Here is a 71,866-nt window from a genome sequence, read left to right on the forward strand (position 1 = left end):
GAAAAAGAGAGTATAAAAAAGCCATTAAATTTATGGCTTTTTAATGACTTTTGAAGATTCTGCAGCTTGTACTAGCACTAGCTGGAGTAGATGGCCTCTGCAGTGTGTATAGGAGAAATTAGGGTTATACTTTTCTCTGTGCAAAGCTTGTATCCACTATGTCTTCCAGAGAAGTTTGCATCTCCATCAAATGCACAAGCAGCCATCTGTTTAGGGTTCATTTTACAAGTATTTAACTCTTATAAGATGTCACAAATGCAGCTGATGTGTCTTCTATAACCTGAACATCTAGAATGCATCTACTGGCCTACCACAAACATCAAGATAACATATACAATGACTTAATACTTAATGCCTATTTGCATTGGTGCATTCATTAGCCATGTATGCACATATTTTGAATGTGGTGAGAGAGTTCTTCACTTTTTCAACTGTTGAGTCTTTCATGGTTGCACTGCATGCTTCTAGAGAGTCAGCTGAGTTTTTTCAGAAAGATAGTGAGCATTTGCCAGTCTTGTTTGAAACCAGTGTCCAACTTCAGGATGAACAAATGCCAATGCACTTAACATTGGCCTCCAGTTTGTAGTGTGTGGCATAGGTGCCGACTCCGTGGGTGCTCTGGGGCTGGAGCACCCACGGGGAAAAATTGGTGGGTGCTCTGCACCTACTGGCGGCTCCCTGCCCCCCCGCCCTAGCTCGCCTCCGCCTCCGCCCCTGAGTGCGCCGCTGTATCCTGCTTCTTCCCCCTCACTCCCAGCGCTTGCACCATGAAACAGCTGTTTCAGGCGGCAAGCCGGGGAGGGAGGGGGGAGGAGGGGGAATGCCGCCCACTTGGGGGAGGAGGCGGGGCTGGGGTGGGGATTTGGGGAGGGGTTCAATAGGGGCAGGGAGGGGCGGCGTTACGGCAGGGACTTTGGGGCAGGGGTGGAGTAGGGGCGGGGGGGGGGCACGAACACCCACCAGCTCAGGAAAAAGTTGGCGTCTGTGGTGTGTGGTATCTTGTGCTTAAATAGGAAGTATGATGCCACAGCCATGCTGGGTCCCATAAGCTGAGTTGTGTCTCCAGCATTCTTAACAGCCTCATTAAGTTCTTCTAACATTGGTGTTGACAGTTACGGGCTTATAAGGCTTTCTGCATGTTGATGCAGTCCAGAGGCATGGTGTTTTGCAGACTTTTCGTATAGGTTGTCAGTGTGGGCTTAGCTGATCAGTCTGGCAAACCAAGCTCCTCCACTTTTACTATATAAATCCATGATATGCCCACATCTTGAATACTGCATGCAGTTCTGGTCGCCCCATCTCAAAAAAGATATATTGGAATTGGAAAAGGTACCGAGAAGGGCAATAAAAATGAGTAGGGGTATTTTTAATCTCTCGTCAGATTCCATATGAGGAGAGATTTAAAAGACTGGGACTTTTCAGCTTGGAAAAGAGATGACTAAGAGGGGATATGATAGAGGCCTATAAAATCTTGACTGGTGTGGAGAAAATAAATAAGGAAGTGTTATTTACCTTCTCCACTTAACACAAGAACCAGGGGTCACCCAATGAAATTATTAGGCAGCAAGTTTAAAACAAACAAAAGGAAGTACTTCTTCACACAATGTACTGTCACCCGTGGAACTTTTTGCCAGGGATGTTGTGAAGGCCAAAATTATAACACTGAGGTTAGGTCCATCAATGACTATTAGCTAGGATGGGCAGGGATGCAACACCATGCTGAGTGTCCCTAGCCTCTGTTTGCCAGAAGCTAGGAGTGGACGACAGGGGATGGATCACTCAGTGATTCCTTGTTCTGTTCATTTCCTCTGAAACACCTGTAATAGTTATGGTTGGAAGACAGGATACTGGGCTAGATGGACCATTGGTCTGACCATTCTTACATAAAATGGTCAGATCAAAAAGAATGGTCACCAAAGAATGGTCAGACCAAAAGAATGGTCTGGCCATTCTTACATAAAAAATAATTATAATAATAAAAAAGTTAGTACAGAAACTCCCCAAGATAGTGACCTCTTCAGATAGTGATGATATGGGATAATGACCTTGACAAATAATGCATTTTTAAAATCTTGGCCTACTAGGAAATGTATATTTATATAAGTTTCCCAATCACAAATCTAGCATTCTGGAGCAAAGTCCCTAAAACATAGTCCAATGCTCTGGCCACTTTGTTTGTTGTGCCAACGTTCACTCTACTGCTCTGTCCCTAATGGCCCTGTGCTGTCACCTTCTGCTGCCACCTGCCACTGTGACCTCTGCGAGTCGGTCTCTCAAAGGTCCACCCAGCTCTCAGTGGGGGAATCTTGCTGCTAGTGCAGGCTGGGGTGTCTCTTCCACAGAAACACTGTCCTGCAGCAGGTCTAAGCACTTAAACCTGATTATCAGTGATTTCAGCTCTAGTGGTCACTTATGAAGCCTAATCAACTCTCTCTCTAAACAGGAGAGAGGGGCAGGTCAACTAGTGCCTGTGACTCCTAGGCAGAGCCCACACCACCAAGCAAAACCCCTGTGCCCCACCCTCTCTCTCTTCACTGGTGTATGGCATCCAAACCTCCTGCTTAGGGAGTGCAGTTCAGTTGAGTGTGACCAGTGCTTAATTTGTAATGAAAGAGGTGCCGGGGCTCAAGCAAGTTTGTTACTTTCATAACTGATGTGAGAAGCCCAGAGGTCCCAGGGCTGCAAACTGTCAAGCCTAGAGGTGCTGGGGCTCAGCTCTGCCAAGCCTTAGCACAAATTAAGCACGGAGGGAGACTCCCTCATTCAACCAGGCTAAGTTCAGTTCTGCTGCCCTTTCCTCATACAATATGGAGAACAACATTTCAAGACTCCCCACGTTTAATACTTAAGTGATTTGTAACCCAACACCGGCCAAAATTGTTCACTTGGGCAGCACAGTTCTGTCTGCTGGATACTTAGGCCGAGTAGGTGAGTTCATGTAAATACAGTCTGGTCCTGAAGCCTTTCACTAGCTGTCAGGGGAAAGCTCATTCAGACCTTGCTTATATATAACAATTTGAAATTATTAGGTAGGCCAAAATAGCCAAAACAAATGTGCTGACATTGTCATAAATAACAGCTGTGTGAGGAGGCTAGTCTTTATTCATACTTTTCAAACCCATTATATTTCATTTTCTCATATACTGTATATGCTTTTAAAGTGTGTATTAATGTTTAAATTTCAATTCAGATTTCCAACCAATGACTAAACTGGCAACACTGCATGTAACTGTGTGTGGGGGGGAGGGGAGGGGAGGGGAGGGGGGGGGTCCCTGCTCTGGGCTACCCTTCCCCCAAGATGTACTTGGCTGAAAGTCACTGATTTCTGTGCTAACCAGTTCTATCCTACACTATGTTCCTATCGACTAATAAACCTTCTGTTTTACTGTCTGGCTGAGAGTCACATCTGACTGCAGAGTTGGGGTGCAGGGCCCTCTGGCTTCCCCAGGAGCCCCACCCGGGTGGACTTGCTGCGGGGAGCACACTGTGTGGAAGGGGATGATGAATGCTCCAAGGTCAGACCCAGGAAGGTCAAAGCTGTGTAAACTTCTTGACCTGGAAACAGTATGCTCAGAGAGAGGAGACATGCTCCGCCAGAGTCCTGCCTGGCTTCATAGGGAGTAGTTCCGGAGCATCACCCCAGTGACATCCTGTTTTACAGACAGCATAGCCATGTACTTAGATTTGGTAGATGTTTTCTGAGAGACAGTAGGGCTAGGTGGCTGAGAGCTTGGGTTGCCATATTAGAAGCCAAGGCTCTGTATCTTGTGTAATTGCTTTATGGGGTATGAACACTTGCTCAGTGATAAAGGTGATATTAAGACCAATTGTAGGAGTGAAACTTGAATGTATGATCTTCTGAGATGGAAGATCTATTTTGTCTCTGTGTTGCATACTAACAAGACATGCCTGCACAAGGCTAATAAACGTTTGCTCAGGGAGCAAGCAAACTGTAGTGAGCACAATGCAAATGAGAAATGATGTGATTCATAATTCAGCCAAATCTACAGGAATTTACATGGGACCTGTAAACCACACACCTCTATGATCTAAGTACTAGCCCACCCTAGCAAATGACACAGTCCTGCTTCAAATCATGGTGGTGCTAGAGATCTTCAAATAAAGGCTTGAAGTATGTTTACAAAGAAAAGTGTTAGGCAACCCAGATATAGGGGTTACTGCTGCTCCCCCACGGCTCTCCCTCAATGACTCTCAGCTCCCCTCCACTCAATCAGTGCTACCCATGGCCCCCCTCCCTCAGGGACTCTCACCCTCCTGCTCCCCCGGCAGTGTGCGGGATAGTGAGCGTTCCATGGGATGAATACTTGCTTTCTTGCTAAACTAAATCTTTTCACCTCAATTCCCCTCAGTGCAGAACCCTGACATTCCCCCCTGCACACAGCTCTCAACTGATGTTGAGAAGGAGTGGAGCTGCTTACAAGGTGTGGAAATTTCCTGCGCATACAATTATATATTATAGAATCATAGAAGATTAGGGTTGGAAGAGACCTCAGGAGGTCATCGAGTCCAACCCCCTGCTCAAAGCAGGACCAACACCAACTAAATCATCCCAGCCAGGGCTTTGTCAAGCCGGGCCTTGAAAACCTCTAAGGATGGAGATTCCACCACCTCCCTAGGTATCGCATTCCAGTGCTTCACCACCCTCCTAGTGAAATAGTTTTTCCTAATATCCAACCTAGACCTCCCCCACTGCAACTTGAGACCGTTGCCAGGGCCATCCTTACCCATATGCAAAGTACGCAGCTGTGTAGGGCACCAGGAAATTTGGGGCACTAAATTTCCTGGTGCCCTGCACAGGCCCTGCTCTGGCTCTTCCCTAGGGCCCCCGTCCCTGCTCTGCCCCAGCCCTGCCGCCACTCCCCATAGCTCTGCAGTAGGGCCAAGGCTGCACTCGCCGGCAGAGGGAAGTGCAGTGACCCGGCCCCAGCCTGCTCCGAGCCGCCAGTGAGTGCTGGGGGGTGGTTCCCTCCTGCCCCCCAAGCCATCCCTCCCAACAGAGTCTTGGGGTCAGCCCCCCCCCACTCCCTCCCACAGAGGCCTGGATCTCCTCCCCCCCGGGGGGGGGGCGCTGTGTAGGGCCCCAGAATAACTAGGGATGGCCCTGACCATTGCTTCTTGTTCTGTCATCTGCCACCACTGAGAACAGCCAAGTGCCAGCCTCTTTGGAACTCCCCTTCAGGTAGTTGAAGGCTGCTATCAAATCCCCCCTCACTCTTCTCTTCTGCAGACTAAACAAGTCCAGGTCCCTCAGCCTCTCCTTGTAAGTCATGTGCCCCAGCCCCCTGATCATTGTTGTTGCCCTCTGCTGGACTTTCTCCAATTTGTCCACATCATTTCTGTAATGAGGGGGCCCAAAACTGATACAATAGTCCAGATGTGGCCTCACCAGTGCCAAACAGAGGGGATAATCACTTCCCTCAATCTGCTGGCAATGGTCCTACTAACGCAGCCCAATATGACATTAGCCTTCTTGACAACAAGGGCACACTGCTGACTTATCCAGTTTCTCATCCACTGCAATCGTCAGGTCCTTTTCTGCAGAACCGTTGCTTAGCCAGTCGGTCCACAGGTTGTAGGGGTGCATGGGATTCTTCCATCCTAAGTGCAGGACTCTGCACTTGTCCTTGTTGAACCTCATCAGATTTCTTTTGGCCCAATCCTCCAATTTGTCTAGGTCACTCTGGACCCTATCCGTAGCCTCCAGCATAATACCTCTCCCTCCAGCTTAGTGTCATTTGTGAATTTGCTGGGGGTGCAATCCATCCCATCATCCAGATCATTAATAAAGATGTTGAACAAAACCCCCGGGGCACTCTGCTTGATACCGGCTGCTAATTAGACATCAAGCCATTGATCACTACTTGTTGAGCCTGACAAACTAGCCAGCTTTCTATCCACCTTATAGTCCATTCATCTAATCCATACTTTTTTAACTTGCTCCCAAAATACTGTGGGAGACCGTATCAAAAGCTTTGCTAAAATCAAGATATATCATGTCCGCTGCTTTCCCCATATCCACAGAGCCAATTATCTCATCATAGAAGGCAATCAGGTTGGTCAGGCATGATTTCCACTTGTTGAATCCATGTTGACTGTTTCTGATCACCTTACTCTCCTCCAAGTGCTTCAAAATGGTTTCCTTGAGGACCTGCTCCATGATTTTTCCAGGGACTGAGGTGAGGCTGACCTGTCTGTAGTTCCACGGGTTCTCCTTCCGATTTTTAAAGATGGGCACTATATTTGCCTTTTTCCAATCATCCGGGACCTCCCCTGATTGCCAAGAGTTTTCAAAGCTAATGGCCAATAGCTCTGCAATCACATGAGCCAATTTCCTCTGTACCCTTGGATGCATTAGATCTGGACCCATGGAATTGTGCATGTCCAACTTTTCTAAACAGTCCTTAACCTGTTCTTTCACCACTGAGGGCTGCTCACCTCCTCTCCATACTGTGTTGCTCAGGACAGGAGTGTGGGAGCTGCCCTTGTCTGTGAAGACTGAGGCAAAAAAAGCATTGAGTACTTCAGCTTTTTCCACATCATCTGTCACTAGGTTGCCTCCCCCATTCATTAAGGGTCCCACACTTTCCCTGACCTTTTTCTTGTTGCTAACATACCTGTAGAACCCTTATTGTTACCCTTCACATCCCTTGCTAGCTGCAACTCCAGTTGTGTTTTGGCCTTACTGATTACACCCCTGCATGCTTGAGCAATATTTTTATATTCCTCCCTATTGTGTAAGTAGGTTGAGAATAGGCCCCTAAATTTCTAGCTATTGTTGCCAGTTGTTGAACTGGAACTGAGTGTTGCTTAAATGCAAGAAATTATTCTACTTCAGTCTTCCTACTCTGGTCACATGCCTCTTGAAAACTGTAAAGCATGATTTGTGCAAAGTTTGAGGAAGGCTTCAAGAATATAATAGATTGTTCAGTCTTTTATTTTCTCCACTAAGTGTAGTTTAGTTTACAGTGGTGCTCAACCAGCGGTACCCTAGAGTACACAGAGGTCTTTCAACTCATCTAGGTATTTGCCTAGTTTTACAACAGGCTACATAAAAAGCACTAGCAACGTCAGTACAAAGTAAAATTTCATACAATGACTTGTTTATACTGTTCTATATACTATACACTGAAAGGGGTACAGTAGTCTGGAAAGGTTGAGAACTACAGGCTTATTTATGTGAATAAATTGGGACCACTTTCACCATAAGCAGCACTGGATATTTTAAGAAATCCTATAAAAGAAAAAATATCAACTCTCCCAGTTTCTAAACCAAAAAATGTACAGCTGTTCAGAGATGTTGATGAAGGACAAAGAATAAAAAAGATGACTGGAGGTGCAATCAATACAAATGGATCCACAAAGGGAATTATCTCTTGCCAAGTGTGGGGATCCTCTGGTACAGAAGACATATTTTTAAAGACTGATCAATACAGATGAAATTATGTTTCGCCAATATCAATATGAAATTCTTGATGGAAGTATGTAAACACAAAGTGTGCATGCCCCATGGGTATATGAGAAAATATTCCTTGAGATATTATGCTTGTACAATGCATGTGTACTGTTGATAGCTAGAGTAGAAACATGCCTGTCTAATTTACCAGTGACAAATAACACAAGCTGATGCTTCATCTGCCCATATGACAGTGACGCTGCCCAAAAATACACAACAAAAGTCAGTCCCAAATGATTTACATGGTGTGTATGAGACTTGAGCTTCATGATAGCCAGGAAGGATGTGTGTGTCAGTACTCGCTGGTTCCTGCAATCTCTATAACTTTGGCTCTTCCAGGAATTATTGGGCTTTTTGAGGAGGTTGAAGCCAACTACACTTCTTTCACATGAGACAAAATTTCAGATAAGGGACTTTTATGTCTCCCCCTCAACATTTCAACATGCCTTTTTTGAAGAACATCCAGCAATTCCTATGACTGCACTGATTCATGACAAGCTGACAACACAAGTGCATGAGAAGTTCTTTTCATTTCTAGCAAAATGCATATCCCATGTCAGCAACAGGTAATGGTAAGAGACAGAGAAGCAGCTATTGTATAAGCTCTAGGGAATGCTGTGTGGAGTTATACACACACAATTTACTGGAATCATATAATCAAAGATGTGAAATTCTGGGTTTAGCTCAGAAAGGAGGGAAAGTTGACAGGAAAGTTTATGACAACAGTGTTCTTCAGCTATTAAACTATGAGAATGAAGAGGAACTTGGGGAGATGTTGGGAAAACTAAAGGTAAAATGGCGTGCATCCTCTCTCGATCATTTTGATCAGAAACTCAGAAAGGTCATTGTGTCAAAGACTGGCAGATGGCTATTGGAAGAAAGAGACAGGTAAACCAATGGAATTACAAAAAACAATCAAAGTCTGAATTCTGTGCTGAATAGGCTAACTAAGCGGAAGTAAGCAAACACAGGCAAAATGGTGTTGGCTTTCTACTTCCTGCAAACATTCTATCTACAAAATTTTAAGAGGATGGTGTGGCACGGGAAATTATCATCTTACCCAAGCACGCAAACAGTTAAATCCAGATTATATTGAATTCTCAGTTGATTACATGCCCATAGACAAGATTGTGTCCTTTATAAAGCAGTAGTGTAACAGAACATGTGTTTGGCTCAGAAGAGATGGTCACAAATCAAAGACCATGGACGGTCTAGCTCAGTGGGTCTCAAACTTCTTTTGCCCCACAGACCGCTTGAAAATTGCTGAGGGTCTTGGCAGACCACTTAATGATCTTTCCAAATGTTGTTAGTACCATCAGCTCACTACTGTAAAGTGCTTTGGATAAAAGTGCTATATAAAAAAAACTGAATTAACTTTTTTAGTTTTATAAATAAAAGCACACAACTCATTTTAATATCAGTAGTCTTACCTTTCTAATGCGATGGATGTGCCCTCTCCCACACACCGCAGCAGCCCTTGAGCTGGGGCTGGGAAGGAGGGCTGTCTTTCCCTGGCCACTGCAGCTCTGCACTTCCCAAATTCCCCCCACCACCTCTACTCACCCCACTGCTCCCTCCCCGCTATTCCCCCCAAGGCCACCATCTCACCTTACATGTGTGTCTTCTTCAGGGTCCAGTCACCTAATTGGAGCCATGCCTGCGTGACTCCACTAATTAGGTGGGTGGCCCTTCATTCTCTTGTGTGCAGCCGCCCAGGTGCACACCTAAGAGGGAACTATCCATGGACCACCTGAATGGAGCTCGTGGACCACTGGTGGTCCACGGACCAGTTTGAGAACCTCTGGTCTACCTGACTTGATAGCGAAGCAAAACTGTGTATTTCTACAATCACAGTCCAGCTGCTTTTGAATCAGAGGATTATGCACAAAGGAGTATGTGGTGAAATTATTCCCAGTTGAAACATGTTCCTGCAACACTTCTCAAACATGTTGCCACATATCGGCAGCACAAAAGTCCAAAGGTACAAGTCTAAATGCAAAAAAGGCAGAGTATGCTCTGAAAAAACTCATGATGAATGCAAGAAAAAGCAAACCTGGAAGGAAAAAAACATGACAAAAGGATGAACTCCACGCACTGGCAGCACTGGATTCCCCTCTGATGAGTGAAATCAGAATTGATGCTGCAAAGAAAAACATCAAAGCAGGGGGAAAACATAAAAAGGGGACAAGTTGAGGTAAACCTGTTCCCAAGGGGAAAAGGTGAGTCTTCCTTTGTACTGGACAAGTTTAATTCTGGAGCACCGCTGTCTTCATGGTCTCCCGAAAGAATAAAAAAGCTATATAACTTCTGTGAAAATCCTCAACAGGTTATCCATCTATGAAGTGTTCATGTACAGAACATTTACAGTAATGTTGAAGACATGAAGTATCTCTTGAACAACTAGCTAGCTGATACTATAATCGAGGGCTTCCTGCTTACTAGTTTCCCTAGAGAATGTTACTGAAACTGATGTTAACAGTTTTCAGCCCATTTATCATTCACTCATTTGTTACCTGGATACACTTTAAATGTGCACAAGTTTGGCATAAAACCAGACGTTATGGTGAAGGATCCCACAAATGTATACAGTTTTCACTGCATCTTAGTACTTGTTTTTCTGAAATGGGAAATTATTTTGTACCTAGATTCCAATCAAGGCCTCTCCACCAACTACATTCACATGCTACAAACAATTATAGAACCACAGATGGCTTCTAAGATCGACTGATCTGTGTGGATCATTCATGTACTGCTTGATGTTCCAGTTTGGCATGATTCACTGGCAAATGAATTTCCATTTTCATAGCAGAATATTTACTGTTTTGCTTACCTTTGCACTTTTATTGTATTTTATTTGTTTCAGAAATGTGTAAATATCTGAATATATTAAATAGATTTAAAAAACCTACTATACAGGTGTGCTTTAGATGTGTCTTATTATCAGAGTTACTGGTTCAGGTTTTTGCCCACTGATGGTGTCAAGGCCGATTCCACACTCTGGCACTTTGAGTGCAGGAGGTGGGGGCCTGCAAGGATTCTAAAAGTTAATACTGACCACTCCAGGCTTGTATTAAACTCCCAAGGTTACAGCTTCTCTCTGACCTTGGATGGGTAGATACTGCCAGCACCCAAGTGCAAAACCCCCTTTTGGAACCTAGGAAGGCGCACTTGGGAATTCCTTCCTGTGGAGTACCCTTAAGCCCTTTCATGCCCCCCCCACCCTTTCCAGGGAAGAGCTGAGAAAGAAAACAAAGAAAATCAGCTGTTGCCACCAGCTAATTAAACATCATGTGCACAAACCTTTTAGGACACAAAAATCTAATTCTGTTCTTAAAAAAAGGTAAATTTTATTAAAAACAAAAAAGAAAGAAAATACATTTGGAATTTAGGCTTTTTGCTCGATTTAAAAAAAAATTACAAGGATTAAACATCAAGATAGCTCTCTTGAGGTCCAGCTTAAAGGTTACAAGCAAAACAAAAGCACCTGGGGTTAGCACAGAGGAGTCCACAAGCCATAAAGAAATAAAAGAGATAAACCTAATTGTGTCTTCCTAGACATTTCCTGATCTACTTACATATCTGGGGTTTCAAATGAGTAGATTCTAAGTATGATTTGATGATTTTTCATAACTGGCACAAAGCTTTTTACAGCATAGCTGCTCTGTTCCCCCTCTCCGGAGAACAACAACAGATAGATAAAGGGGAAGTTCTCCCCCCCCCCCCCCCCATTTTAAAAAGTTCTGGCCTTCCCATTGGCTCTTTTGGTCAGGTGCCCACTCCCCTCGTTTTTACCTAACGACTTTGTAATCCTTTACAGATAAAGCAAGTAGAGAACAGCTACTAACAGGGATTTTATAGCTAACTGCCTGGCTAGGAGTCTATATAAGGTAGCTACCCCTCCCCCTGCCTCACCTTCATTTATCACAGATGGTTTAACAGATGTCAACATAAACGCTGTAAGAAACTCACCATGAATGATCTTATGTGTTTGTTCCACATGCAGACCTACTTACTTAACCCATTTCAACTTGAAAACATACTCTTCTCAGACATGCAACCCAATATCCAGCTCTCCACTGGCAGCTGCTGACACCCATTATTTAAATTAACTAAGAAAAAATAGTTCTTGATAGCATGCATGAGGTTCTTCATGGTTCTTTGTTAAGCCATTGAGATTTCAATAGTTCTTTATAGCCATTTACCATTTCAGCTGGTTCATTGCTAGTTCTGGACAGCAATTTTTGGGATTGCAAGGGAAAAAATCTGTTATTAAACTAAACGAGGAAGTAAGCATGTGCCAACAAATACGTTGTTCAACTTTTGTAGCTCTACATTTGTGTTAATGATATGGTGTTTAAAAAACAGCAACTGTTTGATCTTAACAGGCAATAAAGATCCAATAAAAATTCCAGGCCTGTGCAATAAAGATGTACGTGTGGTGATGAAGCTCTTTTATCACTTCCTTTTGTAACAAGTAGAAATAGGGCCTTGCTATATGTTTCTTGGTAAAGAAAAGGGGAAATGATGTTAAAAATCCATTCTGATTTTTAAAAAATTAGATTGCAACACAGAACCTATGAAATAAGGTTCCCTATCAAAACAAAACAAAAACCGATTGGAACTGTTTCCCGCACTAAAATATTTCATCTCTCTACCATGACACAAGACAACATTTTTAGTCTCATTTTTTTTAGACTATATGGAAATACTATATAAAGATACTCCTACTACAATAACAACAACAACAATACGCTAATAATAATACATAACATTTTACTGCACAGTTGGCACAGTATTAAAAGTTAGTTTGGATTATGTTTTTACAACTATTACATTTTTCTGACACGGCTTCATATTATATAGGCCGATGCACTATCCTGGAAGAGGCTGTTACAGCTCAGTTCGGCCAGGTTTTTCAGTAGCCTTGTGTAGCTCTCACCTATTTGCATTACACGTATAATTTCCATCGTCTGTGCAACTTCGGAATGGATGGTGGTTCCGGAGCCTTCCTGGTGTTCAGGGGTTCGGGATGGGGGGAACGTATGACATCGTGCTGTTACCTGGTGGCCTCCTTACCAGGCTACTGCCCTCCACCTGGTGCTACTCGTTTTCACCCAGTTTTGGTTATTAAAATGTATTCCCATCCACGTGTCGGGGCACTCAGATTCTTCCTCCATAGTAAGAATAGGAGTACGTGTGGCACCTTAGAGACTAACAAATTTATTAGAGCATAAATTTTCGTGAGCTACAGCTCACTTGAAGTGAGCTGTAGCTCACGAAAGCTTATGCTCAAATAAAGCTCAGTGGTTTGAGCATTGGCCTGCTAAACCCAGGGTTGTGAGTTCAATCCTTGAGGGGGCCATTGGGGGTCTTGGGCAAAAATTGGGGATTGGTCCTGGTTTGAGCAGGGGGTTGGACTAGATGGCCTCCTGAGGTCCCTTCCAACCCTATGATTCTATGTATTCTAAATGTGTTAGTCTCTAAGGTGCCACAAGCCCTCCTGTTCCTTTTGCGGATACAGACTAACACAACTGCGACTCTGATTCCTCCACAACGTGGCCGGGGTGTGTCACACTGTGGTACAAGGAAGAGAAGCTTCACTAGCTGCCTTCTCCCCAAGAGACCCCAGGCCTGTCCGCCCTTCAGGGCCCTGCGCCGGGTCCCAGCCACCCCCAGGCCTGCCCCGCCCCCCTTCAAGGCCCTGCGCCGGGTCCCAGACACCCCCAGGCCTGCCCCGCCCCCCTTCAAGGCCCTGCGCTGGGGCTCAGGCACCCTCAGGCCTGCCCCCCTCCCCCCTTCAACGGCTCAGTCACCCTCTGGCCTTGCGCGGCTCCCTGGGGGCGGGGCAGGGGTCCTCTCTCGTGCCCCCCCGGCAGTGCTGGCTCCCGCCAGGCTGCCTGCGGTTTGGACTATGAGAGCCGGCCGCTCCCCACCCCCCACCGGGTCCTGCCAGCCGCCGGCCCTTGGACCCAGCTAAAGTCCCTTGTGCCGCGGCTGCAGCGGCCGAGGCGCCGACTGTCGCTCACCCCCCGGACCCTGGGCCGCCGGGCGGCTTGTGCACCTGCGCGCGGGGAGCGGCCGTTGCTGAGGGCGGAAGCGCCGCGAGCGGCCCCGGCCCGGCTGGCTGAGGGAGGATGGCGGAGCAACGCGCCGAGAACCTGTCGGTGGTGGTGCATCGCGCCGGGGACCTGCGCCTGGTACCGCCGCCCCGCCCCGCCCCGCGCCGCGAGAGGCGGCTGGGGGAGGGGGTCACAGCCCTGAGGGGATTTTGGGGGGATCACAGCCCTCAGGGGTCAAGGGATTGTGTGTGGGGGGGTCACAGCTCTTGGGGTTCAGGGGATTGTGCGGGGGGTTACAGCTCTTGGGGGTATTCCACCCCTTGGGGTTCAGGGGAGCCTTTGGGGTTCAGGGGATTTGTGGGGGGATCACAGCTCTGGGGTTCAGGGAGTTTCTGTGAGTTTGCAGCCCCCGGTTCAGGCAGCCCAGGGCACTGCCTGGATCATAGACGTTTCAGGTGTAAAACCTAAAATTGGGTATCCCCAGTCCATCCTCTCAGGGCCAGGGCAGGGTTATACCCTACAGGGCATTTCTGGGTTTTTGCCAGTCTGGATTTCTATGTTCCACGTGGTGAGGCTCCCAACTCTTACCTATGGAAATGTTTTCACATCTAATACATCTTTCTTGCAAGAAGCTTCTGGTATTTGGCTTAAATTCATCTTTAGTTAATTTTGCCCCATTCTTCCTACTTAGACCCCCCTGTGGCACACTAAATAATTCCTTTCCCTCAAATGTCAGCATACTCTTAGCATGTCTCACTTACCCCTCTTCCCAGTCATTGCTTAGCTAAGCAGTTAACTCTTTTTATTTTTCCTCCAGCTCCCTGATTGTTTATATTGCTTTCTTCAGGGTTTCTGCATATTTCACCTAATGAAGTGTCAGCTCATTGATGATGCTGTTTAATAAGATTCAGCCTAACCCAGATCTACTCCAGCTATGTCCATTGCTATTAATTATTGCCTGTTGTTACTGTCCTTCAACCTGTTTTCAATGCACATGACTATTCCTGTCCAGGCCAGTTGGCATTAATATACGCAGTGAATTCATGTGACACAATATCAAATGACCTACTAGAATTAAATGGAGGAAGATTTGAAATCTTTCTGGTCCTTGGCAAGGCTGTTTTGTACCTCCTCAGAAGTCAGAGGACTCAGGGCCCTCCCAGGCCAGGAGTGGAATGGAAGCTCCTTTTGCCCCCGAGTTTGGCAGGGAGTGAGGATCGTAGGGCTCAGTGGGTTAGCTGGGGAGACAGGGGTTGGCACCGCTGAAGCTCTATTTGGCAGGGTAGGGGCACTCCCAAAGGAGGGCAAGAGATCGGAGAAGAGATGGCAGGGAAATGACGCTGGAGAAGTTTCACCACACTAGACTACAGAGTGACAAACTAACCCTGCAGTCTTCTCTGTTTTACCCAGATTCTGCACATTTCTCATGATCCAGCAAATTGCTAGCATGAGCCTCTGCTGGCAAAGTGTGGGCATCCCTGTTGTACAGGTTCTGGGAAAGAAGAGCATTGCTAACATTCTGTTTGTATTGCATTTGATGGTGTGTGGTGGGGAGGGCTTTGGAAGCCATACAGTTCAGTACATATTCCTGCACCAGAAGGTGCTGCTGGGACACAAGAGAAAAGATAAACAACATTTCATGGTGTACATTGAACATAGCTAACAGGTTGGAATGACAGAGTGCCAAAAATGACCCAATGAGGAATTGCATTGTGTTAAACTTGCACACTATGGGCCTGATTTTCATAAGTGCTTCAATTTGGAATCGAACTTTCTGGCTCCAGTCAGGTAAATAGACATCTGTTGTGTGTACAGGTATTTGCATTTGCAAATTTGGAAGATGTCAAATAAAGAGGCCACTTCTGAAAATCAAGGCCTATGTCTTAATGAACTTTGATAAGCAGTGAGGTAGTCACAGAAAATAGTTTTGATCTGGCAGGTGCTTGATATTAAATACAGACTTTGGTCACCTGTTGTGGCTCAGTTTATTTTTATTGCTCCTGTGCAGCTCAAACAAAGTGAGCAGTGTTATATACAATGTGTGGCTCACAGCCATATTTGAGATAGCGGTAACATCTGCCAAAACAGTATTAAAAAGCAACACTTATAATAATGTGCATCTCATACACATACAATGTACAGTTTTCTAAATAGAAACATAGGAATTGCAGTACTAGATCACACCCAAGGTCCATCTAGTCCAGTATCCTGACTCTGACAAAGGCAGAGGAGGTGCCCGCTTTGGATCACCTCATGATTTCTAATAGTTAGAGATTGGCTTAAGCCCTGAAACATGGGGTTTAATATTCCTTTCTAAATATTTGTTAGCATTAACTGTAATAACTGCATATTCTTATTATTCATATAAATGTCCAATCACTTTTTGAATCTCATTACATTCTTGACTTTAATGACTTCCTGTGGCAGTGAGTTCTAGACTCTATTTTTATTTTCTTTGTACAATCTCTTGCACAATGGGGTCCTGATCCACAACTGGGGCTCCTAGGTGCTATGGTAATACAAATAAATAATATTTATATGTTGTATTTGTATAGTATTTACAAGCTTTTATCAATTTTACATTGCCGGTTTTTAATTTAATTGAAAATCCCCTCTATCACAATCATTATCATGTCCCCTCTTATTTGTCTCCTATCTGAGGTAACAGTCCCAATCTCTTCAGTCTTTCTCCATATGAGAGTTTTTCCAGGCCCATGGCCATTCTCTTTGTTCTTCTTTGAGCTCCCTAGTGAACAAATGGGTGCATGTTTTTTAGGATGCTCTTAGATACTCCACTTTCAGTATTGTGAGCTTCATTATCTTTCATACATATTGCAAACTCCTATTTTCACACACAACTTTTTAAAAAAAAAATAGCTGAGGTTGTAAAAATTGTGTTTCACCAGTTCACACGTTTGTTAGATGCTTTCTATACATGTGAATAACTCAAAAAAGGCTTTCTTTAAAAACTTCTGATTCACTTTGGCTGTGTCCTGAGTGGGACAAAGTGCCTTGGACTGAAGAAATCTGGGTCAGAAATAAAGTTCTGGGCACTAAAATTACATAGAGCAGGTTGTGCCCAGATGCATACCCCATTGAGCTTCATTAATATCAACAGGCAGAATTTGGCCACATACTGTCCATATGCAGTGTTGATCATTTACTGCTTATTTTAACAATGAATGTCAGTGCAATGCTTGTGAGATATGCACAGGCAAGCAAGCATTTTAGTCTGGGAACACTGATATAGTAAAATCCAATTCCATGGGCAAGTTAGTGATAGAAAGGTAAGTGAGGCATCATTTAATTCATAAAAATCTGACAGAATCATAATTTCAATGTTGTCACGTTGTGCAGTGTAGCAGGGAGGGCTCACTGCCCCATCCCCTGGCTCCCAGCTTCAGGTCCTCTGATTGGTGGAAATTTTGATAATGCAGGGCTGTCAGAAAAGGATTCAGTTGGGTTTCATTTGAAAGCCCTTTTTCCCCCAAACACAATGGTACCAAACGTGACAAACCTAGAACACTTATGAAGATATATATTCAAAAAATGTTTAAAAATCAATTTTTTTTAAATTACACTGTAACACAAGGATGCATTGCTTGCATAAAAAAAGACACAGATTTTTGGTAATCCTATGGAAGTTAGTCTTGACATATAGGATTGAAAAAAATTATTCATTAAAGTCATCATCAGTGTCTTCTCTGTCTAGGGCACCACTCTGCTAGACACATTGTCATACTGATCCTCCCCTGCACCACACTCACACATCACCATACAAGGCAGGCTACTGGCCAACCATTTGCATGGTGGTGAGCATCTGGCTTTTGTACATGACCATTTGATTAGGATTGATTTAAGAATGCATTGTATTTCATGTGTAACTGGAAAAACCCATTCATGCTTGAAAGGAGAGGGTAGTTTGGGATGTGCTCAGTAATACTGGAGCCATTCCTTTGCTTGATGAGGTTCTTGATAGCAGGTAAAAAATGCACCCCTTCGTGGCATTTGTCTGATCCTTGGAAAACAGCCACCAATGTAGCTCTGCAAGTGTTGTAATGTTGATCTCAAATAGTAAACTTGACATATGAACGCCTCCAGGGCATTTATGATCTCATCAGTGACTGTCTCAGCCATTCCAAGCACCTTCAGTCTAAGGAGAGAGTCTTCGGAGGCTGAATCAAATGTCTTCCAGAAAGAAAATTTTGTCTTCCATCCTGAAAGGGTGTGAAAACCTGGAAGTGTGGCAGCTTTTAATGGTCTGGGAGATAGGAACACATCTCTGAGGGGATTCTGTTCTCCAGCAGCAGGCACAGAAACAGAATTTGCAGAAGTCTCGGGAGTTACAAAGAAACTACTGAAAAGTGAGAGGCAGAAGTTTCATTACGCCATGTGACAATGAAATTCTTCGAGCAATTCTTTGCATGCTGTACTGTTTTTCCTGCAATGTGTAGTTACTCATGCTTTGTGCAAGTATGAGACAGTAGCTTCTTCACTGTGAGATTGGAAATGTTTATGGAGTCAGTGATTTTGTATTGGACAGGTGCAATACCAACCATAACTCCGCCCCACCCACTTCTCTGTCCCCTCGCACACTGGATCTGATTCACATTTACACTTATTCACTTTTAAATCACTCTGACTGTGTTAAGGGATCTCGGTGTAAATGAGCATCAGGCCCACCATGTTTATTTGACTTTACAGTCATTAAATCACACTAATCAAATCTCATCCTTCCCCAAGCTTTATGCCCTACGCTACTAAAGAGCCAAGGAAAGCAAAAAACAGCAGGGTGGGTTCAAAAGCACTGCTGGGATTGAGAATCTATATTGAAGTGTAGTGCAGTGGCTCCACTAAAAAGTCAGCATTTGCCTCACAGAGATATCAGAGATACTACAATATTTCCCTAAAACGGGTGGTAAGTCTGGTGTCTCTGGTGCCCTGTTGTGGTAATCTGTACATGACTGTTGGAGCTGATGCTTTGTGGACAATCATAACAAGACAATCCACTTCTTCAATCCAAAGTAATATTTGCTTATCGACTAAAAATTTAAATCATCTTTGCAGAAAGGTACAGCAAAAAATAAACATAGTGAGGTGAAATCAAACCAAACACAACACAATTCTCTTCACTTTAACTTTGCTTTCGTACTGTGATAGTGATGTCAAATATTGAGTTTAGTGTTTATGGAGTTTTTAAATTGGAAATTCTTTTAGGAAAGAATATCTGCTTTCAAAGGTCCAATGCCCGGGCTTATGTGTGGGAGTAACTGGGTGTAGGACACAATGTATGCCTTTGATAATGAAATAACTTCTAAGCAAACAGATTATACAGCTCTTATGCTAGTCCCAGTGAAGGACCAATTCAGTTTCCATTGCAGTCAATGGAAGTCTTTCATCTGGGAGTTGGGCTGGTTCCAGTCAACTTGAAAAGACAATGGCAACCACCCCACTTTCATTTTTAAAGTTAAGAAGAAACTTTGCAGCAAATCTACCGACAACTCAGAAATCCACTTTTCCTCCCCATTGTACACTAGCTTCCCAATCCTGTGAACAGAGTCAGTTATAGGGGTTTGAAAGCACCATGTTTATTTTTGTACGTGGGCATTTTGTTTAACCTCCTTGTGTAGTGAAATCTTAAGGACTTATTCTTTTTTCTTTGAATACTTGGGAGGAGCTCAGATACCACAACGTTTGGGAACCAGGTAAGTATATAAATATAGAGAGAAGAGGTAAAAGTCCTGCCAACATATAGGTTACCTTTTATTGGTGTGAAAAGTGACCCAGGGTTGTAGCTGAGCCCTTCTATATATGACAAAGTAGCTGTGTAATGCTCATTTTCCTGGGATCCTCAGGCTCCACACTGTTAAATAGCCACTGTATCCTGCTTCTTTCATGCTCCCATTAGTTCCACTTGTGGGGGAAAAGATGGTGTTTTTGTCCTCAGCCACATGGAATTTTTGTTTTGTTTTCCCTGTGATTGGTCAATGATTCAGGTTTTATAATGCCTCATTCATATAACGATCTCAAGGGACAGCTATTTCAGCAATAATAGCATTACAAGAGAAGGGCGTGAGAATAGGCATTTAGAAAGGAACATTTAATCCTGACGGTCTTTAAAAGTTGTTGGTTTACTGTGAATATCTGAAGCCACTCTGATTTCAGAAGATGAGTTTTTTGGATCATGGGATAAGTTGCTCAACTGAAACCACAAGTCCTATTCCGTTGTAGGGAAGTTTGGTATATAAGACATGATCCTGTTACTGTAATTACTTATATACTGGAGAAAATTCTAGGGATTTCTCAGAAAGCAGCCCCAAATTTTAATGCAAACTGAATGCTTTTTGTTTGTTTCCCTATAGGAAAATCGCCCGGTCCCAGAACCAGGTCCCAATGGTAGGTCTCTAGAGTGACTGCCTGCCTTCTACCTTGTGGTTTTCTTTGAGTGTAATTTCTTCCTAAATTTTCTATTTGCCCTTCTCTGATCTCCCCCTGTAAACCAACTATAGCGTCTATGATAACATATAACATTGTTCAAAAATGGAGCATATAGGTGGAGCAGGTCAAATCTTGCATCCATCTGAGAGGGGATGGTGGTGAAATCTGAAATGTATGTGGAGTTAGCTAAATCCCTCTCCCCATGTTTTCGGTTGACAAGATCTGGGAACAATAACAATTTATGAAAGACACAGTCCTGAGGGTCCTATTGAGAAATGATGCATAAGATTTAGAAAATTAGTTTTCTTCCTTTAGACCTACCTGAATCCACTCTGCTGAAGTGTAAGTGGATGGGACTTGCACTGGGAAGGAAGAAGGTGTAAATAAAGTTGGGCGAGAGACTAGGTCATTTTAATAATATCTGAATAACCAGCAGTGTTTGTGTGCTTCATATTACCTTCCTCTGAAAGAGAACGATATCAAAAAGGGGTGCTGAGCATTGACTTTGATGGGAGTTGGAAACGATCTGCACTTCTCAGGATTGGGCCCATAGAAACTAGAGAAGGAAAAAATAGCTAGAAACTCCATTCTGGCCTCATTCAGATAACAACCTTGTAAAATGGAAATTGCATTGGGATTTTGATGACTCAGGCTACTTATCATGTGATCAGAAACACTAAACATAGTTTCCTTTTGATAATCTGATTGTTTGTCTATTACCCTAACCCTGAAGTATATGTGCTTTATTGCTGCGTTCAAATGCATAGTACCCCATTCTATCTGAATATTAGTCAAGTAGGTCGAAGGCCTGTGAATCATATTTAATCAAAGATCTCATTTGGCACCCAGACTAGAGCTCTCCTCTTAGATTACATTTGCCTTCATTTACAAGAGATGTCTTTTATTTTAAGCTCTTGGAAGTTTTAGATCCTTATCTAGAATGTTCAGATTTCAGTAAGTATCTCATAAATGTCGACTGTCCTATGGGATGTAACTGCAAATGTGTAACTTTTATGAAACATGTTAGTAAATGATGGTGAACGGATTAGGAAGGTAAAGAAATAGAGGGAGGAAGAAGATGGAAAACCTATTGAAACCTGTCTAGTCCACTCCTGGGCTAGTGCAGGATTGTTCACTAGTGTCTTTTCTAGTTATAAACATTAGAATGAGATTTTCAAAAGCGTCTCAGCATAGGCTTAATTCTGTTCTCATTGAAATCAGTGGTAAAGATGCCGTTTACTGCACCGGGAGGAGAGTTAAGCCAATGCTGAGTGCTTTTCACAATCCTACCCTAGTAGTTTTTTTTCCTCTGTTAAATATTTTGGCAGTGTTTTTATTAAACTTTTTTTCTACAAATTATTGAAGAAAATGTTTCCTTGTCATGATTATTCTAAACTAAGCTCTACAAATCACCACGTAACCCTGAGCAACAGTGACTCCCAAGAGAGAGCAAAATTGTGACTGAAAATGTTACTTGGAGTGACATTGAGGGACTGCAGAATTGTAAGAGAGACAAAGGAAAGGTTTAGCAGCACAGTTCTTAAGGGTGACCTGCTAAGATTTAAAAGAAATCAGGCTTGTGCTGTTTTATGCCTTTTTAATGGCATATAAAGAAAGTCTGAAAGTTGTTGTGGTTTATTTTCCTTAAAGGTTCAGTGGCAAGGGGGTTCTGTTTATTTTTTGCATTAGAAGTTCAGCATGTGTGTGTGCGCTGGAAGACTCTGTGGGTAACTAGAGAGCTGATAGAATTATGGAGTATAAAAATAAATGCGTTTTGGAAGCCCTGCTTCAGGGCTAAAGCCAACCTCTCACTGTTAAGGTTTCCCTAAAAACAGATTATCACATTACTTCCTGCTGCAGGTTTTCTGACACCTTCCTCTTAAGCGTCAAGGGGTTGGCTGCATATCAGAGATACACTTGATAGATCATGGGTCTGATTTGGTTTGGCAATTCCTGTGATATCACAAATGCCAGGGAAATGAAATTTGATTAATTGATAGGGGAAGGAATTTTTATTCAGATTGTTTAAATTCTGATTTTTCCTAACACAGCTTTAATTCAAACCCTTGCAAGCAAAGCTCTCAGTCCATATCCTGAGTCAGCCCAGGAGTCCTCCAACATAAAAGGGAATCAAAGACTTAACATGTTGCAGCTTTCTAATGAAAAATAAGTAGGGAGAAAAAAACATTTTATTGAAAGAACTGAGCTCCTTTCCAGGCCTCCTGTACATATACAGAGGCAAAAAAGGATATAGGCCCCCTTTAGTGTTCCTCTGTAGGAAATAGAGTAACAGCCGTGTTAGTCTGTATTCGCAAAAAGAAAAAGAGTACTTGTGGCACCTTAGAGACTAACCAATTTATTTGAGCATAAGCTTTTGTGAGCTACAGCTCACTTCATCGGATGCATCCCTGTGTGTATAGAAACATCTTCTGTATTTTCCACAGTATGCATCCGATGAGGTGAGCTGTAGCTCACGAAAGCTTATGCTCAAATAAGTTGGTTAGTCTCTAAGGTGCCACAGGTACTCCTTTTCTTCTCTCTGTAGGAAAGTTCCTTGTCAGTCTTTAAAGCCTTTGCCAAGCAGATGCCTCACCTTGCTGCAGAGGTCTTTCATGCAGTTGGTCTCTGGTTTATGACTCTTTCTTTCTTTGCCAGAGGTGCTGCTGAGAATGCATTCGGTCGGGATCTGTGGATCTGATGTCCACTACTGGCAGAACGGTAGAATTGGGGACTTTATTGTAAAGAAGCCCATGGTGCTAGGGCATGAGGCATCGGGAACCATCATCAAAGTGGGGTCATCAGTAACCCATCTGAAGTCAGGTGAGCAGTTTCCTTGAATCTTGTGGACGGTTGCCTGATATGTACTTTCTCTGTTGTGATGAGGTTGAGAGGCTGGCCTGCTAGGAAATATTAAATGTGCATTGATGAAACATTAGGAATCCTGCAAACCAGAGAAGGCTGAGCCAAAGCCTTCAGTTTGGAAGTGATAAAAAGAGGAGGAAGATGGTCCAGTGGTGTGAGTGCTAGCCTGGAACTCAGCACTCCTGGGCTCAGTCCCCTGCTATGCTAGCTTCTTGAGCAACCTTGGGCAAGTCACTTAATCTCCCTCTGCCTCCGTTCCCCTTTTATAAAGTGGGGATAAGAGCACCCACCTATCTCACAGGGGTGTTGGGAAGGTTAGTACGTTAAAGATTGTGAGATGCTGGGGTACTATGGTAACGGGGGCCAGATAAGGGCTTTAGATGAAAATCTTAACTTGGATTTGAATTTCATAAATGACTCTGCCTTTATATTGGGTTAAAACTGGTGTGCAGATCCCAGCACCACTGGACTCAGGGTTCAGGAGCCAGAGCTGGGTCCCAGTGTTATGGTTTGCACCTATATCTACCTAAAATACAGCTGTTGTCCTTATATGTTTGTTCACTGCCCTCCTCACCCCTTGCACAAATCCTCCTAACCAACCACCAGCCCTTTCAAGCCAAGTCTAGCTCTCTTTTATTTAAAGTCAAACCTAGAGTAAGATGTTACAATAAAAGGAGCTCCTCTTGGGTTTTGTCTCCTGTCCCTGCTTTACTGCACAGTACATTGGGCAGATTGAGATCTGTTGTGATTTGGCCAACACTGTCTCCTCACAAATGACAAGGCTCACTGCCATCCATCGCTCGCGTTGGACAGCTGACTTCATGGCACTTCTTAGGAATCACTTGCTTTGACCTTTTGAAGAGTGCTGATATGATCTGAATATTGCATATATCCTGTTGTTTATTTAATGGACACGTATTGAACATGCAATCCAAGCAAGAACATAAAGCCTTTGTAGACCATGCATGTGAGTCACTCTTGCTGCTAGTGAGCTCTTCTATTAAGCCAGTTAACTCAATATTGTAACTTCCTTTTGCTGTGTGTACGTGCTCCAGAAATTGGGGACACCTGGCATTGATATTTAAGTGCTGGCCTAGTAAGAAACGTGGTACATTATTTCTCATTTACATCATGATAAATCTGGGGTGACTGTTGGCTTCAGTAGAGTGAGTCTAGATTTAAATAGGTGTAACTCAGAGCAGAGTTTGGCCCCAGAGTTAGATCTATGGGGCAGGGACTAAACCTTTCTCTGTGTTCTGTGCAGTGCTGAATGCTCTGCAGTTAATAAACAATAGTAATGACCATCTGCCTGGACATCCTGAGCAGGACCCCTGAGCTAGAGAGATGACCACAGCCTCACTGAGGGATTTGCCCAGTGATTAGATTTCTCGTGCTGAATGAAAAGGGCTGGAAGCATTTTGGATGTTTTACAAGTCTCTTATACTCCCTTGTGGAGCTCCAGAAAACCTGACTGTGGAGCAGGTGAACAACTGCCCTTTTTCCACTCTGAGCTGTCCAAGGATTGGGTCAGGCAATGTGGAGCTCTCCCACATGGGGGAAAAGGGATTTTGTGCTCTTTGGATTTTGGAGTCTGATCTCCTGACTCCTACATGCACTTCCAGGTCTTTACCAAAAGCCCAGCCTACCTCCCCATCATAACTGTCAGTCTGGAGAGCAAGTACAGTGATTGCCATTAAAATCCAATGTTTGCCAACAGATCCTGCATGGTGTTTCCGTTTAGTTCCTAATTGCAGGAGATCTCAGATGCCACTCAGTGGTACTCCGTGACAAATGCTGGCTTTTTGATGGGAATAGGAAATCAGCCAATTTACAGTGATTAGACGAAGGGGAAGATATAGGTAGCTCTGCATGTGACTGAGCCTGCATCCTCTTAGTGTTTGTCTGCCTCTTACATATTATATTTTCTTCTGTAATGCTGAACACTGTGTGTGGCTGGGTCCCTGGGGCTGGGTGTTGAGTCTTCCATAGCATGGCATTAGGGAAAGAGATTGAAGTGTATCAAAGGAAGTCTTTGTCTTTCAGTGGGTGTTTACAGAACAGGGTAGATCTCTCCCTTCCTTGGCATCCCTCTTGATCATTCAGATCTCCACATGGTGCAGTGCCCACACACTCCTTGTCTCACCCCACCCTCCTTTCACTCACTCAGGCGATCGAGTGGCCATTGAGCCTGGTGCTCCGCGAGACATCGATGAATTCTGCAAAATCGGACGCTACAACCTGTCTCCGACTATCTTCTTCTGTGCGACACCTCCCGATGATGGAAACCTGTGCCGATATTATGCACACAATGCCAGCTTTTGCTACAAGTCAGTCACACACGCCCCCTGCCTACAAATAACCACTCCCTGTATGGGGTTAGCCATATTGTTCCTCCCTCTCTCCCTCAGCCATCTGCACAATGGGGATAGTAATCTAGTTACATGAAGCGCTTTTTGTTATTTCCCTAGATGCCCCTGGCATAGGTAGGGTTCAGATGCCTGGTTGCGAAATGTTTGGGAATGTGATCTAGACCTTAATCTGATCTCCTTTGTACTGACCTTCTGTGTAATGCACTTTGAGAGCTACAGATGCTAAGTACTGTAGAAGAGCTAGGGATTATTTATTTATTTGTTTGTTTGTCTTTGTTTTTATCTCCACTCTTGACTGTGGTATCTGAGAACTTTATGACAGGAACTTGTTAGACCTTTCTCTCCTGCAGAGTTCCTATGACTTTATCACTGCTTTAACCCCAAAGGGTGTCCTTTTCTTAAACCCTCTCTCTTTTTGCTCTCATTTCTATAAGGCAAGGTAAGGCCTGATGTTTTTTTGGGTTCTGCTGTTGGAAACTCCAGGAAGGGCTTTCCCTCATTCATCAAGGAGAGCCAGCCCCTTGCTGCCCTGTAGAAAGCACTGCAAGAACTGCTAAACCTGCAATATGATTTGCTCAGGTATTAACTGAGAAGACCTAGACTGGTTCTGATTGTCCCAGGCTGCCAGTACCCCCGCTAATCCAGCCTTTGTGCAACACTGAAGACAAATTTGACCCCACTGGTGCCAAAGGTCACATCCTGGTTGTCAGAGAAACTCATTTGGGCTCCGATTCAGCAAAACATTTAAGCGTATGAGCATCCATATTGCTTGATTGTACTGGGACTTAAGCACAAGCTTAATGTTAAGAATGTGCTGAAGTACTTTGCTGAATTGGAGCATTAGAAAACCTAGCAGTCCAAATTCATCCCTGCATAACTGCTCTGACTTCAGTAGAGTCATGCCAGGAATGAACTGGGTCCAGCATATCCACCCCATCGAAATACTCTGTTGGCAGTGCCATGTAGATATTTAATCTATGGAGTTTGCTCCCATTTGGAGGCTTGTGTGGAACACAGAGTTCCATGTACACTGAAGAAAGAACAAATCTGTAAATCCAGAAATTCACTAACGCTAGGGACTAACATTCTTCTTTCATTTGTGCCTGTGCATGCTCTAGAAATAGCATCCCTGATGTTTGCTGGGTTGTCAAAAATGGACCTCTGCATTGGGATCATTGTCTCGTAGTGACAGGACTTTGTGCTCTTACTGGAGGGCCTTGGAGCATTTTGCAAACATTAATGAATGAAGCTTCTTTGCAAGGTAGCTAAGTATGATGATCCCTCTTTTTAGATGGATTAATTGAAGCACACATTCACCCTGTGGACCGGCGACAGAGCCCCAACAGACTCTCAGTACCCTGCTCTGCGCAGGGAGGAGACTAGTATCTGGCTTGGTTCCTTTTTTCAGGTTATAATAAAAATCACACTTTGCCTTTCACTAGCACCTTCCATGTGAGTATATCCAGGCACTTTGAAAGCATTTATTAATGTAACTACATGGCTCATGGCAGGTGAGCAGGAATCATTCACCTAGGAAGTTATGGGCTTGGTTTTCAAAATGTGAGACTGGATGATGGACTGATTGTGTGTGTACACATGTAACTGGTTGTCACTCTGGCAGCAGGCACACAGATACCCATGTGGTGCTAACTCTCCACAGAGCTATAATAACTAGGTAGTTCTTCATGTGTCACTATCATCACTTCATACCCCAAGCACAGCGCCCCCCTGGAAAAGGCTGAAGACTCCAGGAAGGCCACTTGGGACTTTGTTTCATCAATCAGATTTTTCTGGGAGTTGATTAAATACCCTGGTAATGAGCAGCAATATAGAATCCTTAAAAAGATAGATTAGTGAACTCCCTCCCCCACTAGTAACTGCTCAGACAAATTACTGACATGTACACCCTTGTGCACAGTCCTGGCCTGCTTCTGTTCTGAAACACGGCCCACAAAGTATCACTTCAGTATGCAGCATAGCACCAGTGATTGCACTGATAAAGCCCTGGGGTAGTTTTATCAGAGACCCAAATCCTTACTCAGGCAAAATTACCCCAAAAATCAGTTGCTCAAGGATCCTGCAGGATTAGGTCCATAAAGCAATAGAGTGTAGTCTGCTTTAGCACAGTGTGATGGGTTCGATCACAGAGACCCCCGTTGGGACTGTCACCTTATGTGCTGAGGCTACCTCTGAGCCCGTCTTCCCTGCCAGGTTGGGACTTCAGAACTCTGCCTTGTTGAGCCAGTTATGCTAATCTGCTGTAACACAGACCAACACCCCCAAAGCTGCAGACTTAACTGAAAATGGCTTAGCAAGTGCTCCTGTCCCTAGCACCCAGACACCCAGCTCCCAATTGGATCCAAACCCCAATTAAATCCGTTTTACTCTGTATAAAGCTTGTACAGGGTAAACTCGTAAGTTGTCTGCCCTCTATAACACTGATAGAGAGATATGCACAGCTGTTTGCTCCCCCAGGTATTAATTACTTACTCTGGGTTAATTAATAAGCAAAACGGTATTTTACTAAGTGTAAAAAGTAAGATTTAAATGGTTCCAAGTAATAACAGACAGAACAAAGTAAGTTACCAAGCAAAATAAAACAAAACATGCAAGTCTAAGCCTAATACAGTATGAAACTGAATACAGGTAAATCTCACCCTCAGAGATGTCCCAATAAGCTTCTTTCACAGACTAGACTCCTTCCTAGTCTGGACCCAATCCTTTTCAGACCAATGTTGTGGTTTATGGCCTGGGTCCAGCAATCACTCACACCCCCGTAGTTACAGTCCTTTGTCCCAGTTTCTTTCAGGCAACTCTTTGGGGAGGAGAGGCCATCTCTTGAGCCAGCTGAAGACAAAATGGAGAGGCTTCCAGGGCCTTTTATATTCTCTCTCTTGTGGGCGGAAACTCCTTTGTTCTTCTGTACAAAATCACAGCAACAAGATGGAGTTTGTAGCCATCTGGGCAAGTCACATGTCCATGAATGATTCAGCTTTTTGCAGGCCAATGCCATTGTTTACATGTTAGTTTGAATGTTCCCAGGAAAGCTTAGATGTGGATTGTCGTCTCCCAAAGTCCATTATCAGTTAAGTATTTCTTGATTAGGCACTTACTGAGAATAGTCCTTTCTCAAGAAGCTGACCAAATGCTTCACTGAGGTTACTTAGAATAAAACACATTGAGATACAAGTACATAGCCAATATTCATAACTTCAAATACAAAAATGATACACAGATACAGACAGCATAATCATGACCAGCAAATTACGACCTTTCCATAGACACCTTACTTGACCTCCTTTGTACAAGATTTGGTGCAACTATAGGATCTTGGTTGCAACAATGATCTATACAGTCACAGTTCCTGTCAATAACATCACACACAGGTTTATTGATTTTCTTCAGAAATCTCTCCTGCAATAAACTAGACATTTTCCTGTTTACAAACAAACAGGCCATTTCTCATCTGGGTTTGTATTTGGTACCTAATGAAATGTCAGCATTGGAATATGAAATACAATTAATCTGAAAAGGTTTGTCCCTCCTCCTGACTCTGTCCACTAGAGTGCACTGCTGCTGTCTGGCAGAGGAGGGCTTCTTCAAACTGGGGTCCTAAACAGCTTTTGGAGACACTGTGGTGGCTAGGACTAGACCGTGCTGTTTAGGGCCTATTCTTCACTGTCAGACGAGTGTAGCTGATTGTGACAGTATTTCTGCTCTGTTAGGAGAATTTCCTTTTATTTGATGTCAGTGTTTCCTGGAAAGTCACTGTTTTGATTCATGGGGCAGCTCTCCTCTTGCAGGGGAAGGGAACTTTCATTCGTACCTGAAGGGGGGATTTGATAGCTGGAGGGGAGGGATAGGATACAGAAGGACCTAGACCAATTGGAGGATTGGGCCAAAAGAAATCTGATGAGGTTCAATAAGGATAAGTGCAGGGTCCTGCACTTAGGATGGAAGAATCCAATGCACCGCTACAGACTAGGGACCGAATGGCTAGGCAGCAGTTCTGCGGAAAAGGACCTAGGGGTGACAGTGGACGAGAAGCTGGATATGAGTCAGCAGTGTGCCCTTGTTGCCAAGAAAGCCAATGGCATTTTGGGATGTATAAGTAGGGGCATAGCGAGCAGATCGAGGGACGTGATCGTTCCCCTCTATTCGACATTGGTGAGGCCTCATCTGGAGTACTGTGTCCAGTTTTGGGCCCCACACTACAAGAAGGATGTGGATAAATTGGAGAGAGTCCAGCGAAGGGCAACAAAAATGATTAGGGGTCTAGAACACATGAGTTATGAGGAGAGGCTGAGGGAGCTGGGATTGTTTAGCCTGCAGAAGAGAAGAATGAGGGGGGATTTGATAGCTGCTTTCAACTACCTGAAAGGGGGTTCCAAAGAGGATGGCTCTAGACTGTTCTCAATGGTAGCAGATGACAGAACGAGGAGTAATGGTCTCAAGTTGCAGTGGGGGAGGTTTAGGTTGGATATTAGGAAAAACTTTTTCACTAAGAGGGTGGTGAAACACTGGAATGCGTTACCTAGGGAGGTGGTAGAATCTCCTTCCTTAGAGGTTTTTAAGGTCAGGCTTGACAAAGCCCTGGCTGGGATGGTTTAACTGGGAATTGGTCCTGCTTCGAGCAGGGGGTTGGACTAGATGACCTTCAGGGGTCCCTTCCAACCCTGATATTCTATGATTCTATGATTCTGTGAAAGATACTTTGGCTAAAACTTTCAAGCTTAGGTGCTGAGAATTACCCCTCAGAATCTATATTTAGATTAGATTATCTATATTTAGATTAGATTATCTCCTAAGTAAAAGTGCCCTGATTTACAGAGCTGCTGTGGGAGTCAGCAGTTTCTCTGGCTTTACGCTGACCCAGTTGAGATCAGAATCTGGCCCTCTGACTTCAGGCTGCCCCTCTGCTGTCTCAAAGGAGAGGCCTTGTCAGCTGTCTCTGCCCTCCACTACCCCATTTTATGGAACACTTCCTTTCAAATACAGTTTCCAGTGCCTGTTTTGTGAGAGGTTCGGTTTGCCTACTGATTTTCTGGATGGCTGCATTGAGCAGCAGGGGGCTGGGGCTCATCTCTCTTGCAGCAGCTCAGAAGTATCCGTCTTATAGCAGAATCATTGGGTTTGTCTCCCTCTGGCCATGTGCCTTTTGTCATCATTTACTCCTGTTCCAACTGCATACAAGACACTACCACTGTGGTTTGGGGGCATTTGACTCCCTCTTTGGACCAGGTGTTAGTTACTCCGCTAACTATGGAGAGTCAGTGCCTTCGATTCTTCTTGGGAGAGTGAGTGCTAGGACCTAGTTACCAAATGTTAAACTCTTTGTATATACCAAATATTTGTATGAATCTCAAGCCAACCCACTGGTTGAAACACTTCCCACATGTCAGTGGCCAGCAATAGGGTATGATGGGGTAGTGAATAAGGGGATGTCTGATCATATGTCCCTTTGCTTTGCTTTGTGAGATGAAGTGGCCAGCTCTGCAAGCTATAGCATTTCATGGGTCTGACAGGAGTAACTTAGGGAACACTTCCCTTATTAACCTGAAGAGAGGATGATCTGCAGCACATTCCCCCTCTCCTCCAGGAATAGAACAATGATAGAAGTTGAAGGTGCAGAAGCCTTCTCCCCCATACCCATCCACAAAGGCAGGGCAGACCTCATCCCCACAGCACATTGCTGAACATCCTCACAACTCATTGCAGCAAACACCAAGCATTATGTTTTCTAGGGTGGGTGCCTAAATTGTGCCTGCCGAAAGAGAGATTGTAGAGGCTGATGGGTACTTTGCTGCATAGTAGCCTCTTATGCAGTGCACAGGTGTGTGTTTTATTCCAATTATAAGGGCATTTTGCCAGCACAGTTTAGACATTAACCTTTGCAGACGTGGTTAGCTTCACCCCACCACCATTAAAAGCCCCTATTGTGGCGGTTGCTTGTGTCTCTGGTTCTTGCAGGCTTCCAGATAACGTCACCTTTGAAGAAGGGGCCCTCATTGAACCTCTTTCTGTGGGAATCCATGCCTGCCGAAGAGGCGGAGTCACTCTGGGATCCAAAGTCTTAATCTGTGGGGCTGGTATGGAATAACCCACCTTGTGCTTCCCACCTGTCGTGAGTGCTCTGTCACAGAGAAATGCAGTAGAGTGACCAGCCTGGTTTCTAGGTTCAGGATGGAGCACTGTGTGCTGACAACTTGGTCTCCATGGCCCGCATCTCTGTATTGAGGCTGAGGGTGGTCTGGGTCAGCAGTGCACTCCTTGGCCACATTTTGGCCAGCCCTGCTCCAAAATGGATTTGAAGTGCGTGTTGTGGCTAAACAGGCAGTTTGGGTGGTAGCAAGATACCTAGGAATCTGACAGTATTCTCCTCACTGCCAGCTCCAAACCTGGAACAATAACAGTCATGCCCACTGCCATTCTCAATGCACTGCAGCGGATCGTGACATCTGCCGTAATCCCAGTACCAGTCCTCCATGGAGCACTGCTATAACCCCAATGCAGTGAGCTTTACACTCACTTCACAGTGATCATGATTTTCCTGTATTCTGACATCTTATTTTCCTTCCTTATTGCTCAAGGACCCATTGGGCTAGTTTGCTTGCTCGTTGCCAAGATGATGGGTGCCGCCCAGGTAGTAATCACTGGTAAGATCTTCTTTTAATCCTTAAAATGCTGCCTCATTCTCACATGTCCTAAAAAGGCTGCTCTTTCTGTGTGGCAGGTCACTGTACAAATTAGCAGCAGAACTGCCTGGTGGTAAGACAAAGCTATGCTAGGTGCCTATGTGAAGATCATCACCTGGTGTATGTATGTAGGTGTCTTTAGCAGACCTGTTCTTCGTCCAGTTTTTCTTTCTGCATCTTAATGACCGGTAAAGGGAGATATAAATAGGACTGTGCTTAATTAGCACAGGTTTACTGAAATGTTCCCCAGGCCAGAGCCCCCAAATGGAAACTACTAGGAGGATACACCTGCACCCTTCACAACTAGGAGTATGGATGTTCATCAGCATTGCAATTATTGTTTCAGTCTTCAGGCTGAGGCATAAAACTGATGTTCCATCTGCTAATTAAAGACACATTCTTCAAGAGTAGTGGTGCTAACCTTGGAATTTGTGCCGAATTCCAAGCCAGGTAATTGCATTCTCCTCTCTAAATCCTCCTGCATTTCATTTGGTATAGTATTCTTTCTGATCTGAATTATTATATTATTTTGCTGTGCTCTGCTGATCAGCTGCTGCATTCCCCCGCCCTCCAGAGGTGACTGTGTTTGAGCGATGTGCTGTTTGCTCTGTATATAATTTACAGAGTGCTTTGGCACCCTTGAGGTGCTATAGAAATAAAATCTGTGCGTAGTGTGACAAATTTTGATTAGTCATCCACTGAGTTCCTTCAGATTGTGAAGCTATCACTGAGGCCTCTGTAATTGTCCGTGACATTTGGTCCTTCCCAAGCCACCTGTGTCACAGATGCTGTTACTCAGACAGCAAGAGGCTCAGAAATGCCCACTATGGGGCAGTCTTGTTCAAATGTTTCCCGTATTATATGTGGCAAGGAGCGAGATTACCCTTCTTTGAACTTTAGGAGGCGGGCTGCCTTCAGGAAAATATTTTCCATGTTGGCGTTAGGAGGAACGCCTCTCCAACCCATTATTTGCCTAGACATGTTTTACTGCACTTCCCAGAGAAATATTTTATTTTACTTATACTTGTAAAATATTTGCCTATAAAACTCTTTATCTGCACAGCACATTTCAAATTGATCTGTTTGTGGAGATATTTGCCTATTGCGTCTATAGCAGGACATAAATAGCTGAGAGGTAGAATAAAGGACGCAGACCCACGCAATGCAGTTCTACTTGCCCCATCTCAAAAAAGATGTATAAGAATTGGAAAAAGTACAGAGAAGGTAACAAAAATGACTAGGAGTATGGAACGGCTTCTGTATGAGAGATGAAAAAGACTGGGACTGTTTGGCTTAGAAAAGAGACGGCTAAGGGGGAGTATGACAGAGGTCTATACAATCATGACTGGTGCAGAGAAAGTGACTAAGGAATTGTTATTTACCCCTTCACGTAACACAACAATCAAGGCTCACACAATGAGATGAATAGCAGGTTTAAAACAAACAAAAGGAAGTGCTTCTTCAAACAATGCACAGTCAACCTGTTGAACTCATTGCCAGGGGTTGTTGTGAATGCCAAAGATATAGCTCGGTCCAAAAAATAATTAGATAAGTTCATGGAGGATAGGTCCATCAGTGTCTGTTAGCCAGTTTGGTCAGGAATTCAACCCTACACTCTGGGTGTCCCTAGCCTGGGTGTCCCGAGCAGACTACCAGAAGCTGCAGCTGGATGACTGGGAATGGATCACTCAATAATTGCCCTGTTCTGTTCATTCCCTCTTAAGCCTCTGGCACTGGCCACTATTGGAAGACAGGATACTGGAGTAAATGGGTCATAGGTCTGACCCAGTATGGCCGTTCTTATGACTGGTACTTGCAGATGGAGGGAGCCAGACACCCAAGCTTACTATGGAGGCAAGTCTCCTAGCTGCTCCCCATCAATAAGGAATGGACCTCTAAGTGCTGCCAGATCCTGCCCTGGTTATTAAATGGGTCATTGTCCCTCTGCTTCAGAGCCTTTCCCCAGCTCTCCTGCTCTTGGGATGAGGCCAAGGATTTTGATGGGGATATCCCCCAGGCCTGTCCTCTCCTTGATGGGGATGTACACCTCCCCTTTCAAAGGGCTGTCTTTGTCCCTGAAGGGCTGAAAAGAGCAAACTTATCCTCCAGCAACTGTGCAATGGCCCAATAAAAATAATGCTAAAAAAGAGGAGGAGGCAATCTAGGGGATACAGGTGGCCTCTCCCTGATTTCCTTTCCACATCCTCATGTAGGTGGATCTTTGGAATCCAACCATGAAACTGGTGTCACAGCAAAATCAGGAAGAGGGATTTCCCTCCTTTCCTCCCCCAGGCTTGGCTGCCTGACTTCATGTGAAGAGAGGATGTCCACGGTCATCTGCACCTTAGCAAATAGCCCGCAATGATTTATTACACACGGGAACCAAAAGGTTTCACCACTGTCCTGCATCTGGCAGCGATGCATGGATACTGTCCACCTTTTCAGAGCGGATTTCTTCCCCAAAGACCCAGAGAACATGAAGCTAAAGGAAACCCTTAGAAGAGATTTGGAAACTTTCCTAACAGTTCTGTGGACTTCCCTCCCCACCACCTGTTTCTCAACCATGTTACAGTGTGCTGGCCTCAAAGGGATAGACCCCCCTCAGGTTAAGAAGAATTCCAATATGCCTTAATGCCAGGCTCCTAGCAATGCTCTGGTCTCCATGCATTTGCTGCCAAAGTGATGGTATTGAATTCACTAGCAAGTCAAGTTATGGTTAGGCAGCTGGTAGACTGTGATCACTGCGTATTACGCTTCTTCATAATTTTCTCGCTGTTACTTTGTGCTCCTTATGTAAATAAGGAAGTGTTATTTACTCCTCATTACACACGAACTAGGAGTCACCAAATGAAATTAATAGGCAGCCAGTTTAAAACAAACAAAAGGAAGTATTTCATGACACAACGCCCAGTCAACCTGTGGAACTCCTTGCCGGAGGATGTTGTGAAGCCCAAGACTATAAAAGGTTTTAAAAAAAAATTACATAAATTCATGGAGGATAGGTCCATCGATGGCTGTTAGCCAGGATGAGCAGAGATGGTATCCCTAGCCTCTGTTTGCCAGAAGCTGAGAATGGGTGACAGGGAATGGATCACTTGATGATTACCTGTTCTGTTCATTCCCTCTGGGGCACCTGGCATTGGCCACTGTCAGAGGACAGGATACTGGGCTAGATGGACCCTTGATCTGACCCAGTATGGCCTTTGTTATGTTCTTACATTATCTCCCATCTACTTACCCTCTCCACCAACTGTCTCTTGTCTCATAGGTTGATTTTAAGCTCTTTGGGGCAAGGACCCCCTCTTTTATCCATAGTTGTACAGCACCCAGCACAGAGGAGCCAGGGCTTCTAGGCAGTTTGCTAATTCGGTACAAATCATGAATAACCATGGGGATAATGTTACATCTGTAGAGAACCCCATTGTTGTCAGGTGCCTGCAGCTGCACCTTTGCTACATGCCCTGGTCAGAATGACTTGTCTGTGGGCTTTAGAGTATTAAGACCTCAGCATCTTTGAAAGAGGCAACTTTATGTGGCCAGAGTCCCGTTGGCATCTCTTGTGCCTTTAAGTTGCTTGTCACACGTCTTTCCCCACCAGCCCAGAGAGGAGAGCTGATCTCCTACCCAATCCGTGTGCCATCAGGCTGGGGGAGTTCTGAACCAGACTTTTCCACCCAATGTGCCTGCATTGTGTGCGTGCAATGTGTCCGTGCCCCACTGGGCATGCTTGCTGCAGGGCCTCTCTGTGTGACATCTTTTCTTGCATGACGTTTGTCAGCCAGCTGCAGTTCTGTGATTTATTTCTTCCTTCCCCAGATTTATCTGCCTCCCGCCTGGAAAAAGCCAAAGAGATTGGGGCAGATTTCACCATTCAGATAAAGAAAGAGACCCCAAAGGACATGGCCTGCATGGTGCAAGATTTGCTTAACTGCATGCCTGACATAACCGTGGAGTGCTCCGGGGCAGAGGCCAGCATCCAAACTGGCATTTACGTGAGTTCCTTCTTCCCCTATCTAAGATCCAGGGTGGATAAAAATCAATGATTTTAAAAAATAAATAAATAGATAAATCAGATTTTTTAAATTTAAATTGGATTTTTTTTAGAAAATGCTTTTTGAGGAAAATCCTCTCTAAAGATAGTTTTAATTAAGATACATTATAGCTCAAAGATATCTCATCATGGTAGAGGGATTATAAATTCTAATTCTGTAGCATGAGACAATATATTCATGTAATGTTTAAGAAAAATTTTGTAAATGAGTTCCAATAGTTCACTGATTAGAGACCCAATTTTATGGGGTTTCAGGGGCTTCTGTATAGATTATTTAGGTTAATCTTTCTATCTACCCAATAGGACTCAGTGCTCAGTCTAGAAGATACCATCAGAGATGCTTAGTTTTGCAGTTCTCAAACTGTGGATTTGTGTCTCTAGAGATAACATGCTTGTTAATAGCAAAAATGTTTTTAAATAAATAAATAATATATAGAGGTGTGAAATAACAGATCTCAACCTTGTTGTCGCTCTGCAAATTTGTGTACACGGAGTCAATCCCTTACCTCTCTCTAAAAGTGCAAAGTTTCAAAAAGTTAAATGAATAGAAGATTGTTGGGGGTGGAATAGATCTGGACAAGGAGAAGAAGTCTGGAGATAAATGTGAGAAGGGAGGGACAGGCAGTAGAAACAAAAGTGAAACTGTTTGAGCAGCATATTCCAGAAGACTTGAGGTCTTTCTGAGTGTAACCTTCATTGATTTGAGATCTACCATATCCAGTGATGAGCTGCCAAAATCTTAACAAATGGTTCCCTCCTCACCCCACGAGGGGGTTGTTGCCCACCCCCGCTCCCCGGGACTCCTGCCCCATCCAACCCCCCGCGTTCCTTGTTTCAGTCACATCATGTATGTCACATAGCCACAGTATATCACCTGTAGCAAAAAAGGAAAAAAAAAAATCTCCATCATCCAGAAACAACTAGAGATAAGTTTGTAATAAGAACCAGCACATTACAAAAAGAGGTAATTGATGAAAAAATTGCCCCATTTGTTTATGTAACAAACTCTTCTTTCTGTACGATTGAGAACCCACACTTCATTAACATGGTTCAGTCATTAAGACCAGGATACAGTCCACCCAACAGAGCAGATGCCGCAGGCAAATTGCTGGATAAAATGTATGAAAGAGAAATTGAGCAGTGTGCAAAAGGTCTAGAGGGTAAAATTGTTAACCTGAGTCTTGATGGGTGGAGCAATGTCCACAATGATCCTGTTGTATGTGCTTGTGTGACAACAGAAGAAGGGAATGTCTTCCTTACAGATACAATTGATACATCAGGAAATGCACACACAGCAGAATACTTACAAGAAGTAGCAGTAAAAGCTATAACAAACTGTGAAAAAAAATTCAAGTGTCTAGTACACAGCTTGGTCACAGACAATGCTGTAAATGTATCCAAGATGAGAAGAAATTATTTAGAAGAGAGTGAAGAGAGTCCCAAGTTAATAACATACAGTTCCGGTGCTCATTTGATGCACCACCTAGCCAAAGACTTCAGTGTTCCAGAAATAAAGGCTAATGTTGTTGAAATTGCAAAATACTTCCGTAACAACCACTTTACAGCAGCTGCTCTGAAAAAAGTGGGAGGAACCAAGCTAACTCTCCCCCAAGACGTTCGATGGAACTCAGGAGCTGTTTTGAGCACTATATCAAGAACTGGCCTAAACTGATGACAGTTTGTGAACAAAATCATGAAAAAATAGATGGCACTGTCACAGCCAAAGTGCTCAACATTGGGCTTAAGAGAAATGTTGAACACATGCTGAGTACCTTGAAGTCTATTTCTGTAGCCTTGAACAAAATGCAGGGAAACAGCTGTTTTATTGCTGATGCTGCTGAAATTTGAAATGGAACAGAGAGATCTTAAAAAGATGACAGAGTTGAATTACAAGCATTAAAAAAACAAATTGGACAAGCACTGTCTCCAGCTCATTCTCTTGCAAATATTCTCAATACTCAGTACCAGGGTCAAACCTTAACTGCTGAAGAGGAGGAGTTGGCTATGACACGGACATCCAGCAATCATCCCTCCATAATACCAACTATAATAAACTTCAGAGCTAAGGGTGAACCATTCAAGAAAGTTTGCTGGTGATGTTTTAAAGAAAGTCACACCTGTGAACTGGTGGAATTCACTTAAGCACTTGGATTCAGAGACTGTAGAAGTGATAATCCCACTTTTAACAGCAGTAGCTTCTTCTGCTGGCGTAGAAAGAATATTTTCTTCCTTTGGACTAATTTATTCCAAATTGAGAAATCATTTGGACCTGAAAAAGCAGGAAAGTTTGTTTTTCTTTTCCAGATTATGAACAAACAGGAAAACTAAGGTGAAGAGGACAGAGTTAGCTGCAGAAGCCAATATTTTAAGTTTCTCATGTTGACCTGGCTGACGTAGTCGATTTACTTTTGGGATTTTTTAAAAAAATATATTTCATTTAACTATTTTAGTTAACAAGAACAAACCTGATTTAAAAACTTAATGTTTAACTACATTCAAAAATTTATATGCTTGTTTTGTTAAAATATTATATGTTTGCTGTTGAAGAAAAAATCCAGAATATACAACGTTGTTGTTTTAGTTAAATAAAACAATTTAAATGTCTGTCTGGTGACGTTCTCCTCCTAATACAGCGTGGCAAGAAAATCCTCCAAATATTAATGATTAACCTGTTGAATTGGAGATAGTTCACCTCCCAATGACTTCATATGCTTCAATTACCTTTGGTAAATGAAATAACCAAACAATCATTCATCTTATGATATAGCTGTAAAACGAATCTGAAAAGTTTTCAAAATAAATCACTTAAAAAATGTATAGTGTGTACCTTCTAAAAACGAAACCTGCATCTATCTCTGAGTTGTGAAGAATATGTATTAAGGTTATAACAACCAACAAGAATGCACTTTTATGTAGAAATCCATGATTAAATCGAGTCTTCCTGATGTGATTTAAATCAATTTGATTTAAATCAAATCCACCCTGCCAAGATCAATGCCAGCATTTGCTTCTCTCCTTTCAGGTTGATCATTGGAGTGACTAAAAATAAAATGAGAGGTGAAACTGTGTGAGAGACCCACAGACTGGCCAGACTCCTCTACCAGCAGGGCAGAGTCAATGGATGACAATGGAGATTTCAGTCTTTTGCTGCCACACAGCCGCTTGTTCAGGCTGACAGCGGGCTGCACCCACCATAGTCTCCCTGAGGCCACATGGATAAATTTACCTTGTGGTGGTTCTGTGTCAGAGCCAAGGCTTGCCAAGGAGCTGTCAGTCCTCTGTGCCACCTTAAGCAGAGTTAGTGGTAGATAGCATATGTGCATTTACTTTTCTCTAACTTCAGTGGGACTTGTGCGTGTGTGTATCTCAGGGCAGAACTTAGTTGAATGTGCATATGCAGTAATAATAATATTGCTCTGCTCCCCTGCAGGGGAAATGAGTTCTATGCTATGGGGTAGCCATGCCCTCCCCATGCTATCAGGGACTGGGAATGTTCTTCTCCTCTGTGCAGGAGAGATTGGCCTAAATATTCCAAACCCGCTATGATTTTTGAGTGCCTAACTTTAAAGAAGCCTGAATTTCACAGGGCAGGTGCTCAATAATTTCTGCAAATTGGGTCCTTTTAGAACTATACTTTCCCTAGACTATACTTTCTCTGACTACAGAGGACTTGAGTTGTATTTCCAGGGATGGTCTCTGGCTTACTGTGCAGTACTCTGCTCTGAGGCGTGGCGTAGAGAGGCCGCTGAGTTCTTTATGTATTGTGTCCTCTCCTTGCTCCTTCACCTCTCCTGTTTGTAGATGTCAATGTTGGCCATTGATTGAGGCAAGCAGCTCCCCTTCCCTTGCAGCCTCACCTTTGGAGAAGGCAAGCAATGAGTCAGCAGCATACAGCGTGCAAGAGAGAGAGGGTTGTGTAAGCCCAAGGGAATGTGTTGTGTTGGCTCCTAATTGGCCGTAGTCTCCTGTGGGTAATGGTGATTGGCAGAACTGCATGATGTTGTGTTTTCCCATCCTCCTCCTGCCTTGCTGGCTTCTACAGTATTTCCTTCAATGGCTCTTCATCTCCCCACTCCCTTATCTGTTAGCATCCCCCAATTTGTCATGTGTCCCCTCTTCATCTTTCATATACTCTCCTCACTGCTTCCTGTGTTTCCTCCCACTCATGACTTGCCCCCACTTCTCCCAGGCCTGGAACTATCTCCCAGATTTTGTCCACTGAGCACCTTCTCTCTTACCCCAGATCTCACCTTCAGACCCACCTTTCCCAGGACTGTCCTGCTATCCATTGTGCACGCTATCCCTTGGCTTGTGTATGTATGCATTGTTTGCCTTGTGAGCTTTTCTGGGCAACTTGCTTCATGATTTGTACCCTAGCTGTGCTGTTGGAAGAACTAGGAGCACTGAAATGAAACCAAGTAAGTGAAAATGCAGGCTGAATCACAGGGCCATATCCCCTACTGTGCATTCTGCTAGGATGTAGAATGGTTCAGACAGACCACAGGGTAATTTATTCTAGGGAACAGCTCTGACTTGATGGGCCTTTTCCATCTCTAGCTTCTCAATCACTGGTCCCATCTTCCCCTCAGTCTTTGTGCAGAATTCTCATTGCTATCCATGAGATTGCCATAGCAAGGCTAGTATTTGTGTCTATGATTATGGGACTGATCATTGACCAGATGTCTTCTGGTTATAAGGAATAGTCAGCATGGATTTGACAAGAACTAATCAAGCCAAACCAACCTAATTTCCTTCTTTGATAGGGTTACTCGCCTAATGCTACGGGGAAACAGTAGATATGATATATCTTGATTTTAGTAATGCTTTTGACTAGTTTTGTCAATTAATTGCAGTTAACTCACGCAATTAACTAAAAAAAATTAATTGTGATTAATCGCATTTTTAATCACACCGTTAAACAGTAGAATATCAATTGAAATTTACTAAATATTTTGGTTGTTTTTCTACATTTTCATATCGGTTGTATTCTGTGTTGTAATTGAAATCAAAGTGTATATTATTTTTTATTACAAATATTTGCCCTGTAAAAACGATAAACAAAAGAAATAGTATTTTTCGATTCGCCTCATACAAGTGCAGTAGCGCAGCGGTTCTCAAACTGTTGGTTGGGACTCCAAGTGCGTTGCAACCCCATTTTACTGGGGTCACCAGGGCTGGCTTAGACTTTCCGAAGCCCGGGGCTGAATCCGAAGCCCGGGGCTGAATCCGAAGCCCGAGGACTTCAGCCCTGAGTGCTGGGGCTTAGATTACAGGCCCCCTCCCTGGGGCTGGAGGCTTTGGCTTTGGCCCCCCACCTGGGGTGGTGGGGCTTGGGTGGGCTCAAGCTTTGGTCCCTCCTCCTGGGGTCATGTAGTAGTTGATTTGCAGATCTGACAAAACGCAAAGAAGGTACCAAAGTGAGATTTCTAAAAATAGGTACTGCACACGACCCAAGGTTTAAGAATCTGAAGTGCCTTCCAAAATCTGAGAGGGACGAGGTGTGGAGCATGCTTTTAGAAGTCTTAAAAGAGCAACACTCTGATGCAGAAACTACAGAACCTGAACCACCAAAATCTTCTGCTGGGGGCATCTGACTCAGATAATGAAAATGAACATGCGTCAATCTGCACTGCTTTGGATTGTTAACGAGCGGAACCCGTCATCAGCATGGACGCATGTCTCCGGGAATCGTGGTTGAAGCATGAAGGTACATATGAGTCTTTAGCACATCTAGCAAGGAAATATCTTGCGACGCCAGCTACTGCAGTGCCATGAGAACACCTGTTCTCACTTTTGGGTGATGTGAACGAGAACCGGGCAGCATTATCTCCTGCAAATGTAAACAAATGTGTTTGTCTGAGCGATTGGCTGAACAAGAAGTAGGACTGAGTGGATTTGCAGGCTCTAAAATTTTACATTGTTTTATTTTTGAATGCAGGTTTTTTTGTACATAATTCTACATTTGCAAGTTCAACTTTCATGATAAAGAGATTGCCCTACAGTACTTGTATCAGGTGAATTGAAAAATACTATTTCTTTTGTTTTTTTACAGTGCAAGTACTTGTAATCAAAAATAAATATAAAGTGAGCACTGTACACTTTGTATTCTGTGTTATAATTGAAATGAATATTTTTGAAAATGTAGAAAACATTCAAAAATATTTAAATAAATGGTATTCTATTATTGTTTAATCTTGCGATTAATAATGATGGTTTTTAATTGTGCGATTAATAATTATAATGTTTTTAATTGCACAATTAATCACAATTAATTTTTTTAATCACTTGACGGCCCTACTTTTGACACAGTCCCACTTCACATTCTCATAGCCAAACTACAGAAATTTGGTCTAGATGAAATGACTATAAAGATGGGTGTACAAATGGTTGAAAGACTGTGCTCAAAAAGTAGTTAACAATGGTTTGCTGTCAGACTGGGAGGCCTATCTAGAGTGGTTCTGCAGAGGATAGCTCTGGGTTCGGTACTCGTCAATATTTTCATTAATGACTTGAATAATGGAGCAGAGAGCATGCTTATAAAATTTGTGGATGACTCCAAGCTGGGATGGGTTGCAAGTAATTTGAAGGACAGGCTTAGAATTTAAAACAACCTTGACAAATAGGAGAATTGGTCTGAAATCAACAAGATGAAATTCAGTAAAGGCAAGTGCAAAGTACTAAACTTAGAAAGAAAAAATCAAACGCACCATTACAACATGGGGAATAATTGGTTAGGTGGTAGCACTGATGAAAAGGAGATGGGGGTTGGAGTGAATCATAAATCATGAGCCAGCAATGTGATGAAGTTGCAAAAAAGGCTATAATTCTGGGGTGTATTAACAGGAGTGTCATATGTAACACATGGGACGGAATTGTTCTGCTCTACTCGGCTTTGGTGAGGCCTCAGCTGAAGTGTTGTGTCCAATTCTGGGTGCTGCACTTTAGGAAAGATGTGGACAAACTGGAGAGAGTCCAGAGAACAACAAACATGATAAAACATTTAGAAAGCCTAACGTATGAGGAAAATTTATAAAAAGTGGACATGTTTAGTCTTGAGAAAAGTCTGAGGAGGGACCCGATAATGGTCTTCAGATATGTTAAGGGCTGTTATAAAGAGGACTGTGATCAATTGCTCTCCATGTCCGTTGAGGGCAGGACAAGAAGTAATCAGCTTATTCTACAGCAAGGGAGATTTAGGTTAGATATTAGGAAAAACTTTCTAACTCTAAGGGTAGTTAAGCTCTGGAACAGGCTTCCAAGGGAGTTTGTGGAATCGCCGTCATTGGAAGTTTTTAAGAACCAGTAGGACAGCCACCTGTCAGGGATAGTCTAGGTTTACTTGGTCTTGCCTGAGTGCAGGGGGCTAGACTGGATGACCTCTTGAGGTCCCTTCCAACCCTACGTTTCTGTCATTCAATGATTTGTGACCATGCCGCTTCCTCTGACCCAATCTGCAGAGGGAGGTGAAAGGTGTCAGCTGTCACTTCTCACTGGGGGTAGGGGGGTTTGTCCATAGAAGAAGCAGAGGGTGTAATGTTAGCTGTTTAGCTGGGTGACAAGCGTGACACAAAAATAACTCCCTTTCTGAGGTGCTGAATGGGTGCCATGGGAAGTAAATGTGCTAGTAAGGGATTGAGAACAGCCACTTTCCCTTCCTTGCAGAGCTGTCTAAGTGCAGTGTTGGAGCCTTTCATCATGGGCAGACAAACCCCAGCCACATCTGAAAATCAAATGTTAGTCTATGCTGTGATAAAGGGGAGCAAGTCCAATCCAAAACCCACAGCATGCCCTGTAACTAACCCATTAGGACTGTACTATCTGAGAGCCTTCAGGGTTCACAGAAACCTCCTGCAAATATTTTTTTCTTGTAGGTGAGAATCAAAGTTTGACCCATGCTGTCCTGGACTAGATTATCTCATGAGCTCTCCCTCTGATGTAATATTAATGTAATTTGAGTCTATATTTACTGCAGAAAACATTACCAATGTTTACACTGACCCTACTGATTTTGCAATCAGGGTCACGACAATTGCTAAGATAAATAAAGACCTATCTGCACTCGTTTTCTGTGACTAACCGAGGTGAGTGACGCTTAGAGGAGGTCGTGCCCAGAAGCACTGGGATTCTGAAACGAGCTGCACTACAGATAGCTCCTGTATCGGGAGCGCTGCAAGAGAACCCAGCCAAACCTCTGCTGGCATGACTGCAACGCCAGCCCCCAGGAAACAACAGACGCACAGTGGCCTTGTGGGGAATTTCACAGTGAGGGAGATATTGAGGCCTGTCCTATGCAGCGTCATTAACAACCTCAGGGCTGAACTGTGTCATATAGTATAGCTCAGTGTTGGGGCACTGCAGAGCAGCTGTGCCCCATTCACAGCTCAGGGAGGCAGAATTACCCTGCTGCAGCTGCTGCTGTGCCAGTCCTGCCCTGGGGTCTTGTCGTGTCAGGCACTGCAGCGGTCTGGTGTTTGTATGGGCTATAAAGGGGGAGCAGGCTCCCTGACCCATTCCCCTCACTGTTCAGTGGCCTTGTGAGAATAGCAGATGACGGGGTCATTTGGCAGAGCCCCAGTATCTCCAACTCTGCAGCCTAGTAACAACTGAGTCACATCTGCAAGCAGTGGGATTTTGGCGTCTCTTGCACTTTGTGTCATGGGGGAGTGTGACCTAGCCTCATGTCTGAGATTAGACACTGATAGCCACTCTGCTTTGGCAACATCATCTTTTCCCGGGAATCTCCAGTGGGAACACTGTCACTTTTCTGCCTCCTCCCCCCGGCTCAGGTCTGTCTCCTTCATGGCCCCAAGTAGCGTTTTTTGGGGGGTTGTTGGAGCATAGTGATTCCACGGAGGTGGATGATCATCTGCCAGGTGGGTAGAGATCCCACATTGGTTTCTCCTTGTGCAGACCTAGTCCCATTCATTCCACCTCTCATACAATTGCTATAACATCATTGTGACTGTATTGAACTCATGGCCTAAGAAGACTTCAGACATTGGAAAATTATGGTCTGGATTTTCAGCAACATCAGAATCCTGGAGCTAGGGCCCTTTCTCTAGGTGTCTGTAGATCTCTGGCCGCCAGAGCAGTATCAAAGAGGTGGGATGTCCTTAGGTACGGTGAGGCAGGGTCCCTGGTACGAGCCAGTCCCTGGAATAAGCATGCACACGCCTATCTCTGTGCTCCACAGCTCCTACTCGCTGTGGTTTGGAGCACAGTGGAACCTGTCAGCAGTCACATACACCTATGCAAATTACAGCACTTGTGACCAAGTAGTGTTTTCTTCAGAAGACTTCTTAATCCCAGGCTTGACAGAGAACCAATCCTTCTTGGGTCAGGTGCCAAGAGCCGGGAATATAGCCTAGGTGGGTTATTGAAGTCCCATTGAGAACATCAGTAAGTTGTGTGTGCTATGGAGCAATGGACAGTGTTATTTAGAGATCCAAAACAATGCGATGGTATACAGCACAGTTTCAGGCATAATAAATACATCAGTAGATGTGCAGGTTATTATTAGTCATTCTGAGCACTCCTGCCATGGCATTATTTTATTATCAACCTTAATGTTTTGACAGCATAGTGTTGTGGCAGGGCAGGACTGTGTGGACTGTGACTCAGAAGGGCTGAGTTCTAATCCCACTCCTGACACTGCAGTGCTATATGGCCTTGAACCCTGCCTATTCCCCTTTCTGTCCAGCTTGTCTGTTTAGATTGTAATTTCTGGGGCAGGGACTCAAGGACTGCCTCTTGCAATGAAGCCCTGATCTTGCTTGGGGCCTCTAGATGCTACTGTTACACAAATAATTAATAAGAGTAATTGGGACAGTTTGTTTCTTAGGCCTTGTCTACACGGAGTTTCAGCCACTAGTGGAGCAGCCCAGTGCTTAGCCCCAGTGTAGAGGTGATTATATCAGTACAGTGCAGGTTGCACCAGTTCACCTTACCCTTAGGCTCTGCCCCAGTGCCTTTCTCCCTGCCCCTTGGCAGTTAGGCTCCAGGAGAGCTGAACTAGCAGAGATTCCCCTGCCAGGTTCCTCAGGACCCCTACATGGAGCTCAGCAGAAAAAACAATTCAGCTCCACACAGTGTATTGTCTTTTCCTGGTAAGCTCTGCAGGGCTTGAGGGGGAGCAATGTGCTCCTCCACAGCCCACTCTCTGCCCCCTCCTTGTGTGTGGACAAAGAGCTGTGGAGTTCCCCCTTGGGACTTAAGGGTAGGAACTTAGAATGGGACACCTCCATGCACAGGATGATGGGGAAGAGGATCTGGGTGGTTTTGCTGGAAACTGGCTGAAACATCAAAAGCACCTATGGGTATGTCTACACTTGGAGCTAGGAGTGTGCTTCCCATCTGAAGGAGGCATACTCGTGCGAGCTGTCATCAAGCTAGTGTGCTAAAGATAGAATGTAGCTGTGGCAGTGTGAGCTGCAGGATGGGCCAGCTGCCCCAAGGACAAGCCTGTAAATGCTTTAGGGCAGCGCTTCTCAAACTGTGGGGTAGGCCTTCCAAGGGAGGTGCGGGAATATGTCAAGGGAGGCGCGAAGTGTTTGCTTTTTTTTTTAAGAGCGCTGGCTGTCATCCCGGGTGGGTGGGCTTATGCAGAAAGGCTGTGCACACCAGGGAAGCAGGGAGAAAGGGGACAGCCAGAGTCCCACCACTTAGGTTTAGGTTCTCCTCCCTGGCCCAACCCTCACCGGGAGGCAGCCCAGTCTCAGGTTCTCCTTCCCCCCACTTCCCCAATCCCTCACTTGGAGGCAGCGGGGTTCTGCGTGTCAACCCCAGGGTGGCAGAAGCAGTACAGAAGTAAGGGTGGTAATGGGGCACTAAGTCTGCTGTGAAAAGGATATTGACAAATACCACTTTTCACATTGCCACCCTTACTTCTGTGCTGCTGCTAGCATGGCGGTGCCTTCAGAGCTGGGCACCCAGCAAGCAACCGCTGCTCTCCACTCTGCCTGGGTATATGCACTGGGGGGAGCGGGGTGGCGTAAATGACTACAGACACACAGAAGGGGGAACCCGATCAAAAAAGTTTGAGAACCACTGCTTTAGGCTATCAGCTCCTTTTATAGCCTGCTGAGAAGACTGGCAGCAGTGACCAGTTTTGCTGTATACACAGGAACTTGTCACCTTCCACAGGCAGGCAACATTTGCATTTATTTTGTTTCTGTTATTCCTCCTCAGGCCACTCGCTCGGGCGGGACCCTAGTTCTGGTGGGGCTGGGGCCAGAGATGGTCCACGTCCCCATCGTGAATGCTGCGGTGCGTGAGGTGGATATCAAGGGGATATTTCGCTATTGCAATACGTGAGTATTGATCAGGGTGCACTGGCATGCCAACAGACTACTCCATTGTCCATGAAGGAATTAATTCCTCCACAAGGAAGGAGGAAATGGAAGACCCTGTAATGTTCCCACTCTAATCACTCCTTCTCAGGACAATGTAAATGTCCCTGTTGCAGAGCGGGGTCCCTGTCAGACCATCAGCCGCACTCCTCCTGCATCATGCATCTTGGAGACTGGCTGGCTTTCCAAGTGACACTGCAACATTTTAGGAAAACTGGCAAATGTGTGCAGTGCAAACCTGCTCCCACTTCAACACAGGAATGGTGAGGAGGTGGGAGCCAGGCAATGGGTGAGGTGGGGGAATAGGCAATGGGGGTTGGGTGGGAAGATGGGGGCCAGGAGATGGGTAAGGAGTTGGAGGATGGGTAGGGAGGTGGGGCTGGAGGCTAGGTGGGGGCCAGCAGATGGGGGATGAGGTGGGAGCTGGATGATAGGGAATCAGTGAGGGATGGGTGAGGAGGGGGTTGTGTGGAGAGGTCGGGGCTGGGAGATGTATGGGGAAGTGGCCAGTCCATGAGCAGTGGGAGCTGGGCGATAGAGAATCAGTGAGGAGGTGGTGACCAAGGGATTGGTGAGGAGGTGGGCAATATGGGATAGACAGAGATGGGTGGGGAGCTGGGCACTGGGAGATAGGGGATGAATGGGCATGTGGGGGTGGGTAGATGAGGGCCAGAAGTTGGGTGAATAGGTGGGGAGATGGTGTCGTGGTGAGGAAATGGGGGATGGGCAATGGAGGATTGGTGGCAGGTATCCGTGAGGCAATCTCTGTAATAAGATATCGTGTGTGTTGGGAAGAAGTTTGAGAGCTCTGCCTTAACGCAGATAGACACAAGTCTCATTATTGGCTACAAAATTATCGAACCCTCTGAAAATCCTGTCGTGTGTGTTTTGATCTCTTGTGGCAGTGGGATATGAACCTGGATTTAACAACCAATCCTGCAGATCCAGAGGGTAAAAATAAGATCCTACTTGTTTGTGTCCTATAACTAGGGCCCTACCAAATTCATGGTCCATTTTGGTCAATTTCACAGTCATGGGATTTTAAAAATAATAAATTTCATGGTTTCAGATATTTAAATTGGAAATTTCACGGTATTATAATCCTGGGGGTCCTAACCCAACAAGGGGTGGTGGGAAGGGGGGTTGCAAGACTACTGCCAGGAGATTATGGTATTGCCACCTTTACTTCTGTGCTGCTGCCTTCAGAGCTGGGCAGCTGGAGGCAGCTGCTGGCCAGGTGCCCAGCTCTGAAGGCAGCACCACCGCCAGCAGCAATGCAGAAGTAAGGGTGGTGATATCAAACATGCCACCTTCACTTCTGCGCTGCTGCTGGCAGCAGTGCAGCCTTCAGAGCTGGACTACCAGACAGCAGACGTGGAGCTTCCTGCAGCCAGGGGACGTTCCCAGAGATGGGTCTGACATGGCCTCAGGAGTGGCCCGTGCAGAGGAAAAGGAAGTCCTGTCCATCCCCAGCCTGTCTAGGACTAGCAGCTGGAGCCCAGTGCACAGTAGGAGCCCCCAGCTGGGGTGCCCTCAGCCTTGTCCCTTCCTGGCTCCACACCCAGCACTTGGGAGTTAAAGGGGCCTTGGGCTGACACCGTGTGTGGAGGGGAGGCGGGGGTGGATCACGGCACCCCCTTTGACCACAAGGCCTTGGGTGGTTGTCCACTCGCCCACCTATAAGGCCAGTCCTGACCCCACCAAAAATTGATGACCCCCCTAACATGCTACCCTGACTTCTGTGCTGCTGCTGGTGGTGACACTGCCGTCAAAGCTCAGCTCCCGGTCAGCAGCTGCTGCTCTCTGGCCACCCAACTGTGTGAAATCTGATCTCCCCCACAATAGCCAGATTTCACGGGGGAGATCAGATTTCATGGTCCATGATGCATTTTTCATGGCTGTGAATTTGGTAGGCCCTTATCTATAACAAGCTTGATCCAGTCTTGCTAGTTTGGTGTTTTTTCCCTTAGTCTAGGCTGTAGTTTCCCAGCTTTGATCTCTGAGGGTTTGTTCGTGGAATTGTCATGTGATTTATGGCAATTTAATTCTGAAAGAATGGCTGAATAAAGAAGACACAGATTTGGACCTCATCTATGCAGTTTTAGGTGCTGTCTATGCTGTAGAAACAGCCATGTTGATGGATGTAGGTCAGTCTCGCAGTGTAGATGGGACTGAGCTGTGCTTTACCCTGACCCTGGAGCAGGCGAAAACCTTGGTCTTGCTGGTGTGGCAGAGCTGGGTTTAATTTAGATTTAGGTTTGTGTAGATCTTTGGTCTCCAAGTCCATCCTTTTCTTTAGTAGGGACTGATCTCCAGAGATGGTTTCCTATTCTTTATTCTTAGCTACAGCCAGGCTTCCCTGGTAAGCCTGGGGATCTGTTTAATGAGAAGGTTTGTTTCTGTGCTGGTTTTATTAGATCCCTTCATATCTCTGTCAAATTCTAGCTTTTGCCCAGGCGGAGTTTGAGCTGTAAGCCAATACAAGTGCAATACAACCTGTGGAAGCTACTCTGTGAATTTCCATACTCCTCTTACCACCAAAGGGGTCAGTAGTGGCCCGCACAAGTAGCTATCTGTGGATACACACCGCTGGCTCCTTAAGTGCATTGAACTCTAAGTGAACCATTTGAGCTAAAAACACAATGGAGATGCCAGAGGTCTCGATTTTACCTAGTAACCAACATGCATAACCAAGGAGGCGGAGCGATAAAGGACCAGCAAGCAGCACAGATTTTTTTTTTCAGACTTCATTTTGCTGTGATTTGAATATACAGTAAAAAAAAAAAAAAAAGGAGTACTAGTGGCACCTTAGAGACTAACCAATTTATTTGAGCATAAGCTTTCATGAGCTACAGCTCACTTCATCGGATGCACTTAGTGGAAAATACAGTGAGGAGATTTATATACACACAGAACATGAAACAATGGGTGTTATCATACACATTGTAAGGAGAGTGATCACTTAAGATGAGCTATTACCAGCAGGAGAGCGGGGGGGAGAAAACCTTTTGTAGTGATAATCAAGGTGGGCCATTGCCAGCAGTTAACAGGAATGTCTGAGGAACAGTGGGGGGAAATAAACATGGGGAAATAGTTTCACTTTGTGTAATGACCCATCCACTCCCAGTCGCTATTCAAGCCTAAGTTAATTGTATCCAGCTTGCAAATTAATTCCAATTCAGCAGTCTCTCGTTGGAGTCTGTTTTTGAAGTCTTTTTGTAGTAATATTGCCACCTTTAGGTCTGTAATCGAGTGACCAGAGAGATTGAAGTGTTCTCCGACTGGTTTATGAATGTTATAATTCTTGACATCTGATTTGTGTCCATTTATTCTTTTACGTAGAGACTGTCCAGTTTGACCAATGTACATGGCAGAGGGGCATTGCTGGCATATGATGGCATATATCACATTGGTAGATGTGCAGGTGAACGAGCCTCTGATAGTGTGGCTGATGTGATTAGGCCCTATGATGGTGTCCCCTGAATAGATATGTGGACACAGTTGGCAACGGGCCTTGTTGCAAGGATAGGTTCCTGGGTTAGTGGTTCTGTTGTGTGGTGTGTGGTTGCTGGTGAGTATTTGCTTCAGGTTGGGGGGCTGTCTGTAGGCAAGGACTGGCCTGTCTCCCAAGGTTTGTGAGAGTGATGGGTCATCCTTCAGGATAGGTTGTAGATCCTTGATGATGCGTTGGAGAGGTTTTAGTTGGGGGCTGAAGGTGATGGCTAGTGGCGTTCTGTTATTATCTTTGTTGGGCCTGTCCTGTAGTAGGTGACTTCTGGGTACTCTTCTGGCTCTGTCTGATAATAGCTCATCTTAAGTGATCACTCTCCTTACAATGTGTATGATAACACCTATTTTTTCATGTTCTGTGTGTATATAAATCTCCTCACTGTATTTTCCACTGAATGCATCCAATGAAGTGAGCTGTAGCTCACGAAAGCTTATTCTCAAATAAATTGGTTAGTCTCTAAGGTGCCACTAGTACTCCTTTTCTTTTTGCGAATACAGACTAACACGGCTGCTACTCTGAAACTTGAATACACAGTAACTCCCAATGCTTGTCACTTATTTTGCTGGAGCAGACCACAGCTAGCTGTCCCATGCGAACAGCATGCATAACCATTGGCTCAGTATTACTATACTCACTTCGGAGTCATTGCTTTATACACAAAACCTCATAAACCCTTGGCCAATGCAAGCTCAGTGCTTCCAAACAGATAAAGGCTATGGTGGTGTTTTATAGCAAGCAGAGAATCCTAGGACGTAAACGAGCTGCATGCAGAGGGGTCAGTTGAGGCTCCTTGCTCCAATAGGAGCTCCGGGAGGCACTGTGCTTCATGGAGCTCCTGGAGTTCTCACTGCTCGACCCCTGAACAGGTGCAGTGTATGTGCTTCCTTCTGAGCCTGGCCTGCTCTGCCTGTCAGTGTGGAAGGTGGGGACAGGGACAGAGCCATGGACCTGCCCTGTCCCATACAATCCCTGCTGATCAAGAGCAGGCTTTGCACTCTGCTTGAGAACTTAGTCCTGAAGCCTTTTGCATGACTTTATGGGAATGACATGCGGGACTGGGTTCTAAAGAAATCGCTTCTCGCCTGTTTAGCAATAACTGAGGAAGGCCCCTTCAGACCTGTCATTTCCTGTTTCTGAACATTGTAAGAATGCTGTCTCATATCTGGACAGTTCATGTGCAATTACGCAGATCTGCTGGTCAATATACAAATTCCCCAGACCTAGAGAACTACCCTTTTCTTTCGCTGTTTGTGCTCCCTTCCAGGTGGCCCATGGCGATTTCTATGCTTGCATCCAAGAGAGTGGACATCAAGCCTTTGGTTACACACCGCTTCCCTTTGGAAAAAGCCCTGGAGGCCTTTGAGACAACCAAGAAGGGCTTGGGGGTGAAAGTTATGCTGAAGTGTGACCCCAGTGACCAGAATCCCTGAAGAATGGCACTGCACTCCTCCCCCATTATACTGCCTGTCTTAAAGACGAAGAATGGGCTCTATAGCGAGATGGAAACTGTAATTATAAGTTTATAAGTAGTACGTAGTGTTTGGAGAATAAAGTTATGGTCATCTGTTGTGCAGACAGTGCATTGAAGGAGAAGAGATTATGGGTTAAGGATATTTACACCCTTATAGCTGCTTAAATGGGGAACCACTATTTGGGAACCAAATTTGGGCCAAAATCCTCCCCTCAGATCTGTACACGAGATCTTGGCTCAGTCTTCTTCCCCTATGAACGCAGCTCACTGAGGATCTGAGAGGAGAACTTTTCTCCTGGAGAGGACCTGTTAGTATTCACCTCTTCACTAATAGATTATACATTCTGAAAACCGTAGATCTCTCTATGTTGCGTATCAGATAGAGTGCTTCACCCTGCCCACTTGCACTGAAGAACCACCTATGTCACAGCCTGGATTTGAACATGCTGAAGCACTGAATAAGAGTTTCACACACTTGACTCCTGTTAATGGCAATGAAAATTGTGCAGAATAGTGTGTCTGGGCCTCTATTCAAGACTGGGACAGTACTCTCCTGAGCCAAGATTTGTTCTAAGGGGGTGTTGGGGCTGTTCGGTGCCGTCAGACCTGTGTACAATCCCCTGCAAAGCACAGTTGTGGAATACTAATACTTGAATACACTGTCTGTCTCTCAGGGCTTTACAAACATGGAATGAAGTCTTGGCATTTCATCTCTGTGGGATGTTCTTTGACAAAGGCAAAGCAGCTCTTACCTTCTCTGTGCTGGAACAGGTGGGGGCCCCCGGAGCCTGCTACAGCAGCTTTGAGGAGTGCAGTGTCTTGTGCCCTTGCTGCGATGGCCCATAACAACAGCACAGAAGTCCTGAGGCAATCCTGGACTTGGCCTGTCCAATCCTGTGCCCATCCTGGAACAGCTCCCAGGGCTGGCTGCCAGGAAGAGAGTGCAGGGCAGAGCAGGCAGAATTGAGCCTGTAGCTCCCATAGAGGGTCTCTTGTACCAAGAGAATTCCCAGATGGGGCCTTATGGCCCTTTTGTACTGGCAACATGGAGTGAATTTCTGGTAACTTCAGGGAAGAAGTCAGCAGGCAGCCCTGCTCGCTGACTGGTGCTTCTCTCAGCCCTACCCATTCTCCAGCATAGAGGAGGTAAGAGCTGCTTTGCCTTTGTCCTTGTGCTGGCCAGATGACAGGGAGGTTAGCCATCCCTAGGAAATCAATTGTGGTGGAGGGATGCTTTAGAGATGCCACACCTTCTGCACACACTGCAGGCAGTCTTTGGTTCCTGGGACCTGCTGCCAGCTAGGGAGCAGAGAAAAAGGAGCCCAACACAGGGCAGTCACAGGCTGCAGCCAGAGAGTAGCAGGGAGTTCTGTTACCATATTTCTGAACATGGTTTCCATTCCTAATAAATTTTACCGAGGGACAATGCTGCTCATCAGTGAGATACCACATAGTACCAGCGGTAGAAGGCCCACCATGCTGTGAGACCCTGCAAGAGAAGCCATTGAAACGGTTGCTACAGATTAGCAGGAGCAGGCAACCACATCCTAAGTGTAGGTCCTACCAAATTCAGGGTCCACTTTCGTCAATTTCATGGCCATGGGATTTTAAAAATCGTAAATTTCATGATTTTAGATATTTAAATCTGAAACTGCACAGTGTTGTAACTGGGGGGATCCCAGCCAAAAAGGGGGCCATAGGAGGGTTGCAAGGCTATTGTGTGTGTGGGGTGGTGTCAAGGTATTACCACCCCCACTTCTCTGCTGCTGCTGCCTTCAGAGCTGGGCTCCCAGCCAGCAGCCACAGATCCTCCTGCAGCCAGGGAAAGTTCCCGGAGGTGGGTCTGACCCAGCCCTGGAAGTGGCTCCTGCAGGGGAAGAGGAAGAGGAGTAGTCAAAGGTCTCAAACATCTTGAGGTAATGAACTTGCTTCACTGAAGGTGGGAAAAACCCCTGACTGGAGAAGGTAGGTGTTATCTTCACCATGTCCGGTTGATACCCTCTATCAGCCAGCCTCAATTCCATGGAATGCAGGTGAAAAATCAGTCAACAACTGTAGCTCTGGCCCAAGCCCCACTGGCCTGCGTCCACAAAATCTTATTAGTTAAATAATCAGAAAACCCTTCCAGTAAAAACACTCCACTCTGCTTCTGCACTTCAACTGCAGCTCACCTCTCTTTAGCCCCATTGTCCGGAGGAGTGCAGAGTGCTGCTCAAAATATGTCATTCACAACTGAAGTGCAGCTACCTCTGGGGTGGTGAGGAGGAGAGTGTTCCCTCTGGAGCCTATGTGGAGGGCATAATGTGAAATGTGATCTCTAGTCATAGCAGCATGGACTGTGGGGAGGAATCAGGACTCCAGCGCTATGTGGAGTGCAAAGCATGAGATATTGATACACCTGGTTTTGTGGCTGGGGAGTGGGATTAGCATGTAGATCGAAGAGGGGACAGTGGACTCTGTAACCCATGAAGGTTGAGTCTGAGTAATGTGTTGCTGGCCCAGAGGTGGCCGACAGGCAGGCAGAAAAGACAAAATTAAGAGGCTGATGGAATCTTAATTCTAAATTTCCTGCTAGAATTTGATTTAATTCATGATAGCGTTTCAGTGATTCATAGATGTTAAAGCCAGAAGGGCTGTTATGATCTAGTCTGGTCTCCTGCATAACTAGGGTACATCATCCCACCCGCAGAGTTCTGCATGCAGCCCAATAGCTTGTGGTCGAGTTGGAGCCATCTCTTGGTTAAAATGAGGTCCATCCTTAATTAGTGCTGTGTATGGTGACAATGATTAATTCGTTAAGTATAGTGGGATGGCAAGTACTCACAATGAGTGAAAAACCTTCTCATCCTTCCCCTGGCCTACAACTTCCGTGCAACCCATCCCACACCGGAGACAGACATCAGTGAAAAGCCTGGCTGAATTCACAGGCCCTGCAAGGCTGCTGGATCCCCTGCAGATAGCCACGACATTTCAAGTGGCTAAAGCGGGATGCCATGCCACTCAAGTTTGGCCTGTTCACCCTTCCATAGATGGAGGGGCAGCCAGACTATACCTGTATACTGCTGTGACCCCAGCTGCCAGATTGCAAAGCTACTCCATTTGGGGTTCTTCTCAAATGGGGCGGCCTGGACAAACTACCTCTTGTGCCCCGCAGGTGGCCCTGAGCTGCTCCACCCTGCCTTGAGGAAAGTTACATTTCTTTGAACTTGGAGGATAGCAGGCCAGCTTCACCAGCTAGATCGTTTTGTTCACTCTGTTATTCGTTGCAGACATGACCAGTGCCAGGTTTACAATGGCACCAGTGGCACTACGGAGCTGGCCTTCTCCGCTTGCACTGCACCCCCACACCCTTCTGACTCCCCTGCTGACCACTTGCTCCTCCCAGCCTGCCTGCCAGTTGGCTGAGGGCTCCTCTCCATCCACATCCCCATCCCCCTGTTTCTTTTTGCCCCCAGCCGGACCCCAGTGCACCTCCAGCTCCGGGAAGTCTCTGCTTCCCCACACCAGTCTCTCCGGCACTGAGACGCCTGGGGCCGATGCAGAAGCCTGGCCAGTCTCAGATCTCAGTTGGGGGGGGAGGGGCGGCGATGACAGTGGGGGGAAGGAGGAGGCTTGGCTGGGCCTCTCGGGGCAAGCGGGTCCTCAGAGAGCCCCTCCAGGGCAGGCCCTGGCCTGGCTGATTGCGCCATTCCCGGGGGGCCGGAGTGATTCCCCACCCCGGGAACAGCCCTAGCTGCACTGCCAGCTCAGGCTGGCAGACAGTCGCCTCCCACCAGGGCTGGTGAATGTGGCCAGAGGCAGGGCGTGGGGGAGTGGGTCTCTTAGGGGTCTGGGGCGGTGCTGGGCTGTGACGGGGGTGGGGAAGATGTGTGTGTTGGGGCACTAGGGAGTGGGGGTTCTGTGGGGGTGCTGGGCAGTTGTGGTGGGGCTGTTGGCAGGAGGGCACTGGGCAGGGGTGGTGTTGTGCAGGGCGCTGGGCATTTGTGGAGGGGTCTGAGGTGGGTGCTGGGCATAGTGGGTCCAGGGGGGCTCTGGCCAAAGGGAGTCAGAGGGTGTTGGGCTGGGGGGTATGGCGCAACATGGGCCTGCCCCCTGAGGGGAAGTGGCATGCTGCCAGCACAGGGCCAGGCGGGCCACTATGTGTCTGGCAACTGCTGGTCTGTAAATAGTGCCCTCGCACTGGACTGGGTGGAGTAGGGCTGCCCCTGCTATGCCATGCCCCATTGCCCCGGCTGGCCCCTTCCTCTGGGGACTGACTTCCCCGTGCCATGCTTCCATGGGGGCTGTTATAAATATAAAGATAAGGGTAAACCCCTTTAAAATCCCTCCTGGCCAGAGGAAAAATCCTCTCACCTGTAAAGGGTTAAGAAGCTAAAGGTAACCTCGCTGGCACCTGACCTAAATGACCAATGAGGAAACAAGATACTTTCAAAAGCTGGGAGGAGGGAGAAAAACAAAGGGTCTGTGTCTGTCTGTGTGATGCTTTTGCCGGAGACAGAACAGGAATGGAGTCTTAGAACTTAGTAAGTAATCTAGCTAGGTATGTGTTAGATTATGATTTCTTTAAATGGCTGAGAAAATAGCTGTGCTGAATAGAATGAATATTCCTGTCTGTGTGCTTTTTTTGTAACTTAAGGTTTTGCCTAAAGGGATTCTCTATGTTTTGAATCTAATTACCCTGTAAGGTATTCACCATCCTGATTTTACAGCGGTGATTCTTTTCTTTTTACTTCTATTAAAAGTCTTCTTGTAAGGAAACTGAATACTTTTTCATTGTTCTAAGATCCAAGGGTTTGGGTCTGTGGTCACCTATGCAAATTGGTGAGGATTTTTACCAAACCTTCCCCAGGAAGTGGGGTGCAAGAGTTGGAAGGATTTGGGGGGGAAAGACGTGTCCAAACTCCATTTTTTCAGGAACCTAGATAAAGTTTGGTGGTGGCAGTGGAAATCCAAGGGCAAAGGGTAAAATTAATTTGTACCTTGGGGAAGTTTTAACCTAAGCTGGTAAAAGTAAGCTTAGGAGGTTTTCATGCAGGTCCCCACATCTGTACCCTAGAGTTCAGAGTGGGGAAGGAACCTTTACAGGGGCCCAAAAATATGTTTGGCGCTGGGCACACAAAAGGTTAATCTGGCCCTGGACATGACCTGCTGCAAGGACCCGTGGTGTTAGGCAGGAATATTGCCTGTCTAAGGACATTCCATCTTGGTGTCTACCACAATGGGCAGTGCAGAGATCCAACTACTCATCTTGGCCATGTTGGGCCCTCTGGGCTGGTTCTAGAGGCACTAGATCTCCATCAGCTTCTCACTCAAGGAACAAATCTCCTATCAATTTGCCTATCACAAATTGCCTATCACTGCCCCATCAGGGAAGAGCCATTCCATCTGCCTCAAGATCCATTGCCACTTCTAGAGATCACTGAATGACAGGATAGAAGGAAGGACGTCATGGATCAACCTCCTTGTATAGCCCCATCTTCCCCAGATGAAGCTATTACCTTAAGTCCTCCTCACCTATTTGAGAGTTTGAAGGTTTTCCAAGACTTAATGCAGAGAGTGGCTATATCTTTAGGTATCCAGGTAGAAGTAATGCCACACAATCTGCATAAACGTTTGGATATTTTGCAGGATCCATCTCCAGGAAAAGTCATCCTTCCAATTAATGAACCCCTTCTTGACCTCTTCTTGAACACTCTGGTAGACCCTAGCATCCATACCTTGTATATCTAAGCATGCTGAGAGGTGCTATCAAGTACTTCAGCAGGAATGCAGGGTTTTGGTTTTGTTTTACTCATCCTGCTTCATAGCGTTACAGCAGCTAAAAGGCAGTCAAGACAATCTCAGTGCAAGTCTACCCTAAAAGACAAGGCCCATAAGAACCTTGACCTATAGGGCAGGAAGGCTTACACTATTGGGAGCCTACAAATAAGGGTCACAGATTATCAATATATTTATTAATGGGATATGCATTTCTGTTGGCAGATAAGCTGCCAGAGGAGTACAAAGATCAATGTATGGCTATAGTGGCTGAGGGTCATCTTTCTACAAGAACAACTCTTCAAGCAGCCATAGACTTCTCAGACACTGCTTCATATTAAACAGCCAGAGCAATATCTATGAGTTCCTCCTCATGGCATCAGGCCTCAGGGATCCCAAAAAAGCTGCAAAGCATGACTGAGAACTTTCCTTCTGAAGGATCAAAATTGTTGTCTGAAAAGACCCACAATGCTATGCACATATCGAAAGACTCCTGGGGGGTTTATACTCCCACATCAAAGAGAAAGCAGTTCAAACCTTAGTCACAATTCAGATCTTCATACTATCAGCTTGGACTCCAAGACACTTGTAAACATAGGTGTAAACCCCTGAGACACTGGTCTTCAACTTCATTGGCTGTGGAATCTACATCAACAAAGCAATCATGCTGAGATTTTCATTGGGGACAGCATACCAGCCATGACAATTCTTCAAGACACAATACCTTCTTTTGGGAACAATCTGTCCCTTTTTCACAGTGCTTGGGCCAATATAACATCAGATAAATGGGTTCTCTATGGAAGGTGGCTATATCATCCAGTTCAATTCCCTTCCTTCCTCCTGCCACCTTCGTTGTCCCTATTCAGGGACCTAAGTCACAAGGCTACCTCTTCAGGAGGTGCTATCTCTTCCAGACTTGGGAGCTACAGAGGAAGTTCTTAACAAAGAGGAAAATGATCTTATTTTTGTTAGTTCCTAATTCTCCAAAAAGAGGTGGGTTCTGTACTTGAGGAACTTGAACAAGTTCCTCAAGAAACTGAAATTCAGAATTGTTCCCGTTCTTCAGTTTTCCCTTTCCTGGAACTTGGAGACATGTGTGTGGCCCTTTGATTTGTAGAATGCTTATTTTCACACAGCTGGACCTCCAGGCTAGAGGAAATATCTAAGGTTTGTGATCAGAAGAGCGCACGGCCAGTGCACAGTTAATACTGATTGGCCTTGTTCAGCTCCAAGACTTCTCCTCAGGGGTTTGCAGGCCTGGCTTCACTCTATTTACCATCTGGGAGAGGTATGGAGAACAGATACACTTTGAATGATTAATAACTATTCATTCCTCCTGGCCCTCAAAAATCAGAAAAGCTGATGCCTCTGATTCAAAATAGGATCCACCTAGAAAGTAAAGACAAGAAGAAAATGGTTTATATCATGTGAGACAGATCCACTGCAGTCAAGAATTCCACCCCCAAGAATAGAAACTAAAATGGCTAAATGTGAGTATTGTTCATCATCTAAGCAAGAATCTCATATCTGCATATGGATAAACTGTCTTTCTCCTTCCCAATCTAGCCAAAAAGCCGTCCAAAAAATTACCAAGCCGGGTAATGCCCTGTTTTCCTATGCAAAACGGAGCATTACACATTGTGTGTGGGCCAAGTGATGGGTAGGGAAGCTGTGAGTAAAAGCAACAAGATATAACTTGTGAGATTGAAGGTCAAATGAGGTAAACTGCCTATTGTCCCAAGAAATCCAAACCACGTGTTTGCACTCCAGAATATAAACTATACATTTATTTGCCTTGTGAGGTCTGATCTACAGCTCTCTATATATGGAGAGCGTCCCTTGTTCTGTCGCAAGGCCTAAATAATGTGAAATGCTTATGTACAAGCAAAGAATGTATGAAGTATGGCCATTAGATTTAGCAGATTATAAGGGATTTGTTGGTCTTCACTGGGAATACTTGCTGCACTTTAGAAGTAATAGGAATTGTCTCGCACAAGGAAGAAGGAAAGTTGCAAAATATAACCAAGGGCATTGTTAGGGAAAAAGGGTTCCCCTCCCGTCTAGGGTTAGGAGGGTTGCCTTCCCTGGACTTCTGTATTAGCCAAACAAAACACAGAGTCTTGGCTCTTTGATAAAGTGAGGCACTTTATTACTAGCAAATACGACAGCTGAAGGGCTCACCAATTCCTTTTCAGAGGAAAATGGTGAAGCCCCGAACAAAGAACAGGGATGAGCTTTTATAGCTTGGTTCAACATACATTGTGATATCTCTTCCAGTTCGAACCGGTTAAGCCAGTCTGTTTGAAGTTCTGGGGTAGGTACGAGCATGGAGGCTTATCTGTATAAGGAATTCTCTCCCCAAAAGCAGGGAGTGCAGGTTACACACAGTTCACATTCTTTCTATCCATAAACAAAGTAGAAAGGACAGATAAGCATAGAAAAAAGACAGCAGCGTAGCTTTACATGATTATAGGGTCGTTTTCTGGGTTTTTTTCCCTATCAGTTCCCCCCTTTGAGCCTGAAGATAATTATCTTACATGGCTCATTATTCATTGTTTAACATGTTCATATGTTTCTCATCTTGGTTAACACCACCCTTCTTTACATATAGTATCTTTGCTGGGCTCATGGTTTTGGTACATACCCGGTGGAAGAGGGCACAACAACTGGACGCACAGCAGAACAGCAGACCCACAATCATAAGGAATCCCACTCCATACACAAACAAGGTTTTTAGCCATCCAAAGTTAGGCAACCAGCTGGTGAGCCAGCCCCACAAGTCAAAGCCCACACTGGGAGAAATAGAGGCCTGCTTATGAAAGAAGGCTGACACGTTTGCAATTATGTTAGTATCTGTGACTATGCGTCCGCTTTGATTTACATAAAGGCAGCATGTGGCATTGAGAAATGTGCACACCCCTCCCTGTGCACTTAAAAGCTGATCCAGGGCCAACCTGTTTTGCATACTGTAGCGAGCTAGTGAGCTTATTTCTTCTTGCAAAGCTTGGATTGCATCTCGAGTGGCGTTAGTAAATATTTCCATTTCGGCTGACATATTTTTAGCGCGTATTCAAGTTGGCCCACCCCCACCCACGGAAAAAGAATACGGAAGGCACGCATACCTGTACTGCCTTCCTCGACAATAGGATTATAACTGGTATCTCGACGGGTTCGTCGGGTTGTGTCTCTGATTTCTATTAAGTCTCTACGATGCATCCCTCCTGGCCAGGCAAAGGCCACCGTGCATCTTCCCAACCACTTTGGGGGCAAGGTCTTTCCTGCCCAAGTGCCACATACCCACCATAAGTGATGATCTCCTAATACTATGCTATAGTTGCCTTTATTGCCCCCTGAGTTCTGAGATACTTCCTGCAATCGTCCCACCAGGGATGCAGCATCATCAGGATTGGGTCCTATTCCCCCCCATTTCCATAATGTAAGGCCGGCAAATTGAGTCGCATTTTCTCTGAGAATGTACCCCACATAGCCTCCAGCACGGGCATAGTTGGCTACCTCAGTACCATTGGGATACAGCAAAAGAGTAGTACTTGCATTGTTTCCCAAAATTAGAATTTTCTCACAGTGGGTTTTCGGGTATTTTCCCAGAGTAGTTTTGCCTCGGGTGCGTAGCGACCTTTTTTCTACGCACAAGGGGGCCTTAACGAGCAAGTCTGGGCGATGGTTCGGGATCCAGGTCCTAAAATCTATGGGTCCCCTTCCCCTTTTTCCCTTTTGGCCGTACCACGCCAAACCATTTTGCCAAGAATTGAGGAGCGCTGGAACCGGCAAAATGGGGAACCCTTGCAGTGAATGGGAAGAGAAGTGGGAACACACCCAACAGTCACTAACATTCCATGCGTTGGTTAAATTTTGGGCTAATTGTAGAAACGTATTTTTATCCCAACCCCCCAGGGCAGAGGTCCAGGTTAACGCCCATAGCCATACATACATTATAAACACTACCAGCTACTAACAACTCTAAAAAAAATAATATTAATACAATATTTGTAACAGTATACTAATACTCCAGAGTTCTGTAACTGCTTCTGATTCCGCTGATTGACCGGTACCCAGTTCATGTAGAAGCGGCGGTCGTGATGGGAGTCGTTGGGGATGTTGGAGCAGGAACCTTTTTACAGTGGCTGCAGTGCACCCATCTATCGATGCCCTCGACCTTCACTGCAGTTGGAGTAGTCAGAAGGACTTGGGCCGGGGCCGACTACCTTGGTTCCAGGCAATGCTTCCTTCGATGGATTTTAACACAGACAAAGTCTCCTGGAAAAAGAGAGTGCGCACAAGTATCAAGCGGTAAAGGTTGGGCATCTTTTACTCTGGCCCATGCATCACTCAAGGCATCTTGCAACATGCGACAATAACCCGCCAACTTATCTTGCCCAGCCATTAATGAAGTTTTTGCTGGGGCAAACCCGTCTACACTGGTTAGAGGAATCGGCAAGGGTCGGCCAAATAGAATTTTGAACGGTGTCAACGAATGCTTCCTATGGGGTGTATTACGAAGATTGGTTAACACTATGGGTAACACTTCAGGCCACTTTAATCCAGTCTGCTCGCATAGCTTTGCCAATTGGGTTTTTATCAGCCCATTCACCCTTTCTACTTTTCCTGAACTTTGTGGATGATAGGGGGTATGCAAGGCTTGTTTTATGCCGAGGGCCTTTGCTAAGTGTTGAATAATTTGGGAAGTGAAATGGGGGCCTTGGTCACTTTCCAAACGAGTCATTATCCCGAAGCGGGGCACTATCTCCTTGAGGAGACACTTCGCTACGGATACTGCATCTGCCCTTCGAGTGGGGAAAGCCTCAACCCACCCTGAAAAAATATCAACCAGGACAAGCAAGTGTTTTAGTCCTGTCACTGGTGGTAAGTCCATGAAGTCCATCTGGACCACAGCAAATGGGTACTCAGGCAGTTTGCAATGTCCCATAGCTTGTGGTTTGACTGCTCCTTGGTGATTGTACCGTTGACACAATTCACACTGTGCAGTGACGGTCTTCGCAGCTGCATGAACCCCCGGAGCAAAAAACAACTTCTCCATTTGAGCCACTAATCCCCCCTTTCCCAGGTGCGAGGCCAGGTGGAGTGCCTGGGAAACCTGAGGGAGGAGTTGTCTTGGGAGAACCGGACGACCGTCCGGGCTGACGTAGAGGTTGTCCTCATTTAGGTGGCATCCAATGGATTTCCAACGGCTAACTTCGGCCGGGGGCGTCGTCTGCTGGGCAGAGAGCAAAACGGCTGGCGTCACTGGTTGCAGTAGCAGGGGTGCCAAAAAAGGAAAAGGGGCTGGAGCCCCACAGAGGGCAGCATGACGGGCCGCCGAATCGGCTGCAGCATTTCCCTTGGAAACCTCGTCCGAGGCGCGGGAGTGGCCCTTACAGCGTGTAACCGAAACAGCTGCAGGAAGTTGAATAGCCTCTAACAAGGCAGAAATCAAGGCAACATGGGAGATCTGAGAGCCACTGGAGGTAAGGAACCCACGATGCTTCCAAAGTTGTCCAGTAGAGTGGCATACCGAAAAGGCATATTTGGAGTCAGTATAGATGGCCACAGTTTTGTTTTCAGCTAATTGACAGGCCCTAACAAGCGCCACAAGTTCTGCTGCTTGCGCTGACTTTTGTGTAGGTAAGGCATGCGCTTCAAGCGTTGCCATCAGGGTAACAATTGCATAGCCAACTCGTAAGGCCCCAAACTCGTCCCGACAGGCGGAACCATCACAAAATAATTGGAGGTCAGGATTCTGCAATGGAATATCAGAGAGGTCAGGACGAGGCGTGGAGATCAAATCCACCACGTGGAGGCAATTATGAGGTTCCCCATCCTCAGGCAGAGGCAAAAGGGTTGCAGGATTCAGGACTTCGCAGCGGCGTAGGGTAACAGCCTGATTGGCGAGCAAGGCCAATTCGTACCTGGTCAGTCTGGCTGCTGTGAGGTGCTGCGTGGATCCACGATTAAGAAGTGCTGCAACGGCATGAGGCACTTGAACTAGAAGAGGGTGGCCCAAGGTAAGCCCCGAAGCTTTCTCGACCAACACAGCGGCAGCCGCAACAGCGCGGAGACAGGGCGGAAGACCCTGAGCCACTGGGTCAAGAAGGACCGAAAAATAAGCCACCGGTCGCTGGCCAGGCCCAAAGGGCTGAGTTAGCACACCAGACGCCGTGCCAGATTGTTCATGGCAAAATAAGGTGAAAGGCTTTGCGTAATCCGGTCTGCCCAGGGCTGGTGCAGAAGTTAATGCTTGTTTGAGGGCGGTAAGGGCGTTGTTGTGTAGAGTCGTCCATGGTAAGGGTTCGGGAACGGAATCCAGCAGCAAATCGGTGAGGGGGTGCACTAACTCCGCATAAGCCGGAATCCAGGCTCTACAATAGCCACTTGCTCCCAGTAACTGGCGGAGTTGCTTTTTAGTGGTAGGCCTTGGCATACTCAGAACGCTTTCAATCCTGTCCTGAGTAAGTGCAGTAGAAGCATATGAAATACGATGCCCCAAATATTCCACCTCGGGTTGGGCAAACTGTAGCTTGGAGAGTGCCACCTTGTGACCTTTTTCGGCCAATGCAAAAAGAAGGATTCGAGTGTCCTGTACACAGGCAGCCTTGGCTGTAGAGCACAATAACAGATCATCAACGTATTGAATCAAAGTAGAACCCATAGTCAACGAAATAGAGTCCAGATCTCGCTTTAAATACTGGCTGAAGATGGTAGGGCTCTCCCTGTAGCCCTGAGGGAGGCGGGTCCATATGTATTGACATCCGTCAAAGGTAAAGGCAAATAGGAACTGTGAGTCTGGGTGCACAGGGATGCTGAAAAATGCTGAAGACAGATCAATCACAGTAAAATAAGTAGCCCCTGGGGGAATAGCAGTTAAAATAGTTGCTGGATTGGGAACAACCGGAGCTCTCGGGATCACAATAGCATTAATCAGTTGGAGGTCATGCACGAAACGGTAAACCGGTTTGCCATCGGGGCCAGGCTTGGGTTTCTTAACAGGAAGAATAGGTGTATTGCAAGGGCTGGTAGCCTCCTTAATGATTCCTTGAGTTAAAAGCTGTTGTAGGACTGGCCGAATGCCTCTATGGCCTCTTTAGGCAATGGATATTGCATTTTTCGGGGCAGAGGGATATCTGTACGGTAATTGATATACACCGGTTCTGCTGACTTTAAAAGTCCAGTTTCAGTGGACGCCGAGGCCCACAATGCTTCAGGAATATCAGATAACTCAGCAGGGACAAAGGGGGCGGTGGGTGTAGTGGCTAACAATGCCATTACCGTAGCTTCAGGGACCGAAGTAGGGATTGAGAGATATAGCCCCTCCGGGCTGCAAGTTATAGTTGCTCGTAGTTTACATAACAGATCTCTACCTAATAAATTTGCAGGACAGGAAGTTGCAATTAAAAAGCTATGATCCTCTGATAACGGGCCAAGCTGGACCGTTTGCTCCGCAGTTAGAGGAAGGGCGCACACGGTGCCACCAACGCCTATAGCTTTTACGGTTGCAGAAGTGGTAGGAAGGGTGGGGTCCTGTAGAGTACTTCTATCTGCCCCGGTGTCAATTAACATTGAATAAGTTTTTCCTCCCACCACAACTGGAAGCTCCGGGTGGTTTGCATCCAACTGCACTGTCCAAGAAGCGGAGGGGGTTCCTGGCGAGGGGGACGAAGCATTGTGGGCGGCTAGCTTTCAATCAGTACTTCCTTTTTCTCCCCCCCTTTCCTGTACCCTCTGGTAGGCTTGCATAAGAGGGTCAGCTGGCTGGAGGGGGTAATTTGGGCACTGGGCAGCCCAGTGTCCTTTTTGTCGGCACCGCCGGCACTCATCTGGCCCTGCCCTCCCGGGCCGTGGCTGGAAGTTCTGACCTTGTGGTCCCCATCCCTGGGTAGAGCTGCCTCCTCTTCCGCCTCGTCCCCGAAAGCCTCCCCTCCTGCGGCTTGCATCCCGTCCCCGAGAGCCGTCTTGGAAACCTTGCAACTGCAGATTAAGGAGCTTTTCGGACCTCCTAGTGTCTAATTCCTTCCTATTCCTCCAGGCATGGGCTGCTAACCCCACCACCTCCTCCAGCGTTTTGTTTTCATAAGCTGGTTGACTACACACATACTTCCGAGCGAATGGTAATAAATTTTTTACATACTGGCCGATCACTTGTGTTTTCGCTACAGGGGAGGTTGGATCTAAGCCGCCGTGGTTTTTCAAAACCTTACAAAGGCGGTGGAAGAATTCCCCTGGGTGCTCATCGTGCTTTTGAACACATGCATCTACCTTTCCCCAATCATACACAGGCTTAGACATATCCTCTAATGCTTCTAAGATTCGCTTTCTCATTTTATCCCACTCTTGAACGGTCTCTGGAACATCCCAATCCATTTCAGGTTTCTCTTGCGGATAAGCCGCCCTGCCTTGCACCGTCTCTCTAGCTTTCTTATACACCGTTTCCTTCTCACCCTCGCTTAGCACTTGATTTAAAATCATTTCCACATCGTCATAATTACAATTATACATTGTGAAAATACCCTTTAACTTTTTAATAAATTCTTCCGGACACTGTCGAAATGAGGGAAAAGTAGATGACCAATTCATTAGATCCGTGCTGGTAAAAGGGACATACACCATCTGTGTCCCCCCCCTACCGCTCGGCAGTTGTCGCATAGGCATTTGGACTGCACTAGCTATTACAGCTCCAAGAACTTTTGCCTTAGGGGTGCCTAGAGAACCATGAGACCGGGTCTTTGCAGGGGTTGCATCACTGGGGTGTCGCGGATCAGGACGTGTCAACCCCCTGGTAGAGGTGCCAGCCTCCGGATCGCCCCCCCACTCTGCGTTAATTGTGGGGGTATCGGTAGCTAGTGGGAGAGTGGAACCGCTCTTTTCCCCGGTTGGGGGCGTGGGTGCATCAGGGTCAGGCTGCGGTACCCCACCCCATAGCCAGCTACATTCTTCCAATGGTATAGGATCCCCCGCTTCTTTCAATGGGAGTTGGGGATAAATAGACTTTGACGTTTTTAGCTTCTGGTCAGCATGACTAGATTCTGGATTGTATGGTGGGGGCCGCATGGCTTTAAGTTTTTCTACCTCAGCACGTAAACTAGTAGTTACACTGGCACTTTTGCGCCGTTCGGCCTCCCTTATCCATACATCAGAATACTTAAGTTGCCGCGGTTGTAAATCATACAATACTTTTCGTAATTGAACAATGTTATGTAACTCAAATGTTCCTTCCCCCGGCCAGCGATTTCCTGGTTCCGGGTCGTCTTGCGTCATTCCCACCCAGGGACCTTGACACAAAAATATAAACTTATACAAAGCTTTGTTGCCATCCGATTGTAAGGCCTTGATATCCCTATCATAATGTTTTAACATATAGCCCAGAGGCGTAGAAGGATCAACAGTTCTACTGGACCCCCCCCCCCATCTTTTCCCAAAGACGGGACCCCCGGCTGTTGTCTAGACAATCACAAAGGAAAAATTCAGAACTCACCAAGTTCCCACCGGCCGGTGTTCACCAATAGGTCCGGACCCTAGTGCCTTCGGGATGCCTTATTTCGCTGAAGCGGCGGGTGGAAGCGAGACGGGAAGCCTTCAGGGTTAAAGCAACCCGGGTGCCGGCAAGAAGGATTCAGAGTCCCGACCGTCCACCGGTCCGGAGAAGAGGCGATCCCGGACGAGCCCCCAAATTGTTAGGGAAAAAGGGTTCCCCTCCCGTCTAGGGTTAGGAGGGTTGCCTTCCCTGGACTTCTGTATTAGCCAAACAAAACACAGAGTCTTGGCTCTTTGATAAAGTGAGGCACTTTATTGCTAGCAAATACGACAGCTGAAGGGCTCACCAATTCCTTTTCAGAGGAAAATGGTGAAGCCCCGAACAAAGAACAGGGATGAGCTTTTATAGCTTGGTTCAACATACATTGTGATATCTCTTCCAGTTCGAACCGGTTAACCCAGTCTGTTTGAAGTTCTGGGGTAGGTACGAGCATGGAGGCTTATCTGTATAAGGAATTCTCTCCCCAAAAGCAGGGAGTGCAGGTTACACACAGTTCACATTCTTTCTATCCATAAACAAAGTAGAAAGGACAGATAAGCATAGAAAAAAGACAGCAGCGTAGCTTTACATGATTATAGGGTCGTTTTCTGGGTTTTTTCCCTATCAGCATAATTATGCATTATTAAAAGAAATTGCTTTAAAAGCGGGAAATTCCAATTACTAATGTGGGCTAATAGTGAAATACAGTCCTTGAAATGAACCAAACATAAAAACCCTCCAATATGAAAAGGAGTGAAAATATTTGTTCTACACCAACATCATCTCCTGGAAAGTGACAGAAGCAGTGGAGAAACAGAGCTGAAATCTGAACGCTCAGCTGGCAAATAGCCAATAGAAATCAGATCTTGCCTCTTCCTCCCTCCCACCTAGACTCCCCCCCTCCCCCCCGCGCTCCAAGCTCTGAAATCGGGGCATATAAAATTGAGGTCACCATATGGGACCCCAGAGCTTACTGAACCCCTGCATGGGAAAGACTTCCCCTCATACAGGGTCACAAGACCAAGAGCTGACCAAGAAGAAGGTGCAGAATCCCCAGTGTGACAGATGCCCACACCAGCCATGTGGAAAGGGCTCATTGCATGGTGTCATAAATATAAAGGGAAGCATAAACACCTTTAAATCCCTCCTGGCCAGAGGAAAAACCCTTTCACCTGTAAAGGGTTAAGAAGCTAAGACAGCCTCGCTGGCACCTGACCAAAATGACCAATGTGGAGACAAGATACTTTCAAAGCTGGAGGGGGGGGAGAAACAAAGGTTCTCTCTGTCTGTGTGTTGCCTTTACAGGAGTTCTGACCTGCATTCCTGCTCTGGTCCCCGAAAAGGTCTAATAAGTAATTTAGCTAGATATGCGTTAGATTCTGTTTTGTTTAAATGGCTGATAAAATAAGTTGTGCTGAATGGGATGTATATTCCTGTTTTTGTGTCTTTTTATAACTTAAAGTTTTTTGCCTAGAGGGATTCTCTATGTTTTTAATCTGATTACCCTGTAAGGTATTTACCATCCTGATTTTACAGAGGTGATTCTTTTACTTTTTCTTCAATTAAAATTCTTCTTTTAAGAACCTGATTGCTTTTTCATTGTTCTTAAGATCCAAGGGTTTGGGTCTGTGTTCACCTGTGCAAATTGGTGAGGATTTTTATCAAGCCTTCCCCAGGAAAGGGGGTGTAGGGTTTGGGAGGATTTTGGGGGGAAAGATGTTTCCAAGCGGGCTCTTTCCCTGTTATATATTTGTTAGATGCTTGGTGGTGGCAGCAAAAAAGTACAGGGGCAAAAGGTAAAATAGTTTGTAACTTGGGGAAGTTTTAACCTAAGCTGGTAAAAATAAGCTTAGGGGGTTTTTCATGCAGGTCCCCACATCTGTACCCTAGAGTTCAGAGTGGGGAAGGAACCTTGACACATGGTTAACAGGATAAGTAGTGGTGAGATTCCATTTCAAAGCTTGTATTTCCCCTTGTGTTCTTCAACACAATAACTGGCAGTTATCTTCCTGTGTCTACACTCTCTGGTGAGCCATCAAGTTACCATATTTTAGGTTTTAACTAATGCTATATGTGTGCTCTCCTTTATAAGCCCAAGCAAATTGGCCTTGGCCCATGTCTACATTAGGAGTTGGATGTGTGAATCCCAGCTTGAGTAGGCATTTTTGCACTAGTTCTCATTGAGCAAGCATGCTTAAAAATAGTAGTGGAGCCATGGTGAGCAGCAGCACAAGGTGGTCACACTGAGTGCATAGCCAGGGGGTCCAGGCAGGTTTGTACTAAGGTTATGGCTACACTAGAGAGCTTACAGCGGTGCCGCTGCTCTCCCGTCACTGTAATTAATCCGCCCCCAACAAGCAGCAGTAGCTATGGTGGCAGAAGAAACTCTCCCACTGACATAGTGCTGTCCACACTGGCACTTAGCTTGGTGTAATTTATTTACATCCCTGAGTGACATAAGTGATACCGACATAAGTGGTAGTGTAGACATAGCTTCAGGACTGCTAGCCCATGCTGTTAGCTCACCACTTCCTGTGTTACAGCAGCTATACAATAGGCACCAACTCCATGAGTGCTCCAGGGCTGGAGCACCCCCAGGAAAAACAAATAGTGAGTGCTCAGCACCCACCAGCCACAGCTGATTGGGGGCAGCTTGGTCAATCAGCTGATTGGGGGCGGGATGGAGGCAGGATGAGGCGAGGCAAGGGTGGAGTCTCAGGGGAGGGGATGGAGTGAGGGTGGGGCATGAAGAGGTGGAGTGAAGGCGGGGCTTTGGGGGAAGGGGCAGAGCAGGGGCGGGGCCTCGGGGTGGATCGGGGGTGGAGGACCCCCGGGGAAAAGTAAAAGTCAACGCCTGTGAGCTACACTACTAATTTTAGCATGCTCACTTACTGTGAACTAGCACAAGTATGTCCGTGAGCTGGGAATGACAGCCCCAGCTGCAAGGGTAGATGTAGCCTAAGAGGTTTGAACCATAACTTTAAGCATCTGCTTTTGATATTCTAAACTTGTCTCTTTTGGATCAATCAATCCATTCAAATAGCAGTGAGTCAGGACTAGACTCTTAAACATGCCTTAAAGACAAGTGTATCCTGACTCCTTGGAGAAACACTCAAAATGTGATAAACGTGTGGGGACTAAATAATTTGGTGCCCGATAAACATAAGTAAATGTGATTTGCATTTTTCCTTGGTGTAACTGCTGAGTCTCAACACTCCTGTATGATACAGGCCGTTGCATTTCCCTGAAAAGAGAAACCAGAGTTTCCCATGAAAGACAACTTTAACATGCTTGATCTTTTACATAATACTTCTTGAAATTTGACAAATGAAACTTTAAATAAATGTGAAGATTAGATTGAATGACTGCTTGCTAAGAGATCATCTGTCTGTTGGCCTTGTTTTCCCAGGGTGGCAATAGGGCGCTAAGTCTTCTGTGAACAGTGATATTTACAGTATCACTTGGCCACCATTACTTCTGTGCTGCTGGTGGTGTGGTGCTGCCTTCAGAGCTGGGTGCTTGGCCAGCAGCTGCTGCTCTCCACTCTGCCTTCACAGCTAGGTGGCGATATATATACTTGTGGGGTGGGTGGCATAAGGGACTACAGACACAAAGAAGGGTTTTGGTGATGAAATAAGTTTGAGAACTACTGGCATAGCTTATTCCACTAACTTGTACATTGCAGCCAACTTTTTATTATGGAAGGTGAAGAAAGCAGCTAGGAGAGAGGCTGGTCAAGATTTGATTCTGACAAACAGGGAGGAACTGATTGAGAACTTGAAGGAGAAGGCAGCTTGAGTGAAAGTGATCCTGAGGTGATAGAGTTTATGATTCTATAGAATGGCAGGAGAGAAAACAGTAGAATAAAGACAATGGACTTCAAGAAGGCAGACGTTAGCAAACTCAGAGAATTGGGAGGTAAGGTCCTGGGGGAAGCAAATCTGGGGGGGAAAAAGTTCAGGAGAGTTGACAGTTTTTTAAAGAGGTATTATTAAGGGCACAAGAGCAAATTAACACAATGCATAGGAAAGGTAGGGAGTATAGTAAGAGATCACCCTGGCTTCGCCAGGAGATCTACAACAATCTGAAACTCAGAGACGAGTCATACAAAAAGTGGAAACGAGGTGAAATTACAAAAGATGAATCCATAAAAAAACCAGCACAAGCATGTAGGGAGAATTAGAAAGGCCAGAGCAAAAACTGAAATTAAACTAGCTAGGACCATAGAGGGTAACAAGCAAACATTTTACAAATACATGAGAAGCAAGAGGAAGACCAAAGCCAGGAGAGAGCCATTGCTCAATGAGG

The 71,866-nt window shown here is 45.5% G+C and overlaps 1 protein-coding gene across 2 annotated transcripts; it reads left to right on the forward strand.

The window, feature by feature from the left end:
• The first annotated feature begins 13,310 nt into the window (after positions 1-13,310).
• SORD (sorbitol dehydrogenase) lies at positions 13,311-52,380 on the forward strand. 2 transcript variants are annotated; one of them, XM_073363240.2, is made up of 9 exons: positions 13,311-13,671; positions 19,896-19,929; positions 22,627-22,791; positions 25,001-25,160; positions 31,173-31,291; positions 31,793-31,858; positions 35,714-35,889; positions 47,136-47,257; positions 52,072-52,380. In XM_073363240.2, the coding sequence occupies exons 1-9, from the start codon at positions 13,609-13,611 to the stop codon at positions 52,235-52,237; spliced, it is 1,071 nt and encodes a 356-aa protein (XP_073219341.1). In that variant the 5' UTR covers positions 13,311-13,608; the 3' UTR covers positions 52,238-52,380. The 2 variants fall into 2 exon arrangements, with proteins under 2 accessions (XP_073219341.1, XP_073219342.1); XM_073363241.2 differs by lacking the exon at positions 19,896-19,929 and having other exon boundaries at positions 13,313-13,671.
• Positions 52,381-71,866: the final 19,486 nt, after the last annotated feature.

This window comes from Lepidochelys kempii, chromosome 10 (genome assembly GCF_965140285.1).
Source record: "Lepidochelys kempii isolate rLepKem1 chromosome 10, rLepKem1.hap1, whole genome shotgun sequence".
Lineage (NCBI taxonomy): Eukaryota > Metazoa > Chordata > Testudines > Cheloniidae > Lepidochelys > Lepidochelys kempii.

What these genes read in the sequence shown, in the direction of transcription:
- SORD (XM_073363240.2), top strand. Translation starts at nt 13,609, where the DNA reads ATGGCGGAGCAACGCGCCGAGAACCTGTCGGTGGTGGTGCATCGCGCC. An exon ending in CGCCCAGGTAGTAATCACTG is followed by an intron (nt 31,859 to 35,713) that starts GTAAGATCTTCT and finishes TTCCTTCCCCAG; the next exon opens with ATTTATCTGCCTCCCGCCTG. An exon ending in GCATCCAAACTGGCATTTAC is followed by an intron (nt 35,890 to 47,135) that starts GTGAGTTCCTTC and finishes ATTCCTCCTCAG; the next exon opens with GCCACTCGCTCGGGCGGGAC.